Raw genomic sequence first — 71,813 nt, 5'->3', positions numbered from 1 at the left:
GACCGGATTCTTTGCAAGGGCTATGACTGACTTATTATCACAATTAATCACCGTCGCATGCTCCTGCTTATGACGTAGCTCAGCGAGCATCGAACGTAGCCAGACTGCTTGAGTTACATAATAACCCGCTGCTATGTATTCTGCTTCTGCCTTGGACAAAGCAACCACCTGTTGCTTCTTTGAGGACCAAGAAAAAATTCCATTTCCTAAAGAGAAAACATAACCGGAAGTACTTTTCCTTTCTCCAATATCGCCTCCCCAATCACCGTCTGTATATCCCACAAGCTGAAAATCATTAGAAGAATTGTAGAATATACCATCATCCATAGTACCTTTAATGTATCGAAGAATCCTTTTTGCCGCTTGCAAGTGTGATTGTCTAGGAGTCTCCATAAATCCGCTTACCATCCCAACACTATAAACAAGATCTGGCCGAGTAGAAGTCAAATATCGTAGACTCCCAACTAACCTCTTGAAATAAGTGGGATCAACTTCGGAACCACTTCCGTCTTTTGTCAACTTCAATCTTTCCTCCATTGGAGTGCTAATTGGTTTACAAGTAGCCATCTTGAAACGCTCAAGAATATCCTTGGCATACTTTTGTTAACAAACAAAGATACCATCCTCCGATTGTGTGACTTCAAGGCCAAGAAAATAATACATGAGACCCATGTCCGCCATCTCGAACTCACGAGTCATGGCCTTCCTGAAGTTACAAATCATCTCTTGACAATCTCCAGTAAATATGAGATCATCGACATATAAGCAAACAATGAGCAACTTACTAGTCAAGCCAACCTTGACATATAAGGTATGCTCATATGGACAGCGAATAAAGCCATGATGCATGAAATAAGAATCAATTCCGGTATACCAGGCTCGTGGTGCTTGTTTGAGGCCGTAAAGAGCTTTCTTCAATTTATAGACTAAGCCCTCTTGTCCTTTCTTGACATAGCCCTCTGGTTGATCCACATACACCTCTTCTTCAAGTACGCTATTGAGAAACGCGGACTTGACATCCATTTGGTGGATTTTCCAACGCCTTTGAGCAGCCAAGGCAAAAATCATGTTAATAGTATCCATTCTTGCAACCGGAGCAAATACCTCAAAATAGTCAATCCCGGGTTTCTATTTATAACCCTTGACAACAAGGCGAGCCTTCAACCGATCAACATCACCATTAGGCTTATACTTGGTCTTATAGACCCATTTCACGCCGATGGACTTCTTGCCTTTTGGAAGAGACGTGAGTTCCCACGTATCATTCTTCTCGATCGCATGTATCTCATCATCCATAGCAATAACCCAACCATCATCTTGGGAAGCCTCCTTAAAGTGTGTCGGATCACAATCTGCAAAGAGAGCAAAATTGATAATTTCTTCATCGGAGGGATCATCATCTTTCGACAAAGTGCAATCCCTCAAACGAGCAGGTAATACTCGTTCTCACCGTGGACGTGAGGATGTTTCGACAATATTTTCGACAAGATTGTCAACAGAATTTTCGACAGAATTCGATTGAGTCTCTGCTGTCGAATTAGGCTGCATCAAACCCATTGCTGGTTCAGATTGACTATCCGAATTGGGTTGAACCGACTCCTCCTCATCGACGACAAAGTGAAACTGCCTCTTTTCTTCCGTGTTCCACGTCCATTCAGCTTCCTCATCGAAAGTGACATCTCGATTGATAACCACATTCTTCGTTATAGGATTATACAACCGATAACCCTTTATCTCATTACCAGAACCGAGAAAGATGTACTTCTCACTCTTCTCATCAAGCTTCTTGCGAAGCTCATTTGGAACATGGGCATAAGCAATACACCCAAACACTTGAAGATGTTGAACTCAAGGGATTCGACCACTCCACACCTCCGCCGGAGTCTTGAACTCAAGACCTTTAGTAGGACATCGATTCAACAAATAAATACCACAGTCAACCGCCTCCACCCAAAAATGTTTAGGCAAATTTTTGGAATGGAGCATGGTACGTACCATATCGACAATAATGCGGTTTTTTCTTTCCGCTACTCCGTTCTGTTGAGGAGTATACCGTGCTGTTAATTGATGCTTAATGCCGCATTGCTTGAAGAAACCATCTCCAATCAAGTATTCTGTGCCACGATCGGTTCGAAGAATTTGAATTTTGTGCCCACTTTGTTTTTCTACATAGGTTTTGAACTCCTTAAAAGCATCGATGGTATCTGATTTTTGCTTCAAGAAATAAACCCATGTTTTTCGACTAAAGTCATCGATGAAGGTAACAAAATACCTGTACCCCTAATTCGACGACTCACCGAGCGGTCCACAGAGGTCGGAGTGCACTAGCTCCAACGGCCTTGAAGCTCTCCATGATTTTCCCGAAGGGAAGCTTTCTCTGCACTTCTTCCCAATAACACATGGTTCACATATCTTCTTCGGAGAAGAAATTTCGGGTAGTCCACGTACCATCTTCTTTTGAGACAACAGCTTCAAGCTGTCAAAATTCACATGTCCGAACCGCTTGTGCCAAAGCCATGTCGAATCTTGCACTGAGGCACTAAAGCATGACGTAGCATAATTAATATACAAAGTAAAAAGTCGATTTCGAGCCATTTTTACCTTTGCAATCAGCCCTCCTTTGCCATTATGAACCGTGCAAAGTTCATCATTAATGGTCATGTGATACCCTCGCTCGGACAACCGTCCCATGCTTAGGAGATTTTCTCGAAGACTGGGACCATAATGGACGTCGGAAATGCTTTGAACCGACTCATCTTTTGCCTTGATTTTAATTGTCCCCTTTCCCATGATAGGAACTCTGGTATTATTTCCGAACCTCACCTCCGAACGAAAGGTGTCATCGAATTTCGAGAACAATTCCTTCGCGCCACACATGTGATTGCTGCATCCGGTGTCTAAGTACCAAACATTCTTCTGGTTCTCCACCGTAGAATTACACGTGAATAAAAGAGCATTATCTTGCTCACCATCACCATCAACATCAACATGTCTATCGACAGATCTTGCTACATTTGCATGAAACTTTTGACCACCAATCTTCCTACTTCGACATTCAGATTTATAGTGCCCATATTTTTTACAATTAAAACACTGAATAAGGGACTTATCTTTTCGTTGTCCAGCATACTTCTCGTGCCGCTTTGAATCTCTCCTTTGATTAGAAAGATTCTTCTTTTCACCGGGCAACACCAACCGGCTTTGCAAAGCTTCCTCCACCGTCTTGGATTTCTCCTTGAGTTGCTGCTCGTGCATTTGTAGAGAGCCCACCAACTCATCGACGGACAAGATGGAGAGATCACGTGACTCTTCGATGGAAGTCACAATATATTCGAACTGCAAAGTTAGAGTTCGAAGTATCTTTTCAACAATCTGTTGATCAACAATAGTCTCACCATTGGCCTTCATTTGATTGACAAGAGCCAATGTCCGTGAGAAATAGTCAGAAATGGACTCCGACTTTTCCATCCGAAGGAGCTCGAATTGTCGACGAAGAGTTTGAAGTCGAACCTTCCGGACCTTCTCAACGCCTTTGTATATGTTGGTGAGAGTGTCCCAAGCTTCTTTTGCCATCTTCGAATTCTCCACTTTTTCAAAGATTGACGAATCTATTGCTTGAAAGATGTAAAAGAGAGCCTTACGATCTTTCTTACAATTTTCTTTTAGCGTCCTCTGCTCCTCCGCTCTCAAATCTGCTGGCGCTTCTGGCTCCACGAATCCTTCTTCTATAATCTCGGTCAGCTCCCGAAACCCGAATAGCACCTCCATCTGAATTTTCCAATGCTCAAAATTCTTCCCATCGAACCTTGGGATTTGAGGTTGGACCATCCCGGCACCACTCACAGAAGCCATCTCACTCGAGATAGATTTTACAAAACTTAGCCAAACTGGCTAAACCGGCCAAACTAGCTCTGATACCAAATGTTGGATCTCGGAGGCGCAACACTCTGATACCGAAAGGTTTAAAGAAGGAAATTTGGAAATAAAGTTTATTCACTCATACTCAAAATGATTACAATGCACATCTATTTATAAGCTTAAGATATGACTCTACGTCTACTCTAGACATACGAATAGACACGTCTAGATTCATAACATTCAAAGCTATCTTGAAAGACTAGCAACAATAAATAGACATAATTTCTTAGGTAACAACCCCCTAGATTTCAAGTATCAAGATGAACTTGGGTTACGAAGAGTCTCTTTGAGACCCGAAAAGTCTTTTGAGGTTTCCAACACCATTTAAAATCTACGTCCTAGATTTCAGTCTCAATCAATCCCTTTCTAAACCTCTTTTTTGACATGTAACTCGTGTTATTTAAGTCCGGGGTGGCAAACAGTCCCTAGAAAAGTTCCAGATGTCCTCAAAATGCATACAAAGAAATACACTCGGATTACCTAAGTTTTGCAATACAATGGTAGTCCACGATGACCGAAAAAAAAAAAAAAAACAAAGTTTAGACCAAAAAATTTAGGTCACCTAAACTCACTTTTCGTGTCATTCGACCGCTCTGTTAGTAAACTAGATGTTCGATGCTGTCGATGTTTGCGTTCCAAATTCAGAGAATAATGCCCGACTTGAATTGAGTTAATTAGAAATTTATGATTGACGGTGTTATGAATTTATTCCTTGCCTTGACATAGTCTACGCACGCGATTAATTTCGATTCAGTCACTTTGTTCTTCACGCAATTTTTCTCATGATTTTGTCCTTCGCATCCTTGGCTCTATGAAGGCCACTCGTGCTATGGAATTCGTCGGTTTCTTCATGCTCATGTCTGAACTTGCATGCTTTACTTGGACATTGGCGGGGCTAAGGATTCAACAATATATTAGGTGAAACGTTTATTTTACAAAAAAAATCTAAAGTATGAAATGTACAAATGAAAATTTCTAAAATAATAGTTTCGGGCTTTGGCGTCGAGCCATTCAATTTGCCGAGCCCAGATAAGCCGAGCTCGATCTTTTGACCCGTGCCAAAACTCAAAAGACCAATCGATAGATTACACATTCCTCACAGGATGAAAAGAATCGAGTTAGAACTAATTAGTGTTGCTAATGTTCTCCGCGCACAATTTTCCTCCAGAGCTTCTTGCTTTTCAATCCCAAGTAGCTGAAGATTGGTGTATCAGGGACCGGAATGCACTTGACCACCCAACCGATAGGCCAAGACATGGCCGCGATCCCGACGCACGCCCCCCATTGTCCCCAGCTCAGCCGCTCCGTGTTGGCGAACCGCTTCAGGAACTCGACCATCACCACCTGGAGGACCACCGTCGCGAAGATGATCCCGAGGAACAGCTTGTTCTTGTGTACGCCCTCAAACACGTTCTTCTTCTCCAGCTTCCTTGCGTTGAACTCGTTGAAGACCTGGCACAGGACGAACGCATTGAATATCAGCATCCTGTTCACCGCCTCGTCCACGCCGAAGATCGATTCGCCCTTGAACTGTAGAGTGAGGAGGACGGCCATTTGGTATGTTGCTTGGGCCACAAGGTTCCTCCACATGATGTTGGTAATGAGTGGTTCGGTCCAGCCCACGGGGGGCTTCTCCATGAGCTCCCTGGTGGGTCGCTCCGTGGCCAAGGCGAGGGCGCCGAGCGTGTCCATGATCAGGTTCACCCATAAGAGCTGGACTGCTGTCAGGGGGACATCGCCGGAGGAGACTGCCACCACGAAGTTGATGACAAGGGCCGCAACATTCACAGTGAGCTGGAATTGGATGAACTTCTGGATGTTATTGTAGATGCATCGACCCCACCGCAGCATCGTCACCACAGAGGCGAAGTTGTCGTCGAGGATGACAATGTCGGAGCTCTCCTTGGCAACCTCAGTGCCTTGGATGCCCATCGAGAGCCCAATGTCGGCTTCCTTGAGGACCGGTGCGTCGTTCGTGCCGTCCCCAGTGACGGCAACCATATGACCTTTCTGCTTCAGGCATTGAACCATGAGAAGCTTATCGAAAGGCGAGGATCTCGCCATGACCTGGATTTTCTCGACTCTTCGAAGCCTCTCCTCGGGCGTGTAATTGCGGAACTCAGCTCCTTCCACGACGGCTCTATTGAAGGCATCATCCCCGGGCCTGAGAAGCCCGCATTCTGCAGCAATGGCCTTAGCGGTGAAGATGTTGTCTCCCGTTATCATCTTGATGTTCACTCCCGCGTCCTGACAAGCTTGGACGGCACTCTTCACGCCGGGACGGCACGGGTCCTTAATGCCGACCAGTCCCAGTAATGTCAGGCTGTCGTCTTGGATCTTCTTCCCGTCTTTTCTTTCTTTGATTGCTTCCTCGGAGACTTGTTTATGAGCAAAAGCGATGCACCTGAGGCTGCTCGCCGCCATCCCCTGGATAATCTGCTCGAATCTCATCCTTTCATCTCCATCCAAATCTTTCTCTATCCCCGACCCGTCATAAAAGCTTGAACACATGGCCAAGACCATCTCTGCCGCTCCTTTCCAGTGCACATGGAATGTGTCGTCCACGCTCTTCTTTGTTAGGACACCGCTTCTCTTCTTCTGCGAGTTGAAGGCTTCGACTCGGATGACTTCACAGCCCTTCTTGGTCTCCTCCATGTCCACGGTCAGTTGTGAAACCGCCCAGGATAGAATTGCTTTCTCGGTCGGACTACCCGAGAACTCATACTCACATCCCCAAGACGGCCTATAGACGCTGCCCGTGGTGTTCAAAGCGACCCCATCCTGAATCAAATCCAGGACATACTTGGAGGCAGAGGAGTAGGCGTTTTCTGCCTGGGAGTCTTGGCCGACCCAGAACTTCGTCACCTTCATCTGGTTCATTGTGAGACTGCCAGTCTTGTCGGTGCAAATAGTGGTGGCCGACCCCATTGTCTCGCAGGCCGAAAGCTTCCTCACCATGGCCTGATCCGCTATCATCCTCTTCATCGAATATGCAAGAGTGAGGATTACCGCGAGCGGCAAGCCTAAAGGAATTTCGACCACCATGATGATGCCCACCACGGAATTCATGATATCACCACCCGTGGTTTGGCCTGCAACATATTCCCGGTTCCCGTTCTCGTCCTGTGTGTTTCCCGTGAATAGCGAATCAGCAGGACCACGAGAACAAGGAAAGCGACTGCCAAGCCGACTTTGCCAATGGACGAGGTGAGCTTGTTGAGCCGAGCCTGTAAAGGGGTCTGCTCGCTGTTGTCGCGGCTGATAGTGCTCATCATCTCGCCCCACGTCGTGTTCATGCCGACAGAGGTAACCAGCATCTGAGCATACCCATCAGCGACCTTTGTTCCAGAGAACAGGAATGGATTCTCATTGCGGTTCACTTCTACGTGATCACTCCCCCCCGGTCATGCTCGATTCATCAACCTAAATTGACAACACAAACGTCGCACATGGTTTAGGGACGCTAGGATTACACAATACGAAGCATTCTGGTCTTAACTTGAAGCAAAGAAAAACGAAACATGAACAATCACGAAACAAGAACAAATGGATTATGTTTTTACCTAACCTTTTCCAGTAGATTTTTTTTTTTTTTCGACAGAGTTTGTTCTACTATGACTAGAATATCAACACCATTACTTTTCCCCTTTTGTCATAGAATCAAGACTATCCAAATGAAAAATTGCCGGGCATCAGGCAGAATATGATGCTCTTCTACGAGTTTTTGGGCTAATTATTCAAACTTTGCTCATATTTATACACATATTTCTGGAGGGAACCAACGTGAGTTAATATGCATATCTAATCTAATGCGTTCTGATAAAAAAAAAAAAATCTAATGCGTCGAACCAGTACAAATTGTCATCCATACCTGCAAGGAATGCCCGTCCAGGAACAGTCCGTCTGCCGGAACTTGATCGCCGATCTTCAAACAAACGACATCTCCGACGACGATCTCGAACATGGAAACCCGCTGCCGACGACCCTTCCTTATCACATCGATGAGAATGTTAGCGCTCACCCTAGACAATTTTTCGAACTGCCGGTTCCGGCGGTAATTGTTCACGGCCGACACGGTGATCACGAGGAACACCGCGGCGAATATGCTCCCGCCATCATACTAGCCTTCCTTGACCCCATTCTCCTTGATCCCAAAACCGAGCGAAAGCCCGGCGCAAACAAGATGAATCATGATCATGAGGTCCTTGAAAGCCTCGAACACGAAGTGGAAGAAGCCCTTGGTGGGCAGCTTCTTGTATGAGTTGACGCCAAAAGCATCTTGCCTGCGAGAGACGTCGTCGGGGTCGCCCCTTATCCCGGCCGAGACATCAGTTTCGAGTGTGGAGGCGACTTTCCCGACCCCGTCGAATTCCCGGAGGTGGCCAAGGTCCTTGTCGTTGACTAGCTTGGTGAGCCGTGACTGATCAATGTGGAAGAGGGAGCCTGGATGATCAGAGCGAGCGCTCCGAGCCAGATCGGGGATCGAAATCGAAGTGTAGGAAGGGGATTTTCTAGGGAATTTCCTTGTTTTCTTTGCGGACGTAGTGATGGCTCGGTAGGAATAGATGGTGGCGAAGGCCAAGCGCCATTGCTTGGCGAACTTGCGCACAGCAGGCAAGTCGAGAGAGACCTCGTAGCGAACGAAGTCGCCACGGAGAATGCTCGTCATCGCTCGAAAGAGAGACGCAGGGGCTCGTGATCCTCGAACGAGGTAAGGGTGGCACAATGCAAATAGCAAAAGACAGGGAGAAAAGCTCTGATGCTTGGTTTTGCAATATATGTCGGGAGACAAACTGCATGCATTTTATAACGTGAGATCAACCGACTTTGCCTCCGTTTTGACTTAAATTTATTTTTAATACGAATTATATTTAAAAAAAATAAGATAAATTACGATAGATAAATCAATTAAAAAGAGAGAGCGATAGAGAAAGAGAGAAAAGCTCTCGTCGCCGCCGCCGCCCTCAACCATCATTGAGAAGGGCAGGCGAGGGTGGGGGATGGCCGGTGACTACGGCCCTCGCCCAGACTTGTCCAAGGGCCATCATTGATGGTGGTCGATCGCTAGTAGTGTTGACGACGACACAAATGGATTATATTAAAGAATATTTCACGCTCCATTGATCGCTAGAAGTGTCGTCAACAAATCGCTAGTAGTGTTGACGACTGACAATCCTTTTGTGTCGAGGTCAGGTAATCACGTTGGAGGGCTTCTAGTAGTTCCCCCGTGAATTTCCTCGAAGGTGTGTCTAGGTCAGGTAATCACGTACTGGCCCGTATTTAATGGTTTTCCCCCAGGGTCAACACCACACGTGGCGCTATATACCTGTCTCTATCTTATCTATTCTAAATTATTAATTTATTTAATGTGTTCCTGAATTTTAAAACGTATTTAATTTAATTTAATAATTATATAAAAATACTTAATATTGTCCTTAATCCAGAGAGCAAATCGAACACGTATCAAAAATTTAGAGATCGCATTGAATAAATTAAAAGTCAAGGATGACATTGCACATTGGGACACTTTGTATATTAAATTTTATTTTTATATATACATATTAAATTATTTATTTTTATGATTGCACAAATAAATAAATAATAATAATAAGTCCTAAAATGAATTTACATAATAATTCTGACACCCTCTTGTTTCGGCCACCAAAATGCAACACAAGAGAGAAAGAATAGAGTGGGATTCATCTCATCAGGTGTCCTTCTCCACGCTAAACCACGAACCCCGCACCCCTCGTCGATTGAGCGGCTCCCGGGCAGAAAAATGCTGCGGTCCATTGTCAGAGCCGCAACCACAATGTCAAAATGTGGCCGCCTGTTCGACCCCACCTCTTCTAAATATGCGGCGTGCATCAAGCGTACCTCAACTTGTCGAGGAAGAACGCCAAGTTGGCACCGATGGTAGTACCACATCGGTCAGCAAATAGAGAAAGAGAGGGGCACATCCTTATAAAATGGGGCCTCAAAGCATTGTAGCGTGCTAGGCGGGACGGGCCAACGGGCTAGATTTTGATTTTAAAGGACAAAATTTGCATTAATAATTTGTGGGATGCGAGTCTTACCGTGTCCAATCTATGACTTCTTACATGCTCTATATAAACGTGTCTCGGAAGCAAAAGCAAAAGGGCAAAAATCACCAGCTATTTTGTATATAAATAGGCATTACTAATTAATGCTCCGTTTATTAGAAAATACTTTCATAAACATGATTACTTTGGGGGTGTGGGCGTGGGCGTGGGCGTGTGGTTTCTTCTACACGGTTTGCGGCAATTACCCCGACAATCATCGAGGCATCCGAAGCCGGACATTGTCTTGTCACCAAAACAAATACTTTGTCTATGGAGTCTGATAATGAGTGTGTAATATGGAATTATTAGTCCAAGCTTCCATTTCTAGTGGTATCCATAACTGAGACTTTTATTTTTCGTTAATGTTTTATAATCTTTGTGTGCATAAATATGAGATATGATCAGTGAATTGTAGCAGTAAATGATGGTCATTAGAAGTGATAATTCATTGCATGGTTCAATTAAGAATACATGTATAACCTAGGTATGCATGGAAAGTTCTAAGTTCTAAAAAATGAGTAGCCGCTTTCAACGAATATGTTTTAGAAATTTGTATAGACCTTAGAATCGCTCACTCCTATGACGTATCTCTAAGTGAGCACGTCAATTCAAGTGCTGGACCGCTGGTTATAAAAGCAAGCATTTCATAATCTAATTAGGGAATAGGGGGGATTTACTTTCGCATCTTTAGTAATTACAAAACGAATTTCAACTGTTGGCATGAAGTGTTCATACTAGAAGCTATCAAAAAAGTATTGTCCCCTATTTTAAAGATTCCTTTTGGTACCACCATTTTGCATGGATAGGTTGAATCGACGTAAAGAGAGCGTGTGCGTTGGGAATGGAGAAAAGAATTCCAGGAGGGAATGTCCGAAGTTTTTTTTTTCCCCCGTAATGTCCAAAGTTGAATGGGAGTTAATTAGGTACAACCACAAACTTGAGATGTCGCGAATCATTTCGGCAAAGATGGGTCCCTCCAGCGTGCCGTTGGTTGAAAAAGTGGGAGTAGAATCTCTGAGCGCTTCCCATAAGAAACTATTCTTCGGACCTCAATCCCAGTCATTTTAAAGCTTGGTCTCGTATCGAATAAGTATATACTTGTGTATGTACGTCTCTGCTCTTCTCTATAATGGTTGTATAATCGTGCTCAGTTTGCATTGGAAGTAAGTTAATGGATGCACAAGGAAAAGGACCGACGGAAGAAAGTTATAAGACAAAACATCGTGTTGGAGACGTCTAATCTCGGGTAAACTTCTAGGAAATGTCGCGCCTGAGTCCACTCGGATAAGGGGTTCGGTTGATCTCACGTTATAAAATGCATGCAGTTTGACTCCCGACATATATTGCAAAACCAAGCATCAGAGCTTTTCTCCTCGTCTTTTGCTATTTGCATTGTGCCACCCTTACCTCGTTCGAGGATCACGAGCCCCTGCGTCTCTCTTTCGAGCGATGACGAGCATTCTCCGTGGCGGCTTCATTCGCCACGAGGTCGCCCTCGACTTGCCCGCTGAGCGCAAGTTCGCCAAGCAATGGCGCTTGGCTCGGAGCGCTCGCTCTGATCATCCAGGCTCCCTCTTCCACATTGATCAGTCACGGCTCACCAAGCTGGTCAACGACAAGGACCTCGGCCACCTCCGGGAATTCGGCGGGGTCGGGAAAGTCGCCTCCACACTCGAAACTGATGTCTCGGCCTGGATAAGGGGCGACCCCGACGACGTCTCTCGTAGGCAAGATGCTTTTGGCGTCAACTCATACAAGAAGCCGCCCGCCAAGGGCTTCTTCCACTTCGTGTTCGAGGCTTTCAAGGACCTCATGATCATGATTCATCTTGTTTGCGCTAGGCTTTCGCTCGGTTTCGGGATCAAGGAGAACGGGGTCAAGGAAGGCTGGTATGATGGCGGGAGCATATTCGCCGCGGTGTTCCTCGTGATCGCCGTGTCGGCCGTGAGCAATTACCGCCGGAACCGGCAGTTCGAAAAATTGTCTCAGGTGAGCGCTAACATTCTCATCGATGTGATAAGGAAGGGTCGTCGGCAGCGGGTTTCCATGTTCGAGATCGTCGTCGGAGATGTCGTTTGTTTAAAGATCGGCGATCAAGTTCCGGCAGACGGACTGTTCCTGGACGGGCATTCCTTGCAGGTATGGACGACAATTTGTACTGGTTCGACGCATTAGATTTTTTTTCTTTTATCAGAACGCATTAGATTAGATATGCATATTAACTCACGTTGGTTCCCTCCAGAAATATGTGTATAAATATGAGCAAAGTTTGAATAATTAGCCCAAAAACTCGTAGAAGAGCATCATATTCTGCTTGATGCCCGGCAATTTTTCATTTGGATAGTCTTGATTCTATGACAAAAGGGGAAAAGTAATGGTGTTGATATTCTAGTCATAGTAGAACAAACTCTGTCGAAAAAAAAATAAAATTCTACTGGAAAAGGTTAGGTTAAAACATAATCCATTTGTTCTTGTTTCGTGTTTGTTCATGTTTCGTTTTTCTTTGCTTCAAGTTAAGGCCAGAATGCTTCGTATTGTGTAATCCTAGCGTCCCTAAACCATGTGCGACGTTTGTGTTGTCAATTTAGGTAGATGAATCGAGCATGACCGGGGAGAGTGATCACGTAGAAGTGAACCGCAATGAGAATCCATTCCTGTTCTCTGGAACAAAGGTCGCTGATGGGTATGCTCAGATGCTGGTTACCTCTGTCGGCATGAACACGACGTGGGGCGAGATGATGAGCACTATCAGCCGCGACAACAGCGAGCAGACCCCTTTACAGGCTCGGCTCAACAAGCTCACCTCGTCCATTGGCAAAGTCGGCTTGGCGGTCGCTTTCCTTGTTCTCGTGGTCCTGCTGATTCGCTATTTCACGGGAAACACACAGGACGAGAACGGGAACCGGGAATATGTTGCAGGCCAAACCACGGGTGGTGATATCATGAATTCCGTGGTGGGCATCATCATGGTGGTCGAAATTCCTGTAGGCTTGCCGCTCGCGGTAATCCTCACTCTTGCATATTCGATGAAGAGGATGATGGCAGATCAGGCCATGGTGAGGAAGCTTTCGGCCTGCGAGACAATGGGGTCGGCCACCACTATTTGCACCGACAAGACTGGCAGTCTCACAATGAACCAGATGAAGGTGACGAAGTTCTGGGTCGGCCAAGACTCCCTGGCAGAAAACGCCTACTCCTCTGCCTCCAAGTATGTCCTGGATTTGATTCAGGATGGGGTCGCTTTGAACACCACGGGCAGCGTCTATAGGCCGTCTTGGGGATGTGAGTATGAGTTCTCGGGTAGTCCGACCGAGAAAGCAATTCTATCCTGGGCGGTTTCACAACTGACCGTGGACATGGAGGAGACCAAGAAGGGCTGTGAAGTCATCCGAGTCGAAGCCTTCAACTCGCAGAAGAAGAGAAGCGGTGTCCTAACAAAGAAGAGCGTGGACGACACATTCCATGTGCACTGGAAAGGAGCGGCAGAGATGGTCTTGGCCATGTGTTCAAGCTTTTATGACGGGTCGGGGATAGAGAAAGATTTGGATGGAGATGAACGGATGAGATTCGAGCAGATTATCCAGGGAATGGCGGCGAGCAGCCTCAGGTGCATCGCTTTTGCTCATAAACAAGTCTCCGAGGAAGCAATCAAAGAAAGAAAAGACGGGAAGAAGATCCAAGACGACAGCCTGACATTACTGGGACTTGTCGGCATTAAGGACCCATGCCGTCCCGGCGTGAAGAGTGCCGTCCAAGCTTGTCAGGACGCGGGAGTGAACATCAAGATGATAACGGGAGACAACATCTTCACCGCTAAGGCCATTGCTGCAGAATGCGGGCTTCTCAGGCCCGGGGATGATGCCTTCAATGGAGCCGTCGTGGAAGGAGCTGAGTTCCGCAATTACACGCCCGAGGAGAGGCTTCGAAGAGTCGAGAAAATCCAGGTCATGGCGAGATCCTTGCCTTTCGATAAGCTTCTCATGGTTCAATGCCTGAAGCAGAAAGGTCATGTGGTTGCCGTCACTGGGGATGGCACGAACGACGCACCGGCCCTCAAGGAAGCCGACATTGGGCTCTCGATGGGCATCCAAGGCACTGAGGTTGCCAAGGAGAGCTCCGACATTGTCATCCTCGACGAAACTTCGCCTCTGTGGTGACGATGCTGCGGTGGGGTCGATGCATCTACAATAACATCCAGAAGTTCATCCAATTCCAGCTCACTATGAATGTTGCGGCCCTTGTCATCAACTTCATGGCGGCGATCTCCTCCGGCGATGTCCCCCTGACAGCAGTCCAGCTCTTATGGGTGAACCTAATCATGGACACGCTCGGCGCCCTCGCCCTCGCCACAGAGCGACCCACCAGGGAGCTCATGGAGAAGCCCCCCGTGGGCCGGACCGAGCCGCTCATAACCAACATCATGTGGAGGAACCTTGTGGCCCAAGCAACATACCAAAATGTTAGAAAGAGTCAAAGTTGTTTTTTCATGTTTTTGATAAAATATCTAGTCATGTGTGTTGTCCTATTCAATAGGAAGTTTCTGTTACTAAAACTTAGTGGATCCTAGTTTTTAGGAATGGGTTGCAGCATGATGCTACACATGGGTCAAGTTAGTTGCTATTGTTTTGGCTATTGTTAGCCTTTTCGTTGTAGTACAGTCTTTTATGGAGACTAGTTGATCATTGAATAAAGTAGAGTGCAGAAGCATTCATTCCCATCGTGTTCTCATCTCTCTCTTTTAACAGTGGTATCAGAGCTAGGTTAGCAAAAGAAAGTGAGGGTTGAGAGTTGAGAGTAAAACATGTGAGGAAAGAGAGTCTTGCAGCAAGCTTTTTTGTGCAGCAAGAATCATGGCCACAAAATCCAATTTTGTCCAACCGGCAATCCCTCGCTTTGATGGTCATTATGACCATTGGAGCATGTTGATGGAAAATTTTCTAAGGTCCAAAGAATATTGGGAGGTTGTTTCTTCTAGAATTGCAGAACCGGAAGGAGCAACTTTGACTGCTGCACAACAAACAACTCATGAAGTGGCAAAGTTGAAGGACCTCAAAGCAAAGAACTATTTGTTTCAAGCAATAGACAGGTCCATCATGGAGACAATCCTTTGCAAGGATACTTCCAAGCAAATATGGGATTCCATGAAGAAGAAGTATCAAGGCTCTGCAAGAGCAAAGAGGCAACAACTACAAGCTCTTCGTACGGAGTTCAAAACACTATGGATGAAATCAGGGGAGTCGGTTACTGATTATTTTTCAAGAACAATGGCAATTGTCAATAAGATGCGCATCCACGGTGACAAGACAGAGGATGTCACCATTGTCGAAAAAATTCTTCGATCCTTGACATCAAAATTCAATTTTGTTGTCTGTGCCATAGAAGAAGCTAAAGATATTGAAGAACTTTCAATTGACGAACTGCAAGGTTCTTTATTGGTTCACGAATAGAAACTCCAACACCAAGATACGGAAGAACAAGCCTTGAAGACCTCTACTAATTTTCGTCATTCTTCAGCAATAAGAATGAATAATGATAGAGGGAGAGGAAGAGGATTCCACCAACGCAGCAGCACCATCAATCCAAGAATTGAAGGCTCTTCCTCCGATGATGCACGAAATAGAGGTCGAGGACGGTATCCAACTGGTTTCAAGCCAAAACCAACAGATAAATCTAAAATTGAATGCTTTAGATGCCACAAGTATAGACACTACAAGTCCGAATGTAGAACCAATCTCGGTCAACATGTGGGGGCAACGAATTTTGCTGCAGCAAATGAAGAAGAAGGAGAAACACTCCTAATGGCATGTCGGGAGAAAGAGATGTCTTCATCAAATTTATGATACCTTGACACTGGCCGTAGTAATCATATGTGTGGCAACAAGGATGCATTTTCTTCAATCGATGATACCCACCGCACCAAAGTGAAGCTTGGAGATGATTCTACCATTTCAGTCATGGGAAAAGGTATTGTTCAAATCTCTTCAAAGAGGAAAACGCAGACCATTAATGATGTTTTCTATGTTCCTGAATTGAAGACAAACCTCATGAGTGCCGGCCAATTACTTGAGAAGGGGTATGAAATTGTATTTAAAGGTGGAGTTTGCCGGATTTATGATCGCAGACAAAACTTGCTTGTTCAAGTTGATATGACACCAAACAGAATGTTTCGTCTTCATCTTCATGATTCTGCTCATGCTTGCTACACGGCAAAATTAAAGGAGGAAGCATGGATTTGGCATTTTAGATATGGGCATCTTAATTTTGGTGGCTTGCGGACACTTCATCAAAAGCAGATAGTGGAAGGACTTCCTCCAATTACAATCCCATCGGGAGTTTGCGAAGACTGTGTTGTCGGCAAACAACATCGAGCTCGGTTTCCACATGGCAAGGCGTGGAGGGCTAAGAAGCAGCTTGAGCTAGTCCATTTAGATCTTTGTGGTCCAATCACACCAATTTCTAATGGAGGTAAACGATATCCGATCACATTCATTGATGATTTCAGTCGAAAAGTGTGGGTGTATTTCTTGCAAGAAAAATCTGAAGCCTTTGAAGCATTCAAGAATTTCAAAAGTTTTGTTGAAAAGGAAAGTGGCAATCAAATCAAAGTTCTTCGCACTGATCGTGGAGGGGAGTACAAGTCTCTTGAGTTTGATGTTTTTTGTACGAAGCATGGAATTCGTAGGCAACTTACTGCAGCCTATACACCACAACAAAATGGTGTATGTGAGAGGAAGAATTGAACCATCCTCAACATGGTTCGAAGTCTACTGCGAAGAAGTGGAATTCCAAAGAAGTTCTGGCCAAAGGCAGTAAATTGGAGTGTCCATCTCTTGAATAGAAGCCCCACACTTGCTGTTCTAAATATGACTCCTGAAGAAGCTTGGAATGGACGAAGGCCAACAGTTGATTACTTCAAAATTTTTGGGTGTATTGCATATGCCCACGTTCCAGATCAAAAAAGGAAAAAAGCTTGATGATAAGGGAGTAAAATGCATCTTTCTTGGTGTAAGTGATCAAACAAAAGCTTACAATCTCTATGATCCTGTGACCAAGAAGATAATAATCAGCCGTGATGTGGTGTTTGATGAAGAAAGATTCTGGCCTTGGAATGATCAATCTAAAGGTGTTGCACCGGTTGCGGTTGATTTTGAAGAAATTGGTGAAGAAGACCAACACAATTTGGCCTCAGCTAGTAACAATTCTGACCCTATTGAAGAGGAGGAGCAGCAGCCCAATTCCGAAGCTGCTGCAACACATGGTGAATGCCCCCAACGTCACCAACAAAGGCCAGCATGGATGAGAGATTATGAGGTCTCCGGAGTCGAACAAAGTGAAGACCCATTAACTCATTTTGCTTTGTTTGCAGATAGTGATCCAACTATTTTTGATGAAGCAGTAAAACATCAAAAGTGGAGAGATGCAATGGATGCTGAAATTGAAGCAATTGAGAAAAACAACACTTGGGAATTAACAAATCTTCCCAAAGGCCACAACACTATTGGGGTCAAGTGGGTCTACAAGACAAAGCTGAACAAGGATGGTGGCATTGACAAATACAAGGCGCGTCTGGAGGCAAAAGGCTACAAGCAAGAATTCGACATGGACTATAAAGAGGTGTTCGCGCCTGTTGCGAGACTTGACACAATTTGGTTGGTGATTGCATTAGCAGCACAAAAATCGTGGTCCATCCATCAGTTAGATGTGAAGTCTACCTTTTTACATGGCGATCTCCAAGAACAGGTATTTATTGACCAACCTCCTGGATATGTGAAGCCTTATTGTGAGCATAAAGTATACAAATTAAAGAAGGCTTTATATGGATTAAAGCAAGCTCCTCGAGCTTGGTACAGTAGGATTGAAGCTTATTTTTTGAAGGAAGGGTTTGCCAAGTGTCCCTATGAACATACTTTGTTTATTGAGGTTGGCCATGGTAGAAAACTACTTCTGGTATGCTTGTATGTAGATGATCTCATTTACACAGGGAATGATGGTGCCATGATGGAGACATTTAAGCAATCCATGATGCATGAATTTGAGATGACAGATCTCGGGTTAATGCACTATTTCTTAGGCATTGAAGTTAATCGATCTATTTCTTGGTACATTTGTCTGCCAAAAGAAATATGTGTAGGAGGTTTTGGAGAAGTTTCGGTTGAAGGATTGCAATTCGGTTGCCACACCAACAAAGGTTGGATTAAAGCTCACCAAAGATCCTAGTGGAAGGATAGTGAACAACACCATGTACAAGCAAATTGTAGGAAGTCTGATATACTTAACAGCAATAAGGCCGGACATCATGTATGGTGTTAGTCTCATTAGTAGATACATGGAGAGTCCCACCGAAAAACACCTTCAGGCTGCTAAGCGTATTTTACACTATTTGAAAGGGACTGCATCTCTTGGGTTGTTTTACAAGAAAGGAGAAAGTTCAAATTTATTTGGTTTTACTGACGGTGATTATGCGGGTGATATTGATAATAGAAAAAGCACCTCGGGCTATGTATTTATGCTTGGTTCAGCGGTTGTCTCGTGGTCTTCAAAGAAACAACCCTTAGTCACTCTTTCAACAATAGAAGCCGAATTTGTGGCTGACACATCAAGTCTTGTCGCGACCTTCAAAAAATAACGAGTTAATTTTCGGGCTAATGGATTATCGGGTTAATTAATTAACTAACCTAACTCGGACTCTCCCAAGTCCATACCAAATCGCAACTTAAGGTTCAAATAATTTAACGTGCAACGTGTTTTGAATTTGGAGTCGCCACTAATCATTTTCGGTAGGTTGATTAGAAACCTAAATAAAATAGCGGGAGAAAACTATATTATTTCCGCGAACCAGAGATTTTGAATTCGGGGATTTGGTTACGTCAGATTTCTCTAACGCCCTTTCGGTACCATTTTCATGAAAAATATTTGATTTGGCAATTTTGATGGATTTTACTTGAAATTCAAAGATGCAATTTTTTTGGTTTTTTATCTTCTTTTTTATGAGAATGTAAAACATTGAACTTTGTGCGATATATACCATGGATGATTTAGAAAGAAAGAAAACGCAGCCAAGCACGAGTATTTACAGAAATAAATTAACATGTAATAATGCTAAAATTTGGAACACGTGTCATGTCTAAAATAAACAAACAAATGTTCAAACCAAACGATTACATTTTTGTAGATCGAGATGGAAAGGATTACCTTCTATTACACAAAATCTTACTCACATACACGTTATAGTTCCCTTCAAGATCTCGGACCTGGAAGAACGCGGCTGTCGTCGAAAATGGCAAGCAATGGCGTTGTTGGGTTGCGAAGGGGAGTAATATGTGTCGGGACTCGTCGAAGATGATGCTTGACTAAAACTCTTTTCTTCACTCTCGAATTTTCTCTTCTGATTTTTCTCAAGAACTCTCTTTTTCCTCTCTAAAAATTCCTCTCAAAAACTCTCTCAAAACTCTCTCAATTCTCTTCCACTCCCCCTCCAAGAGCTCTCTACATTCTCTATCACCAAAATTCTCTTTTTCAATTCTCAAGAACTCTCCCTCTTTTATAGCCAAATTTCTCCACCCTTCATTCTTCATCTTCATTTCTTCACCTTCCATTTTCATCTTCCCTTCTTCATCTTCATTTCTTCACCTTCCATTTTCATCTTCCCTTCTTCATCTTCATTTCTTCACCTTCCATTTTCATCTTCCCTTCATCACCTTCCCTTCATCATCTTCCCTTCTTCATCTTCTTTTGGTATTTGCAATACAATCCCTGAAGTTCCAAGTATTTGCAATGCGGTCCCTGAAATTTTAAGTATTTGCAATACAGTCCCCGAAGTTTCAAATCTTCTCGGTGTATTTTTCCATCCCGTGCCTGGTCTAGACGCATGCTAAATTAAGTGTTCTGCTTGCCCAATTATATGCCAATGCAATGTACGCTAAAAATAAATATGTGAGATGATTTTTATTTAGAACTAAAATTAGCTCTAATTTTTATGCAAAAAAAAGATTAGTCAAAGTTTAGGCGTCAACAGCTGCCCCTCTTTGAGTGGAGGCTCGTAGAGGTTCCGCTCAAAGACAAAATTGAACCCTAAATTTTGACGGTGCAAATGATGAATGAACTTTTTGGCGGGAGTTTTAATCCCATTTTTTATGTAATGAAGTGATGCATGATATGCAAGACTGTAAATAACATGTGCCAAAATTTCCCTTTTTCATGTTAGAGAAACCTGCACATGGATCGCATACAAGAATACATGTTTTACCAAATTTCTCGTAAGCTAATGGTTCTCTTAATTTCCAAGCTTCTTTTGCGAGATGCAAGGATTTTAAGGTATTTGGCCTATCCGTTATCGGAGACTTCTCCCTAATGCAAGACAACGCAAGATATGTGTGTCGTTTGAGATCACAAGAGCTACGTCGTTGTGAGTCGAAAGAAGTGAAATCAAGTTCACAAGAGCTACGTCGTTGTGAGTTGATTAAATGTCGAAATCGCCGGTGCATATGTCTTCACGATTCGATAAAGGGGAACCAAAATCATAATAGCTACGTCGTTATGATTTGGTTTGGATCAAAACCATGGGTGCTTATGTCTTCATGATTTGATAAAGGAGCCGAAAATCATAAGAGCTATGTCATTATGAGCCGACTAAAGGTCAAGATCACCGGTGCATACGTCTTCGTGATCCGAGACCGAAATCATAAGAGCTACGTCGTTATGATTTGATAAGATGTCAAGATCGCCAGTGCATATGTCTTCACGACCTGACAGAAGAGGCATATTGCCTGAATTGAACAATATTTGATAGGAGCACCATCGAATGGAATCGATAAGTACAAAAGGGGCATATTGCACGAATTGAATCATAACAACTATCATCGAAGAGTTGTTAATTTGAAAAGGGGTTCGAGAAAACTTACCTGGGTTTTACGAGACCGAAATCATAAGAGCTACGTCGTTATGATTTGATAAGATGTCAAGATCGCCAGTGCATATGTCTTCACGACCTGGGTTTACGAGACCGAAATCATAAGAGCTACGTCATTATGATTTGATAAGATGTCAAGATCGCCGGTGCATATGTCTTCACGACCTGATAGAAGAGGCATATTGCTTGGGTTCTCCAAACGAATAACCAAGGAACGAGGTAGATTGCTTGTATCGTACCTGTTTAATCAGTTGAGATGAACATGATCAATTGTTAACGCAACATGATACGTCCATAAATTCTTGAATTTTTTGTTTACATTGCAAAGCTCCACTGGGAATTTGTCAATAAGGAAAGCGATCTAATCCTTTTGACGAGTTTGATCAAATCAAATGAGGAACCTTTAATCAGAAAGGACTTCCACTCAATCTCATGGAAAGGTTCAGGTTGAAGATATACTTACCCGAGGATTTGAAAGATTACCTGGCGGACATTTGCCAGCAAAACTTGCTCATTCAATAATCCTTGGATGAATTTCGAGACCTTGGGAGGGAACTCGAACATCGGGAATGTATTACCTATCATAGAATGTCGGAGGTAACATACACAAACATATTCAACAATGAGTATAATGCAATCACTCATACTATGGTTCATGCATAACCATTCATCAAGTTTGCATTACCAATTTTGTCCAGGGGAGGTTCTCACATTACGAATACCTCGAATGTGAGCTGAATGGGGGACTTCGGTCCGAAAGGGCTTTCTCTCACTCTCGAGAAAAGCTATTTATCCCGTCTGCGGGATTCAAGAGAAATCACTCAATCTTTCCATCATCGCATTCGATAAGGATCCAAGTAATCTCGCAATTGATACGACCGAGCCGATCCGGAGGTCTTAATTAGGACCGTAATGAGAGCTAGGTCAAAGGTTTACAAAGGGGACTCTAGTTGAGTCGAGGGCTCTTGAAATGAATTTCTTCATCACCTGCTCCAGTTACAAGTCAAGAGCCCCGCAAAAATGAGAGAGAAATAATCTTGCTCGAACTTCTTCGAGTGATGCTTAAAATCATTTAACTCTACGTTAACTCAAGTGCCCTAATCGAAGAGACTTTGGAGGGTTATAACGTAGGCTAGGATTGGGGACCGAGGAACGAAAATGCTCGTTTTGGCTCGAAAATTAAATGAGAAGGGGCTTGACGTTGGTGATCATCGCCGACTAGTCATCGATCTTGGTCTTACGGAAATGTCTTCCGAAAAGAATACCATCATTGAATGAGGGATGGTAGTTTTCTACTGAAAATTGCACTTTGCAAACCGACTTCTTGGGGAGTCTTCTTCACAACAAGTGTCTGTCGAGGATTTGCAAGAGACACAATGCAAATATGTACATGGAATTTACAACTTAACATGCAAAAATGTACATTCAAAATTTAGAAGTACTTTACAAATGAATGTGCATTGGCCTTACTTTTGGTAGGCACTTTGCTTTTCCTATGCTTGAAATTTTTATATGAGATCAGCCTTTGCTTTTCTTACTCCCGACTCTCATTTTTCTTTTTTTCTTCTTTTTTTTTTAGAAGAGATTTCTTTTCCTTTTTTCTTTGAGAGCTCTTCGACATCTCTTTATTTTTCTTTTTTTCTTTTTTTTTTTTCGAGAGCAGGCCCTTCTCCGTTAAGCTGAGTTTGCCTCTCCTTTTTTTTACAATCCCATGATTTTGAACCGGGAATTACAACAAACATAAACATTTACGAGATAAAAAAAATCTAGTATACAAGAAATGAGTCTATTCGGGAATTCTCTCGTTGACCCGACCATCTCCAATTCTAATCCTTGGGAAAATGCTATCTTCGTCTTTGGAATGAGCAAATGATCACCAACGGGGTTTAAGAAATGAATTTGCGGGCTCAAGTGGGTTATGCAAAGAATGAAGTGTATAGGATAGAGAAATGAATGCTCTTCATCATCCTAAGGCATTTGAATTAAAATTCGAGTATAAATGCAAAGAAATACCCGAAGATTAATGTTAGTCCGAGCAAGAAAATTTCTAACCATTTACCTCGTGTTGCTGCTGGAATTAACTCGTCCGGACCCCGATGTGGGGTGGTTCTTGACAGGGGTAAAGAAATGAAATCACCGCTCAAAAGGGGTAATCAATGGATCACCCGTAGTGTTTGGGATAAAGAACTGAATGCCTCTGTCATTTCGGCTATCGTACCTTTTGCGAGAAAACCTTTTACCTTGTGAAATGCGGAACTTAGCCACCGTTCAACTCTCCTGAAAAAATGGGACGTGTTTGGGAAAGGATTGCCTTTCATCATCCTGCCCTGCCCCACTCCATACATTCGATGTATCTTATGTAGTTCATGTTCCTTATTCAAAGTTGGTAAATTAAACATGAGGAACAGTCATGCACAAACTATGCAATGTATGAGTGTTTTTGAGCATATAAAATGCAGCAACTTTTTATCTTGGTGGACAGAATTCGCAAGCACATAAGAAACTTCTTAGGGGCGTGGATTGGGAGTTGCCCCTGCTCATGCAAATGAGTTGCAAAACTTCATTATCCGGTTCGAGACATGAGATTGTCAAAGGCTCTAGAATTTCTTATTTCATTAATTTTTCGGGGAGAATGGATACTTCCCTATCTGGAAAGGCAAAGACCCTGTAAAAATCAAAAGGGAAAGCATCAATGTACGTTCTCATGTTCTAAACGAGTTGAAACGATACCGCTTTACCCTTGTACAAATTTCTTGTGAACTTTGAATTGAAAGGATCAACTCATCTTGATCGGATTGTATGTCCGGGATGTTATTTCTTCGGTTTTGTAACCATCTGGGCTGAGCTTCAATTGGCATTGAACTGCGAAGCAAAAAAAATTTGGAGTCGACGTAAACCTCAATCCGAGACCGAACGGCATCATCCGGGAATTCTCCATGCCTTGTTTTTGCTATCATGTCATCAACGTAAACCTCAATCTCATTATGCATCATGTCGTGGAAAAGGGCAACCATGGCTCGTTGGTAAGTAGCTCCAGCATTTACGAGACCGAAGGCATCACCCGGTAATGAAACATTCCCCATGGTGTGGTGAAAGTGGTTTTCAACTTGTCATTGACATTCATCGGGATCCGATTGTACCCGGAGAAACCATCCATGAATGAAAACAATTCAAACCTGCAAGATCAGTCAACGAGCATGTCAATATGTGGGAGGGGAAAATCATCTTTAGGACTGGCCTTATTCAAATCTTGGTAATCGACACGGACTCGAATACGTCCATCCTTCTTCATGATTGGGACTATATTGGCAACCCAATCAGAATATTCCGTAGTCTCAAGGAATTTGACGTCAAGCGGTTTCATGACTTCCTCTTTGATCTTCCGGACCAATTCTGGTCCGGCCCTCCTTGACTTTTGCACTACTAGCTTAGCCGAAGGATCGATCGGCAAACAATATTCGACAATAGAACGGTCAAGACCGGGCATATCTGCATAGGACCAGGCGAAAATGTCCTGGTAATCCTTCGGAGCTTAATCAAGCGCTTAGTCATCTCTTTGGACAGGTTTGCCCCGATCTTAACTTCTTTAGGGTTTTCCGCATCGCCTAGGTTGACCGAGATAGTTTGTTCACCTGTCAAGGGCTTGATCTTCTCATGTCGTTCGAAATCCCGACGAATTTCCTCATAATCTGGATTGGACTCATCTAGGTCGTATACTTCTAAATCCACTAGGTTTCCCTCCTCATGTTTCCCCCTAAAACATAAAATAACAAAATCAGAAAAACAAACAAGGTTTAATTGCGGTGTGATTTTTTTTTTTTGAACTTTATTTATTTATTTATTTATTTTTTTCAAAACCGTGGGACATGAATTCTTAAAGAAGCCAAACCCTCGGTTCTTACCATGATGACAAACTTGTTGGTCGTTGGTTATCGTCATCGGGTTGGTTTGGGATACTTCAACAAGATTCGAAAAATGGTGCAATTTTATTGATATGAAATTACATCTTCTAGGAAAGAAAATCCAAGAGTGCAAGACATAATAGAAATCCAAATGCAATCCAAAATCTAAAGGAAACAGAAAATGTCCCACGTAGGGGATTGCATAAACATAATGATGTTACTCTGAATCTAAACCCTCCAGTGGATTATCACATATGGCATTAATGAATGATTTGGAAGGTTTAGGCACCAGGTAAGGTTCCTCCTTATGCGCTCCGTCTTCAGATATAGCAGCAATGGTTACATTATCAAAACAACCGGCGATATTGAAGACTCCTTCATCCTTACTAGCACCAACCTGTCTGATTCCCAGCCCGAATACAGCATTAATTTTACCAGAATGATCCGGCAAAGGATTATTCTGGACATTTGGCTGTTTGTTGTCTTGGAACGAGAATGCCTTAGAATCGAGAAGATCTTGAATCCGATGCTTCGATGCGAAACTGACCATCGGTGTCATGTCCGGAGCTCCCCGCAATGGTAATCACATTTCTTTGGTGGATCATATCTCGGCGAGCTCGTGTCACCTTGGGTCGTAGAGGCTCGGAAGTCGAGTAAACCTCTCTTACGCAGAACCGCAAGTACTGCGACGAGGTTCCCGGTAGAGGGGTAAAGCTGCCGAGGAGACCGTTGATTCCCTCTTTGTCGTTGCATGCCGAAATTAGCATGCTGCGATTAGGAATCTGTACGGCCGGCGTCTGGGTCGTGGGTTTTTGGCTGTAGGTCATGTTGACCTGTGGGGCCGGCTCATTGTTTTTCCTTACCACAAACCTCTTAGTTGTCATGGCGACATCACCGTACCATCCTTTCTTCATGCCGTTCTCGATTTCTTCAGCCATTGCGATGAGATGGGTGAATGACGTGGCAGACGGATCCCAAAATTCGAGTTCTCATAACCCGCGGCGGGGTGGAAACAAACAATTTCATGAGTTCCCTTTCGGGAGGGACTGGTTTCAATTGAGATGCCACGTTCCTCCACCTGGTGGCATATTGCTTGATTGTTTCTTCCTTTTTCATCTCAAGCTGCTCAAGGTCCTCTCTCGGTGGTGAGCACGTCCAAGTTAAAGCTGAAATGTTTGATGAAAGCATTAGCTGCCTTCTCCCAATCATCCATCCAGGTAGATCTCGTAGTCCGTATACCATCTCATGGCAGCTTCTTTTAAACTAGCCTGGGAAGGTCTGAACCATTAAGGGGCCGTTGGTCGCATGCTTATTCATTCTTGCCTGGTACATCCGGACGTCTTGAACCGGGTTGGAAGTTCCATCATACTTCTCAAAGTCGGGCATCTTGAACTTCTCCGGCACCGTGACCTTTGAAAAGACAGACAAGTCAATCTGGGTATGTTGTGAGTCCCCTCAACCTCTCGGATCCTCTGTTCCATTTGGACCAACAGTTTGGCCGTATCACCATTCAACCCGGGGGCCACGGGGCTGGCTTGGGGGATTGGGACTACGGGCGGCGTGCCCGAGCTCACACCTGTGAAGATCACATCTTCTAGCGGCATTGTCCGATAGGGAGCAGTTTCCGGGGCTTTACCGGAGTTGTCAATAGGAGGAATTAGAGCAGGGAATGGTTAGCGGCGGGCTGGCGGTGGATGATTGAAGTTTGGCGGCGAAGGCGGCCATCATTTCTTCCATCTTTCGGGACATCATCCCTTCGAAGCGCTCGGTCAAGGAATTAAGTTTCTCGTCCGGGGCAGCACTGATAGTGGCGTTAATGTCGGCCATCCTCTTTGCGGCCGATCGAGTAATATGTGGAGGATCCGTGATAAATTACCTGTACACAGTAACAAACCCAAAATTAGTACAGGGAGCAAGAACAGCGAGCCGGCCCATGGCATCCCTCTAGACTCAAACGAACAAAGTGATTATAACCAAAGGATTGAAACATGTAATTTTCAGTTTATCCGCTTTTACGAAAAATTCGTATTAATTTGCACGTTGATCAAAACATGTCCAAATTTTACGAGCTTGTAGTTGAGAAGGTGATAAACAACTTTTATGTTGGGCAATCAGACTAGAAATGCACGGATCAAAGCAGTTTAATTTGTTTTTCCAAAAAATCGCATTCAGAAAACTGTTATAACCGCAGGTAGTTGAAAAAACGAAAGGCCATCTTAAATTATGAATTTAATTCTGAAATTTTGTAGGATATTAGTTGAAACATAGGTCTACAACTTTTGTGTTTGGCACTTACTCAAAGCTCGATCGTAGAATTTAGTAAAAATCGCACAACAAGAACAAGCCAAATCAGAATTGAGGACAACCGATGAAATTGTAAAAGCTACGGAAGCAAAGTGCGAAATTGGAAATAAGACAACGATACTCCTAAATCATGGACCAGCTCAAAATAAAAATGAGATAATAGGGTAAAAGAGACAAGAAATTACCGTTCATAGGAAGAAAATGTCAATCACAAAGACATGCGCATGAATTGTGAGTTTAAATCTTATTCTATCTATCCAAAAGGCTTTTGCAAAGTGAAATGATGAACAAAACGACATGTCGCAGCCTCGCGCGCAATCATCATGACTAGTCGCAGCCTCGCGTACAATAGTCATGACTAGTCGGGTTCAATCACTTCGGCTTGGTTCGGTCGACAAGGGCAATTCTCATGCATCGTAGCCTCACGTGCACAAGAACGACCCTTGAGCCATTTTTTTGAAAAAATTTTCGGGATCCGGATAGGATAACCTTTAGCGAAGCCTTACCGCCAAGGTTAAAGGACCATCTAAATACCATCTTAAAACTATCAGTGTGACCCAGGTCCGGTCACGGGTTGTGTGCGGTGTAGTGCAAAGACGATAAATCATGCACAACAATTAAAAGCAAACACCGCTTCAATGATTCAAAAGTTAAATCACAATTTCAATTCACCAAGCCTGCAAAACAAAGGGTTAGCCAATCACTCCTCCCCTTATAACTCCCAATCTGCAAAAACATTTAACACCTAAGAATGAGAATTCAACCAAAGTTTGCCAAATCAAGTGATTCCTTTTTCATGAAATTATCTGGCCTAAGTCCTCTTTGGGTCCCCAGTGGAGTCGCCAAGCTGTCGCGACCTTCAAAAAATAACGAGTTAATTTTCGGGCTAATGGATTATCAGGTTAATTAATTAACTAACCTAACTCGGACTCTCCCAAGTCCATACCAAATCGCAACTTAAGGTTCAAATAATTTAACGTGCAACGTGTTTTGAATTTGGAGTCGCCACTAATCATTTTCGGTAGGTTGATTAGAAACCTAAATAAAATAGCGGGAGAAAACTATATTATTTCCGCGAACCGGAGATTTTGAATTCGGGGATTTGGTTACGTCAGATTTCTCTAACGCCCTTTCGGTACCATTTTCATGAAAAATATTTGATTTGGCAATTTTGATGGATTTTACTTGAAATTCAAAGATGCAATTTTTTTGGTTTTTTATCTTCTTTTTTATGAGAATGTAAAACATTGAACTTTGTGCGATATATACCATGGATGATTTAGAAAGAAAGAAAACGCAGCCAAGCACGAGTATTTACAGAAATAAATTAACATGTAATAATGCTAAAATTTGGAACACGTGTCATGTCTAAAATAAACAAACAAATGTTCAAACCAAACGATTACATTTTTGTAGATCGAGATGGAAAGGATTACCTTCTATTACACAAAATCTTACTCACATACACGTTATAGTTCCCTTCAAGATCTCGGACCTGGAAGAACGCGGCTGTCGTCGAAAATGGCAAGCAATGGCGTTGTTGGGTTGCGAGGGGGAGTAATATGTGTCGGGACTCGTCGAAGATGATGCTTGACTAAAACTCTTTTCTTCACTCTCGAATTTTCTCTTCTGATTTTTCTCAAGAACTCTCTTTTTCCTCTCTAAAAATTCCTCTCAAAAACTCTCTCAAAACTCTCTCAATTCTCTTCCACTCCCCCTCCAAGAGCTCTCTACATTCTCTATCACCAAAATTCTCTTTTTCAATTCTCAAGAACTCTCCCTCTTTTATAGCCAAATTTCTCCACCCTTCATTCTTCATCTTCATTTCTTCACCTTCCATTTTCATCTTCCCTTCTTCATCTTCATTTCTTCACCTTCCATTTTCATCTTCCCTTCATCACCTTCCCTTCATCATCTTCCCTTCTTCATCTTCTTTTGGTATTTGCAATACGAGTCCCGGAAGTTCCAAGTATTTGCAATGCGGTCCCCGAAATTTTAAGTATTTGCAATACAGTCCCTGAAGTTTCAAATCTTCTCGGTGTATTTTTCCATCCCGTGCCTGGTCTAGACGCATGCTAAATTAAGTATTCTGCTTGCCCAATTATATGCCAATGCAATGTACGCTAAAAATAAATATGTGAGATGATTTTTATTTAGAACTAAAATTAGCTCTAATTTTTATGCAAAAAAAAGATTAGTCAAAATTTAGGCGTCAACAAGTGCTTGTCAAGCTATTTGGTTGAAGAAGATACTTGGACAACTTCAATTCGAACGACATGAACCAACAATGATTTTTTGTGACAACAATTTAGCCATTAAATTGTCAAAGAATCCAGTTCTACATGGGAGAAGCAAGCATATAGATGTGAAGTATCATTTCTTGAGGGATCTTACAAAAGATGGTGTGATTGATCTTGTTTTCTGTAGAAGTGAAGATCAAGTTGCTGATGTGTTCACAAAACCCCTCAAAATTTCCACATTTCAGAAGTTAAGGAAGCTCCTTGGAGTTCGTTCGATGGATGCCTCGGATTAAAGGAGAGCTTGTTCCTACGCCTTTAAACCGATCACTTGCAGTATCAGTTTAAGGGAGGGCATGTTAGAAAGAGTCAAAGTTGTTTTTTCATGTTTTCGATAAAATATCTAGTCATGTGTGTTGTCCTATTCAATAGGAAGTTTCTGTTACTAAAACTTAGTAGATCCTAGCTTTTAGGAATGGGTTGCAGCATGATGCTGCACATGGGTCAAGTTAGTTGCTATTGTTTTGGCTATTGTTAGCCTTTTCGTTGTAGTACAGTCTTTTATGGAGACTAGTTGATCATTGAATAAAGTAGAGTGCAGAAGCATTCATTCCCATCGTGTTCTCATCTCTCTCTTTTAACACAAATGGCCGTCCTCCTCACTCTACAGTTCAAGGGCGAATCGATCTTCGGCGTGGACGAGGCAGTGAACAGGACGCTGATATTCAATGCGTTCGTCCTGTGCCAGGTCTTCAACGAGTTCAACGCAAGGAAGCTGGAGAAGAAGAACGTGTTTGAGGGCGTACACAAGAACAAGCTGTTCCTCGGGATCATCTTCGCGACGGTGGTCCTCCAGGTGGTGATGGTCAAGTTCCTGAAGCGGTTCGCCAACACAGAGCGGCTGAGCTGGGGACAATGGGGGCGTGCGTCGGGATCGCGGCCATGTCTTGGCCAATCGGTTGGGTGGTCAAGTGCATTCCGGTCCCTGATACACCAATCTTCAGCTACTTGGGATTGAAAAGCAAGAAGCTCTGGAGGAAAATTGTGCGCGGAGAACAGTAGCAACACTAATTAGTTCTAACTCGATTCTTTTCATCCTGTGAGGATTGTGTAATCTATCGATTGGTCTTTTGAGTTTTGGCACGGGTCAAAAGATCGAGCTCGGCTTATCTGGGCTCGGCAAATTGAATGGCTCGACGCCAAAGCCCGAAACTATTATTTTAGAAATTTTCATTTGTACATTTCATACTTCAGATTTTTTTGGTAAAATAAACGTTTCACCTAATATATTGTTGAATCCTTAGCCCCGCCAATGTCCAAGTAAAGCATGCAAGTTCAGACATGAGCATGAAGAAACCGACGAATTCCATAGCACGAGTGGCCTTCATAGAGCCAAGGATGCGAAGGACAAAATCATGAGAAAAATTGCGTGAAGAACAAAGTGACTGAATCGAAATTAATCGCGTGCGTAGACTATGTCAAGGAAAGGAATAAATTCATAACACCGTCAATCATATATTTCTAATTAACTCAATTCAAGTCGGGCATTATTCTCTGAATTTGGAACGCAGACATCGACAACATCGAACATCTAGTTTACTAACAGAGCGGTCGAATGACACGAAAAGTGAGTTTAGGTGACCTAAATTTTTTGGTCTAAACTTTGTTTTTTTTTTTTTCGGTCATCGTGGACTACCATTGTATTGCAAAACTTAGGTAATCCGAGTGTATTTCTTTGTATGCATTTTGAGGACATCCGGAACTTTGCTGGGGACTGTTTGCCACCCCGAACTTAAATAACACGAGTTGCATGTCAAAAAAGAGGTTTAGAAAGGGATTGACCGAGACTGAAATCTAGGACGTAGATTTTAAATGGGATGAAGTTTCAACAAGGAAAGAATCGTATCCTACAATTCCAAAGCAAAGAGTTGCGATTTTCGATCTATCGTCAACTCTGTTGAGGAGAAAGATTTACGGGGATATACACTCGGCTCTCTAAAAATTCTACTTCGAAATAGGAAACCTCCAAACGAGAAGCACAATTGAAACTCTCCGAGATAACCTTCCTCCGTAGGATGACGGAGTGACTGCCCTTTGTCGGCTACACATTTTCATTGGAAGAGAGATGGACTTGTGTTTTGCTCTGCGTAGGTCCCGGCAACACTCTTAGACTTATATTAAAGAGAGAGCAAATTTGTGGCTGGCCTCCGGCTAGCGACACCCTTCTTATAAGGTTCGCTTAATGAAGCCACAAATAGGCTACATGAATGAATTTGATTTAATTCCTTAAACACACAAAAAAAAATGACATATATTACAAAGTGTTCTATTCTGACACTTTATGTTATATATATATTTATTAGGAATCCTTAAATTTGTTCGTTTTGTTGTGTCGATCAAGCATTTATCGTAAAACAATAGCGAATTTTTGTTATTGCAAACTTTTTTAGTAGTTATTATAATGGTTATACATAAGTTACTTTATTGAATTTGTGAGTTTCCGTTAGTCAATTAATATATTATGATTTAACTTTTTGGATATTTTTATTTCAATGATGTCCGGGGTTATTTTCGCATTTTAACCATTTACTACGGTCTTTTACTCTGATTCAGTTCTTTTGATTGCCTTTTACTGCATCTCGCATCACTCGCTCACTCCTCTCTTTTATGATTCCATCTCTTTAGGAGCAAAAAATAAGTTCCCCTATCCTAGGGCATTCATTTCTCCGCGTTCTTTCCATTGCATTTTCTAGTAAGTCCCTGGAATTTCCGGAACACTTTCTCGATGACAAAACCCAAACGAACAACGCTACCCTTGTCTGTTCCATCGTAGCCGTAATAGCTCCTACACGGCTATTTTAATACGGCCGTGCTTACCTCCTCCGCTATCTCCGTCAAATTCTTTAATTGGCACATTATGAATATGAATGTCACTAACAAATAAACTCAACAAGAGATATATGCGAATTTGCTATGTATAATCTACCAATCAAATACTTGAAAATAAGAATCGAGGTAAATACGACACTAACGCCAATCGGGACCGAAGCACAAATACAGGATTCCTTTTTGTTAAAAAGAATGACGATGACAAGACAATGTCCGGCTTCGGATGCCTCGATGATTGTCGGGGTAATTGCCGCAAACCGTGTAGAAGAAACCCCACGCCGATGGAGAATATTATCTTTTGACTTCTCGTTGACTCCACGTCATAAGTCCCCCGTGTGATCTCGAATCCGGGTTTCCCACTTTCGGGTCTTCGTTTCGGGCAAACCCGTTAGCAGCTGCCGCCCCACCTGCCCTCGTCCATCCATGTCGCGGTAACCGTCGCAGCAACTCACGACATAGGAAACCTCCAAACTTTCCCATGACGTTCCCTTAATGAAGCCACAAAAATAGGCAAATCAGATATAAATTTGATTTGATTCTTAGAGGGAAAGAGCCTCCCGTCCCCGAGTAGTACCGATACGACATGATATGCCGGCACGTCATTTCTCAAAAAATAGAAAATTTCGACATGTTGTATATTATATGTATATTTTTAGATGTACATGATAAATCATCATGTATATATAAAAATATCAACGGTGAGTTTTTTTTTCTTGTTAGAATTCACGATTAGGTTTTTGTTGGATTGATTGGGTATATTAATTTTGGGGTGGTTAGGTATATGACTTAAGTATATAAATTTTTCATAAGTTTACATTTTGATATCTAAATTATTGAAAATGCTTTAAGTTGACCATGTGAGTGTCAAAATGGCGTGTCGAGATGCTGGACTCATGTGTCGCTGGAATGTCCGAAACACCGATCACGTGTCCATCGCATGTGCGAGAGTATCGGACACGACGCGCTGGCCTCCCGGAGAGTGTCAGTGCTTCCTAGCTCCTATCTATCGGAGCTTCAGCTTTAGAGAATTTAGATGACAGGTCCATGAAGATGTACAAACAGTGGGTCCTTAATTTCTCTTTAGTTTCCGTGAGAATCAAACTCATTTTGACACCTCCTGATCGATATAAATATGAACTTCGGTAGCAGATAAACTTAGCAAGAAATAGAGGATGGGAGTTGTATGATCGAACAATCAAGGAAGGATCGAGGAAAAGTGTCCGTACCGTCTGTCCAGACCAAAGTATAAACATAGGATTCCTTCAATCAAAAGAACGATTAATGACGGCGTCCGGTTTAGAAGATGTCGGAGCAACAAGTGCAAACCGTCTGTGAAACAACACACGACCACCGCTTTTGACTTTCTCTTCGCTCCATATGAACTAAGAGCGCGGCTTTTCCACTTGCGGGGCAACCCCGTTCGTTTCTTAATGCCTTAAACAAATGGAGATTAGTATCACCCTCTAGTTATTATTTAAGTACATGCAAATCCGCTCCACGATCACCATTCCACAAATTCGAACGTTTGCAACTTTCGCGGCTAATGTCATTCGCATTGTGCTGCCCGGTCTCGTAACAGGATCACGACCCTGCGTGTCTCTTCCGAGCGATGACGAGCATTCTCAGCTGCCGCTACGTCTGCCATGAGGTCTCTCTCGGCTTGCTCACTGTGCGCAAGTTCGCCAAGCAATGGTATTTGGCCTTCGCCGCCATCTATTGCTCCCGAGCCATCAGTACCTCCGCAAAGAAAACCAAGAAACTCCCTAGGAGATCTCCTTCCTACGCTTTGATTTCGAATCTAGGGTTGAGTCTTGGGGCAAGTTCAATCCGGAAAACAATTACATCCAGCTTGGTTGGTTCAGTTCCGGAGTAAATCGGTCCGACGCTCATTTTTTTAAACTTGATAACTACTCTGGTCATGGTAAGGGAATCGTTTCTAAGCTTTGAACCGGCGGGTTCTACCTATCTAGTAGCCTAGAGGTATTCATCAAGATTCGAACCTCTTACCATGAAGATGGAAATACATTCAAATTAATCTAGATGTGCCCTTTCAAGATTTAGAAGCCTGCTGACACACAGTTACGTCACTCTTTAAGTCTCCTTCGTTAATTTTGCGGACAGACGAACCCGTCAACTTTCTCCATGTGGAAGGCTTTCTTCGGTAAACTCAGAAGTTTGAAGCGCGAGACCCTAAAAAAACTGATACTCTGGTTCTACTCGCTCGCTCTAGCTTCAGTGCTGGCTCCATATAGTCATGTGTGGCTCCTTTATTGCTTCGGGCAATCGGCTTATCTGAATGTAATTTTGTGATCCATTAGTATCTTTTTTGCCGGCCGGTCTTCTCTCTCTATCTAGAGTTAGTTTTAGATTTAGATGCTCTTCTACTCCGATGTAGAAATAGATTTGGGATTTACAAGGCCTTTTCTGTAATTTTTTAACCAATTGATGTTGTTATTATCTCTATACGTTGATGGTGGTAGGGAACTCAAATCTAGGCATGCACTACCCTTTGGCAAAGTCGTAGTTACTAGAGAAAGAAATTTTGGCATGAGCTTGAAGCAAGATTCGGTGATCGATTGCCGCATGTGTTTTTATGTTATGACAGATCCGTTTTTGTGAATTGAGAAGATTGAGTGAGTCTCTATAGAGTCTACCAAGTTGAATTATCTTTCAGATTTATTTGCTTTGTTTGATTTTCATCTTTATCTTGTAACCAAGTTGAATTATCTTTCAGATTTACTTGCTTTGCTTGATTTTCATCTTTATCTTGAAAGTTATGTATTTTCTTTCAAGTGGAATGAAAATTTTTCTTCCGACCAAAAAAAATATGAAAATGATACCATTCCCTAAATTTGTACTAGCATGAATTGCGAAATACTTTGCCCAAAATCAGCATGTAACACTCATCGGAAGTGTACGTCACACAACAAATGGAGCGTACCTTTTGTTTCACAAGTTAAGAGTCGCCGATGCAGCGAGAGAGTACGTCTAACTATTCATCGTTCGGGAGGAAGGCAGAACTTCGCATCGTTGTCTTTTTTCTTTGTGGTTTATTGTTCTCAAGTTTTCTGTAGAATGAATGAACGACAAAACCAACAATAGACAAAAAGAAGTAATCCTTTTCACGTTCGAAAATAAGGCAGTTATCAATTTGGATAAGGGGTTAGGATAGCCTACATGGACGGTTCACGATCCTCCCATGTATCCCAACAGTGTGAATGACACCATATGCACCATAAAGGAGAAGGGAGAAACAAAATTAGAAAAATTTGTCATTCAAAGTGTTGCTGTTTCAATGAACGTTTCCTTTTCGTTAACTTGTTCTTCAAGTTCAAAAAATTGACAGCATCAAACACCAATTCAAAAAGAAATGAATTGAGTGAAAACCCCATTAGCATTCCTGCTGTCCTCTATATCCATGACCTGCAAACCTCCTTCTCTTGGGACCCCAACTGGTCACATAATAGTAGGAGTGATCGGTTTCCGGTTAGGTCCGATCCCACCCAAGAACCGAGAACTAGATCAAAAGAATCGGTTCACGACCCGTTTAATGAAATTGACGAATTATTAGTAAGGGTAAGTAACGCGAACTTTAATTTTAATATATTAATTAAAATTAGGTGAGCATTTAAGAAATAAAAATAATAATCGATTCGGTCCAAGCAGTCCGATTTCCCGTGAAACCAAGATCTCGACTGAAATCACTTATTTCAATTTTATGGAACCGGGAACCGGACTAGTCGGCAAATTCGATCTGATCCGATCGGTCCGTCTTGGTCACTCCAACATGGTAGGATACTATGTCAACTGAACTAGGACAAGCTTGGATCATTGGTATCAAAATCAGATAGGAGTAACGGACAAGGCTTGCCCAGTGAAACTAGCACGTTGGGCCTCATTTTGTAAGACTTATGAGCTCATTCAAGGAACTATTTTGGACTGTTTATGAAATTCGAAGAGGCCCATCAAGCCTCGTCTATGCACTGCATCTGGTGTATAGGGCGTTAGGTACAAAGAATCGTATTAGGAATACCAAGATTTTTTAACTGCTGTCTAGAGTGTTAAACGATGTGATTGTGATGCCTCACGTTACTTAATATGTCATTTTTTTAGATCAGCCTCGATCAAAAAAATTTTTATGGAATGGAACGAATTTGAAACCTGAAAAAGAATACATGTTACTACAAGTTCTCCACTATTTTAATCGAGCGTTTTCTATCTGCGTAGTTTGATTATGTCAACGAGGTCAAAATAGCATCACAGAAAGCATCCGTAAGCGTCGATAAGGTGTCTCAACATGCAGGATTAGAAACCTATATTAAAATGAACGAGATAAGGAAAAAAAAAAAAAAGGCAACGTATCTTGTAATTGTAATAGCATCGGAGATGTGAGTTTATGAAATTTCCACACGAAATTTCACGAATAGCGGCATGTTCTACATACGAAAAATCGCACAAAACGCAAAGCAGGGACATGATACTAGTCTCAAGGCGCACTAATTATCCCGAGTCACAAAGTATCCAATCTCCTAGGGACAAGAAGATCTAAGAACACGAACTTGGGTCCAATTTTGGGGGCAAGGAAAAGTCAACAATTCAATGGCCTAAGGAAAAAGAGAGAAGAAAAAGGAAGAAGCTGCAAATCCAAATGATGAATTAGCTAAATCAAAGTACAAGAAACGGTAAGGACAAGTTCTTTTTTCTTGGAGGCATTGCGATAGGACAAAGGAATAATCAAACGAATGAATATGAATGAGATCTGAGCTTTTCCCCATCTTCTCTCGTTCAACCACGTTGACCAGAAGAAGCAGCTTTTCCTGTTCATCCAATGGTCATCATCATCTTGACAAATTCATCGTAGTTGACTTGACCATCACCGTCCAAGTCGGCCTCTCTTATCATCTGCTGCACCTCTTCCTCCGTCAGCTTCTCCCCAAGATTTATCATTACATGCCGAAGCTGCACAACAAAACCCAAGCTCATAATTTAACAATTCCAATGTCAACTAAAGTCAGAGCACTACTTTATTTGGTATAATTTTTTTCCGTACGATGTTTGTTCATTGCACTGGGACAAAGGGGAAAGGAAATTGATGTGGGGTTTGTGCATGGAGCTCTCCCTAAAGTTAACAAAAAGGAGAAATGGGAGCTGCCCGCAATTAACATGCCCACATACAAGGTTCCCAAACTTTTTGATCGATTTTACTACCTTTTTCTTCCATTTTTTTCGGTCTTTCGGTTTTGGAGATAATTCCCGAACCCGTTTTCGGTTTTGCTTCCCATACCCTCCTCTTGTCTCGAAACGTACATTTCGCATCTCCTGAACTTGAAAACATTTATTTGCTCTCATGCACCACCCCAAATTGACCCCGAAAAAATGAAATCCAATGTCGAAGATGAGGTAATTTGTGAATAAAATGACAACTTGGGAATTGGAAGGTTTTGAAGCACGAGGAGAGAATTTGATATTGGGAAAAAAGTTGAGGATTATTTTTGTAATATTCCCCTTTTTTAGTTAGGTTCCCCACGTTCAATTGTCAATCGATTAGTATATAGTGCAACACATCGCCAATGCGTTAGAAAATGACTAACTCGCAACTAATCAATCAACTTGAAGCATAGATAAACTCGCATTCTACGCGCATTTTTATGACTTGATTTTCGCTTGCTATTTCAGAGTAGGCGAATGGCCCGAAAATCGGAAACTCATGGGGTGATGTTGATAATTCATTCGATTTTTCGTACGAGTCGAATACGAGGAGGACGATGAGATGAGGTCGATTTAGTGTCTACCTCGTTCGCCGATATATATCCATTCTGGTCCTTGTCGAACACCTTGAAAGCCTCTTTCAGTTCCTCCTCTGCATCTGTTTCCTGGACACGTACCATGCAATGTCATCAAAACGTCAGTACCCATTATTCACGTTAAGACGGAGCCAAAAAAGCAGAGCGACCCAGAAGAGAAGAAGAGGCTGCAAATTTGGTTACCTTCATTTTGTTGGCCATCAAGTTCAAGAACTCGGCGAATTCGATGGTTCCATTGCCGTCGGCATCGACTTCGTTGATCATGTCCTGAAGCTCTTTCTCTGTCGGGTTCTGATCCAGCGACCGTATGACCGTCGCTAGTTCTTCGAGAGTAATGCAACCTGCGAAGCGCAAGCCATGAAAAAGGGCGTCATGAAACTGAATCGTAGCTTTTCTTGGAGAACAAGTGACTTACTTCATGAAAGAATGGACAAGAAAGGCAAGAAAGAGAGACTCACCATCGCCATCTTTGTCAAATAGAGTGAAAGCTTCTTTGAACTCGACTATCTGTTCTTCAGTGAGCATATCTGCCATGCCCTCTTCTTGGTTTTGCACGGAGAGAGAGAGAGAGAGAGAGAGAGAGAGAGGGGGAGGCGTTGTTTGAGTATGTATAATGTGTAGCTCAATCTTAGCTGGGCTTATGTAGACTTCCAAGATTGTGAAGTTGGGGGTTGGGGGGCATTAAGTTTCTGCATAAAATAACCTAATGACAGTCAAATTAAAATTATGACTAAACTTTTGGGTTCTTATGGTCATGGCCTTTGCAGAGAAGAATCAAATCAAATGCTGTCTCTGTCTCTCTCTCTCTGTAACCGTCTCAGACCATGACCATTCATGCTTCTCTAGATAGACATGGACTTTTGTGGAAGATGCAGAAACATAAAACAAGTCTCCCCTTTTCCTGTTGTTTCGCTTTACTGTCTTCTGGCTTGCTGGTGTGAAAAGAAAGCACGATTAGACTAAGCAAAATGACAGCTGTTAGGGTCAGATGTTCAGGGGACCAAACAGGAAGTTGAGACTTGAGAGCATTCAAAACGAGAGAGAGAGAGAGGGTTTTGGGAGTCGTGTACTTTGTTTCCACGGTATGACTTTTCTGCTCTCAACTTCGACCCGACCGACCCCCATTGAGCACGCTGCGTTGCTTGCACGAGGGTTTCTTTTCTTTAAGCAAAACTTTTGCAAGATCCGTCGCATTCACTATGGATCCAAGTTGGACAATGTCCTTAAAGCTCTGAGGATGAAGACGAAGTCCATGCGTATTAGTCCTTGGACATGAAGGTGTGTCTACATGTTCCGTAGCCAAAAGGGTTTTTGGGATTTGCCGTTGAATGACTCTGACCAATGTTCACCTTCTCAAGACATTGCCTCGAAGTTCATCTCACGGAATTTAGGACTGTCCAAAAATCAGAAGCTCATGTGTAATGGTGTAGATTCATATAAAAACTGGCATAATCATGCTTACTCAAAAGTATTCGAGACTTATCAAATGTGACTTTTCTACTAATATCACGCCAATCTAATATCATGTACGACAATCGATAGTCATGCTCACCTTGTGCATAGTGCATAATTTAGGAATATGCACTTTTTGTCCTCCCATCGAGCTTACCCTCACTCACTCAAACATAACATAAACAACAAAATATTTTAAGAACTGAACAAACGACAACTTACTTGACCACACTTCTTCGGGAGTTTAACATCCCATCGCAATCGATGGAGATCTATACCGGTACTAAAGAGCATTTTATGGGTAATCTTTGATAGTGTCCTCTTCACAACTCCACAATATATTGTAATCCATTGACACTAGTACGACTTGACACTAGTACGACTTCTCCCTATGCCTTCCTTCATGCATAAACCATCTATTAGCTCCGAGAAGAATTCCATGATACCGTAAGTCCGTATATACTTAATCGTTTTGCTAGTTTCCGTTTTGATCAAAGCTTTCAACTGCATGATCCCGACAACAGCATCAAATTTGTGCCTTGACAAAAACACCCAAGTCTTCCTCGAATAATCGTCCAGAACTATTAGCATAAATTCAACATTCTTCTTACAAGAATATCACAACAGCATGCGCATTCGAGTGAATCAACGTTGCAATCTTTGTAGTTTCTTTGATAGTTGTACCAAACTGTAATTTCTATCGTTGTTCTAAGTCACAACACATGCATACATTCAATTTCTCAGCCACATAAGCACATGATAGCTTCTTTTCACTTAGAATCTTCAAGATTCCCTCACCAATGTACCCCCAAATGCATATGCCACAATTCAGACTATCAAACATATGCATTTGATGTCTCCATAGTGAAATCAGTCATTGTCTCTCTTGGAAGCTCATACAGGCCATTATGCTTGATTCCTTTCATTATCACTAGGGCACCTCAATTGACCTTCAAAACTCCACCTTCTAAAATATATTGACACCTAGTTGAATATAAGGCATTCAAGGAATTCAAGTTCGTCTTCAACTATGGAACGTGCCTCACTCTAGTCAATGTCCTCATAATACCATCATGTATTTTCATTCTAATATTGCAAACACCCACAACATCAGAATCATTGTTGTTCCCAACTATACTTTACCACTATCCATGCATAGATAATTAGTAAATCGGTTTCTATTTGGTATAGCGTGCAATGAACAACAAAAATCCATAAGACATCCATCGAACGATGAATCCTTAGTGACAGACACGATATAATCACTATCATTCGAGACAAGAACAACAATTGCAACAATATCACTAGTAGTCTTGCTAGTGATTCCCTTATCATTCTCGTTCTTCAACTTAGGGAAATCATTGCCCTCTTGCTCAAACAGACCACACCATCAGTCCTACATTGACTTATTCAGGTGGGCACTATTCTTGCTAACATGAGTGCTATTCTCTACCTTCACCTATTAAATCAGCAGAGTACAGGTTCACCGGATTCTTTCCAATTAATGTATTTACTTAAAATCAAATCACTAATCTCATCAAATGTCAAGCTTCTTGACCAAGAAGAATTACTCATAGCAGTAACACTATTACTCTAACTATTAGGTAATGGGGATAACAAAATCAAAACACAGACCTCATCATCAAAGTTAATCCCAACAGAACTCAATTGACCAATTGTCACATTAAATTCATTGATATGCTTAGACAACGCACCTTCATTTATCTTTAAGTGAAATAGACATTGCGTCAAATAGACTTTGTTGATCGTAGAGGGCTTCTCGTTCAACGAGGCATACATTAGTCCTATAGTGGTCTTCTTTTTCAAGAAGTTAAACGCGACGTTAGGAGAGAACGTATTTACCTATAGTGGTCATCATTACCGATTTGCTTCAATTCAAGCAAGCCTAGCTCTGATACTAATTGTTGAGGAAAATTAGAGATCGAATAATAAAACAAATAGAACAAAGAGATAAATCGAGCACCCGATTTGTATATTTCGACCGGTGTAACATGCGTCCACAGGGAGAGCAGATATAATTTCGTTATAAATTAAGCAATACAACCGAGATTAGCACCACACTCAAGTCACTTAAAAACTCTTAGTATTTTTAAATCCTCAATTATGCCTAATAACAAACACAATGTTTTTAGCTTTTACAATTCCTCATGAAATACTCTCCTAATCTCACAAAGGAATTCACAAATACTACCACAAAGATTTATTGACTTCAATAATCTCTGATTACTTTAGGTTGTCAACGAGCTCTATGATGGTGCACGCATCTATGAATGCTCAAGATATCATCCCTCTAAAATATTCTGCGTCTTCCTTTGATTGACAAAATCATATTTGTGGGGTACTTTGCTGAATTTGAGAATTTTTCAATCTAGGTGGGCTGAGTCGAAAAGGGAAAGAGAAAATCTATGAGAAATATTTCTCTTCTTGGAAAGATATCAGCAAGATCTGGTGGGCATAATTATGAACACATAGAGTTAAAAAGCGGAACCTCGACAATGCATGTAAAAGAGGTTTGGGCCTTTCGCACGTAGTGGAGTAACAATCTTCAAAAGCTATGACTTGTGTCTGACTTGAATGTGGTGATGGGATTCGTCGTGCTGGGAAAACCTAACAGCGTTCACATCCCCACCAAAGAGCGTGGGCAACCAGTCGAAAACAAAAGGCACTTTTTTTCTCTCTTCTACTTTGTCATTTTTCCCTTTTCGCATTGTCATGGGGATCATCTCTTTATCATGAGAAAACATGGAACAGGGTTTCAGATTTGATTTCGTACCAAGTAATGTCGAAATCGCCTCTGACTATGATATGAGGTTGAACCAGTTTGAGTCGGTTCCCTGATGGAACCGGCGGTTGTAGACATGGAATTAGGAATCGAAGCGTTCCTAGGTTGGTTCCATGTTTGCATAACGGTTCTCCTTAGAATCGAACGATTGGTCCAGGCCAATTCCATCCGATTCGTAGGTTGAATCGGCCCCACTGCATGCACCCTTAATATGTAGATTAAAAAATTTGCCTTGCCCATGGAATTGACCAAAATCACATTAATATTTGAGCAAAAAACACAAGTGGGGGCCTAAAAAAAAAAAAGATGAACCAAAAATGACTAAAACATAAATAAATAAAAAAAAGAAAAAGGAAAGGGACCCCAATGGCATTTACCCATCGGCAACTTGGCAAGGACATTGGTTTGGTGGCAAGTGGCCCTTGACAAGGAGAGACCCCGAAAAAATAATTAAAAAAAAAAAAGAAAATATGCCCCTTTAAATTTCCCAACAAAAAAAAAATCATTCTAGCTTTCAAAATTAAATGAATTTGTAATTCATTATGAATCTAAATGAGATTTTTTTTTTATAAGCTTCCAAATATTTGAACTTCTAATTTTCTAACATTAGAAAAGAATCGATTAACCAAAATAAGAAAACGAAAGTGAAAAGCGAATTCATCCTCGCAAGGTATTTAGGCTCCGTTTGTTTCGCCAAAAATAAATGATTCGAAAAATATTTTCCTAAAAACGATCGCTTGCGTCACTTACGAAAATTAATTAACGGAAATTATTTCATCACTCCACGAAGATGCTTAGACATGAATTGTTGTCGATAATAAAAAAATATTTTCAATTGACTAATTATTCCAAACAATACAAACAAGCATTTTCCTAATAGTATTTTTCGAACAATTTATTTTCGAGACGAAATTCCCATTTATTTTTGGCATCCCTCGCAGGCTTTTACTGTTCATGTAAGTAGGAGGAAGGAACCAACATTTTGTGGGAGGCCATACGCGCAAAGGAAATAAACGAGGCAAAGGTCGGTGGGTCATGCGTGAGCGTGACTCGCATTGGCTGTCGGACGCGTTTTCTTAAATTCCACAGCATGGACACCGACACGACGCCCCCCTGCCTTTCCTTTGTTCCTTTGGATCGTACCCAATGAAGAATGTTTGGGAAAGGGTTTTGACCAATCCCAGTGTGCCACCAATGATACATTGCATTTGGCTCATAACTCGTCGGCTTAAACTTTCGGACAAAAGTGCATCCGATTTGATATGTTTTGACAGCCTCGAGCTCCCTTTTGGTGATCTTTAAATACCAACATTCTGCCATCATCCTAACACTTAGGGATTTTTCGGGCTCCATTTGTTTCGCGAAAAATTGATATTTTCATTAAATCATCAGTTTGCAATTGCTCATAAAAGGAATGGCCGAGAAATATTTTTATCGTTCGTGACAATTGTTGGACACAAATTGTTGTTGATAATTAGAACATTCTTAATTTACTAATTATTTGAGACGATACAAACAATCGTGTTTACAAAAGTATTTTCTAAATAATTCTTTTTTAGCGAAACAAATGGAGCATTAATTAGTAATAGCTATTTATATACAAAATAGCTGGTGATTTTTTTCCTTTTCCTTTTGCTTCCGAGACACGTTTATATAGAGCATGTAAGAAGTTATAGGCATGTCTAAAGTTACATCGAAAACGACAATTTGAAAGAAGTTACATGCCTTGAGGCACCTTTTGTCAATCCAGCATAAACAGGATTTAACTATCATCTTAATTCGTTGTTTTATGCGAAAACTTGCTTTAATTGTTTTTATCTTTCGAATTCTATCGCTGTGATTTTGTTCTGGCAAATCTTTTTTTTTTTTTCGTTCCAAAGAAAATTCCTTCATTTTTTTGTTATCTTTTTCGTTTTTTTGTCAAATGCTATATTTTTCTTTTTTTGTGTGCACTTTTTTTCCTATCTCTAACTCTGCTATGCCTCTTTGCAGAGTGCGGAAATCGAATACTGCGCATACTTGTGTCCACACCCCCAATCTATTCATCAGCAGGATCACATATCTATTGACATCTTTTTATTTCATAATCTCAAATCTCAACACTATACCAATAGGCTTAGAGGCAACCAATTTCCCAACAAAATCGAGCTCACCATGTCAAGTGCACCTCGACTATTACATGTTCGTCGATCTCCTTGGAAGTTGATCAGAAGCACAAACGGAGCCGGCGTACTGCATGCTATCTAGTCTGAGTTGAGCTCACTTGCATTGGGAGTCAGGGTCAAAGAGCATTTCGTACAAAAATGCTCCATATATCTGTACTTTTTCTGTCAAATTTTGGAGAAGTTAATTATCAAAAAAATCCTAGACCTAGCGTACGTCGGTCAATTCAACCATAAATTCTCAATTTGATTAATTTAGTCATAAACCGTTTGATGGTATACCAATGTAGTCCTTCCGATCCATTGCGGTCGGAAATTACTGATTTGGATGTTGTCGTCCTACGTGGCACGACTTAAGCCGACAAAGGCGAATTTTGCAATTTTTGTAAATTTTGAGATTCTTTTTCTTTTTTTCTTTGTTTCCATTTATTTTCTTTCTCTCTTTTATTTTTTTGTTTTATTTTCTATTTTACTCTGTTGGTCATCTACGTGGTACGATCAAAGTTGACATAGGCAATTTTTGTAATTCTTTCAAATTTTTTTATTTATTTAGTTTTTTCTAGTTATTTTCTATCCTTTTTTTCTCCTTTTTTTCTATTTCCCTCGGTCATTGTACATTGCACGACCTAGATTTTTGCAATTCTTTCAAATTTTCTGGTTTTTTCCTTTTTTTAGTTTTTTCATTTATTTTCTTTCTTTTTTTCTATTTTTTATTTCATTTATTGTCTGTCATTTCTTTTTTATTTTATTTATTTTTTCTATTCTCCTCTACTACTTGTCGTACATGGCACGACCTAAGTTGATTGTGGACGATTTTTGCATTTCGTTCAAATTTGCTGATTTTTTTTTCTTTTTCAATTTCTTCCATTTATTTTCTTTCCTTCCTTTTTTCTTTCTATTTTTATATTTCCCTAGCCGATCACTGGGACCTCAGCCTTGGCTGCTGGAGGTCATTAGCCATGGGCGAGGGTCAGGAGACGACCTCTGTCAGCCATCACCTAGTCTTGGCAAGCCGTGGAGGGGAATAGGAAAAAAAAGAAAAAAAAGACAAGAAAAGGAAAACAATATAAATTTCAGAAAATTTGAAAAAAATTTTGTAAAAATTATCAACATTTGTCAAAATTGGTTTAAAGAACTTTATTGATAAATTGTCAAAAATTTTGGACTAAATCAACCAAATTAAAAAGTTTAGAACTAAATTGGCTGCAATACAATAGATTTAACACTTTTCAATCAATTTTCCCCGATTTTGGTGCACAAGAAATGTTTGGTGAGATGTTCAGTTTGAATAGAGTGATTTGTGTATTACTCAGATTCAAATTTTTTTATGTTGCTAAGCATATAACGTATTCTTTCCACTAGAAATGCAAGCTGTTCAAAATTCTACGTTAGCTTGGGTTAAAGAGATGAATGACTCGTACTCGATCGTATTTTCATTTAGACATGAGTCGATGGCAAATCGACCTACTGTACTAACTAATTCCCATCTAAATATCTCATCACAGTAACCGAATTTGTACGTAAGAGCAACATAAGCCCAATATCCTCTTTACACTAATGAACATAGATGTTCTGAAATCCAATGTGTTGAAATACAGAACCAAAAAAAAAAAGGCACATTGGCGGGTTGGTGTTTAGAGATTTGATGGCTTCGATAAAGTCATACTGGGAAAGCAAGCTTGGCAGATAATCCTCGTTACGACTTCTGGCATGCAGGAAACGGCACTTGCCAAGCAACACAACCCTCGATTATTTGGGTCGTGGATAATGGGGAGAGCATCAAGATAATCGAGAACACATGGCTTAAAAGAAGATTGATTGGGGGACCTGCTAGTCGAAGGGATTTCTAGTATGGTTGTTGATCCGATAGATAAGGAGGCATCCAATGCTTCATTTGTTTCGCGAAAAATGAGTGATTTGAATGATACTTTTTAAAAAACGATCGCTTATATCATTTGAAAAATTAACTAAGCGAATAATATTTTCATCGTTTACATAAATGTTTAGATACAAATTATTGTCGGTAACGAAAATAATTTTTATTAAATAATTATTTCAAATGATATATGCGGCTATTTTTAAAAAAATATTTTTCAAATCATTCATCTTTCGTAAAATAAAATAGAGCTTAAATGAAAAGAACATGCCCTTTGAGCATTTTTATTTTATTTTATTTTAATGAAGAGACTTCTTAGGAAATTCTTGTTGTTTCTCTAGATTCTCAGGTTACAGAGGATAAATTGATGGAGTCAAACTCTAAATCTGAGAATTTCACCGCGGAAAGCGTGTACGACAAGAACAGACGGGGAACAAGCAAACTCGGATGTTAACATGGCTTCCTCCTCCTTGCAAGCGCCACGTGCTCTTTGGACCAGAGTTTGGCAAAACCCCGACGCTACCCAAAATCAGGTTTTCCCCTTTGGAGCATACATGTCAAAATGCTCTTTTTACCAAGGATAATTTATTCTAATGGAGACCCGTACCTGATCCTAATATGTGATTCGTGTCGCCAGCAGAGATGAGAGAATTGAACGTGTCTTCTCCATGCTATGTCCCTGGACGAAAATAGTTTGGTCTGACCCATCCCTGAAAAAACCAAAAAAAAAAAAAATCAACATCTCAAACACTAGGCTTTCAAGAGTAGACGAATGGTTGGCTAAATTCAACAGTGACTGCGCTTCTAGAAAATCATAATTCATTTTCAACCTCGATCCGATAAATCTTTGGAGTTAAAAAGCGAATCACTCTGATTTGATAAAGGAGGTGTTGAGTGCAAATCATTCAAGATGAAACTTAGGTGTGCTCATCAATCACACCCGGATCATCAGAGATGGGACGCAAGCGTGATTATCAATGAAATCCAAGCTCGAATATGGCTTTTCTCTGATATGGTCCACTGCAACCGTCAAGTGAATTCGGATAGCAAAATGAATCGCCAAAGCCTAAAGATAGAAATGTGATTCCTTCAAATTGGGCCACCCAAACCCCTCAAGCCCTTTGAGGGCTTATTTATTCTGAAACTTCTTTAATATGTTTTCAAACTCGAGGTTTATGAATGGAAATCATCTTCATCACAAAAAAGAAAGAATCCCTTTTGTCCAATACGTCTTATTTAGTACTCACATCATCTCATGCGAGAACAAACCCAATCCATTTACCCTTGATCGTGTGGGTTTCACCCATGGTGACCTTGCTCGTGCAGAGCGGGTCCGAGGGTTGAACGAGTCAACGGTCTTCGTTCGTGGCTCTGGTCGTATTCAACGATCAACACCAGAGCTTCCGAGACGGTGTAATCATAGACGGTCTGCGATGAAGTGAGGACTGGGAACGACACAGAGAGAGAAAGATGGACTTTGTGCTCTTCTAGAAACGACCAAGGGGGTCTTTAAAGACCAGACACGAGAGAATTCATGGACCTGATAGATCGTTCTGGGATCGTCCTCGGCACAAACCTTGTTTATCTAAGGTGTCTTAATACATTATCAATGCATGATTATCAGCAAATCCATCGATTCTAGTATAAGACTCAAAAAAGTAAAAGCGCGGAAAGTTAACACCTCCGACAAAAAGCAAGGCTGGACAAGAAACCTACTATCATTATTAACAACACCGCCGACGGTTCGTTGCCTTTTGCTATTCTACTCTAAAGGCGGATCTAAGGGCGGACCTCTCCAGGTTGGAAGATCCGGTGGTATCTCCGGTGGAGGCACTATCGGCAGCTTCTTCGGCCGTCGATGGATTCCCGCTTCCTCCTTCAGGCGAGGCGGCGGCACTTCGGGCTCCGGCAGAGGCGCATGGGGAGTCGGCAGCAACGGCGCCGGAGGGAGTTGAACATCCGGCACCAAAGTGAGCTGCGACGGAGCTATGCCAGGTTTCCTCGATGCAATATTATTTTTCTGAGTGAATTGGATGATATTGGTGCTGAGGGAGGAGGAGGCATCTTCTTCATGGCGCGGCCGGCCAGCAGTTCTGTGGGTGGTGGAACGGAGGTGATTTTGGGGAGGACCAAAAGTAGGAAATCAAGCAGGCGGTGGCGAGACACTTGTTCATTTGGAACGCACGCCGCCACGTCATACAATGTCCCGTGACACATCACACGCTAGGCCACGTCACCTGTGACGTGTCACCGCAAATGGAGAATTGCCATTGTCCCCCAAAATGATGGTGTGGCTTGTATTCGTTTTAGGAAGGAGCTCCTAAATTTCTCAGGTTTCCACAAGAAGAGTAATCTCATTTGCACGCATGCACTTTAGGCCCCTAAGTACTATTTCTAAGGTTTTGGATATCCAATCAATCTAGATGATGCTACTTTGATTTTAAACTCGACTATTTTAGTACATTGACTGAAGTTACAAATTAAGGACAATGTAGGAATGGGAAATTTACCAAAAAATTCTAAATTTATTGCAATTGTGTCAATTCGATCATAAACTTTTTTTATTTTGTCAATTGAGTCACAATTTTTTTGCATTATGCCAATTCAGTCCATTTGACCGGCCGACGTTGACGTGGTGTCGTCGGGGCCGACGGGGATAATATTTATTAATATTTTAGTTTTTTAATTATTATTTCAATTTTTCTTTGTCTTTTTCTTTCCCCCGTGGCTGGTGTCAGGACCGGGCCTCGCCATTTGCTTGACCCAACCTACTTACGCGTTTTACTTTAATTTGTTATTAATTATCTATAACGGAGGGCGCATACGGCGGACGCTATAGGCGGCGAGGGTCGCGAAGCCCTCATCGGTAGCCGGCCTTGCCTAGGTTGGGTGAGATCGTCACGGCCGGGGTGAAGGCGGCCCTCACCTTGTGGCCGGCAATGGTCATCGGGGAAAAAAAGACAGAGAAGGAAAAAAAAAGGAAAAAAAAAAGAAGTAAATAAAAAAAATACTAAAATGGTATTAAAAATTATCCACGTTAACTTCGTCTGGCCAAATGGGTTGAATTGGCACGAATGCAAAAATGTTATTGGTAAAAAAAAGTTTAGAACTGAATTGGCACAATTACAATAAGTTTAGATTTTTTTTTTGTAATTTTCCTTTTAGGAATCGATGAATTGATGGCTTAAGGTCTACAATATTCCACGTGATACGAGTTAAATCAAACTCAAACAACTGAATCGCCTTCCTTCAAAGGAACATCGGAATGCTTTGCTTTTTTGGAGGGATGCTTCGCCAGTGAGGGTATGAGGATTATCCAGCGCTCGCGCACCCCATCCCCGATTACGCGCACCATTGACATCCCAACCTGTGAAGAGGTTCGATGCATTTGGAATGGAACTCAGTTCGGATGTTCAGGCTTTTTAACCTTTCTTGTTCTTGATTTGAACATGAAAAACTAGCTATTAGCACCTCCTTTTCTTGCCAAACTGCACCATGCGATCAAAATTGGTTGGAAGTTTCTCCGTCACAAGCCAAAGCAAGGCACCATTACCTCATTCCGATGTGTCCTCACAACATAACGTCATCATCAGCAGCATCAGCTTCATCTTCATTTTCCAGGGCAAGAAAAGAGAATACCTACAGCCGAGACAACCATGTTTTCTAATCCTCATTGATCAAGGGTTCGACAGAGAAGTTTGATTCCTGCACCGGGAGCTGGTTTCTGCAATTGGAGGACTACATGGAAAGCTTCTTTCATACTACAATCATCTTCTTCTTTTCTTGCATTGAGGGTGCTTGGCATCTTCGGGGACCATGTTCGACAAGCTCAACAAAGGCTGGCGATTGGCTATTGAGACCATCCTTATCGTCAGGACCGAGCTCGATATCACAGAAACTGTTGACTACGAAAAGGGCAGCGGAGTTTTGGCCGTTCCCTTTCTACGCTGTCATCATCTCACTATAATGTCAGTGAATGGATGATCTGCCCGGAAGCCGTTGAAGAGAGCACTTGCAGAGTGCTCGGAGTACAGATGAAGGGCCCTTGCTTTGAAAAGTGATTCGGCCTCGGAGTACTCTCAGACTCCCCAGCGGCCACCCTTACCAAAGCCAAACAGTGGCGTAGACCTTTCTTCTGCAGCTTCCCTGAAGGTACTTCTTCACATGAACATCCTAGCACCAGCGTTGGATATACACTTTCGAGAGAGAGAGAGAGAGAGCGAATTCAAGATTGATCAAACTACCCTCAGTGAGCTGTATTCAAATAGAGATATCGACCGGCTTTGCATAATTGGTGGTGCCCCTTTTGTCAACTATGCTCTCGGAACAATTCTGGAGAGAGGAATCAGCGGCAATGCAGAAGACATGGACCATCAGGTGAAGTCATTTGGATCAAACTGCTAAAGGCTTGCCAGAAGCTCTCTTGTTCAGTCTCGCCCATCAACTGAAGAGAACGAGCATAAGGGAGGACCATGAGCTCGGTCACCACCGTTTGCGGGGATGAAGCGGGCATCCTGATGCTGGACATTATGAAGATAATGTAGTTTCGGCTTGGCCAATTCTACTCTGCAGACACCTATTGCTCTGTCCATCCACATATACTTGGATCTGCTTCAGGGAGGAGTTGCTTTGGACAAAAACCGGAAGCGTTTGCATGTCGTCTTTGAAATCTTAGCTCGAGCTTTCAGGTAGTTCAACGACAGAGAGCAGTTCTTTCTATGGCTGCCGGAAATCCTGAGCATAGACATCGCAGCAATAAAGACTAGTTACGCCCTCCTCCCAGGTAAAAGCCTTCACTTCGAACTGGTAACTCCGCAAGCGTAACAGGTAAAACGATGTACACGGCACTGTCCACGTACATTTGAAAGGTGATGCTGAGCTTACACTGTCAATGTGCAGCGAGTATTATGGTATTTCTGGCGCTTAGGTGAGTCTGGATCATCAATAAAGAATGATCTTCGAGCAGATTATTCGTGTGGGTACATAGATACTTGTTTTGAGAAATTGGCAGCCGTGTGTGTCCAGCAGATAACACAAGTCGCTCGTCCGCTTAGAAATGAGAAAAATAAGCTGATTTCACACTAACTAAACTCGTTATTTTGTGAAAACAGGACTGCCAGTAATGTCGAGATCAGAAAGGCGAACCATATGACATACACTATTACAGCTATGGATAGCTAATGGCAAATGAATCCGCATACTGGAACGCGAGTTTCATTCAGCAAATTTTCTCCATGACAAATATTTGATGAAACAAATATGTCATTTCAAGGTACAGAAGGCAAATCAAAGAGGATCAATCTACAAATTTGTTTGGTTACAGAGGAGAGTTCACTCATCCAACTCCAGCAAATACATGAGAAAACCCGAGATTCCTCTGCCTTTTTCAACTAGGCGCCTTACCAGTGACCCTCTGAGCAATCCATCCAAGACCATCGAAAAGCCCATCGCCTGTGAGGGCAGAACAAGCTTGAATGTGCCAATCATGGTTCTTGATGCTGTGAAGAGAGAGTGCATCGGTTATTTCTGCCGGGGTCATGGCATCTTTCAGGTCTTGTTTGTTCGCGAACACCAACACCACGGTCTGCTGCAGCTCCTCACTTGCAAGCAACCTGAATAGCTCGTCTTTCATGATGGAAATCCGTGCTCTGTCAGTGCTGTCTATCACTACAATGACAGCATGAGTTCCACGATAGTATGTGGCCCACGATGTCCTTAATCTTTCTTGCCCGCCAAGATCCCAGACCTGATAACAAGCATCATCACAAGAATAGCAACGTCAGTCCATTTACAGACAAGTTCATTGATCCAGCGCTTTTCTACTACTTAGTGAACATTGGCCATCATAAGCGCAGTCGATCTTCTTAGTACATGAGCTGTATAAAAACTAAAATGTCCAGCTAAATCTGATGGATGCGTCATGAGACCATAATCACTTGCAAATGTATTCACAGTTGTCTTGTTTTGTACTCATGACTCATCTACCGTCCAACATATTTCTCCACTAACAAACTGATACACTTCCAGAGCTGTTTTGTTTGAACAATCTTAAAGACTAATTTATGAATCATTTCCTCATAAAAAGACTAGTTTTGAACAGCAACGTCGGAAGATGACAGTGAAACAAATATATAACAGAATGGCGTAACCAACTCACATGTGAAATTGTTGGCTTGAACTGGCTCTACCAAAGATGCTAAAGTAATATAACCAAAACATACACTATCTGAAATTGCTGCGACAATGTATTGAAGGACGAAAGAAGACTATCACGATCCAAAGTATCCAAGTTCTACTATCATCCAAACACTTTCAAATGACGCATCAAAACAGAATATGCAGCATGCAACGCCATGAAGGCAGCGTGCGTTGCAAGTATCTAAGCTGAACAACCATCAGGTGTTTGACAATTTACCAACACAGAAAATTCAAAGCCATCTTATTTAATAGAACATCAACTTATAAATGAAATCGCATTCCAGAAACGAAACCCTACGGCCAAAGCTTGCATTCTTTCGACAATATGGTAGAAAGAACTCTTTTAATCAAGAACCTTCGGCAAAACAGTTGTCCTGGAAGCAAGACAAGCTATGATAGCCTACAATTACTAACACGACATCCAAATCTCTAACAAACAAAAGCAAGAGAAGTACTTGTGAGCTTCAAATCTTTAAATTAAGTAATTCAAGCTATGACTCCACGGCCCATCGGTTACCACAGATAACACATACATCAATATTCAGAGGGTCAAGGTCAGAATTGAAATCACAAAGTTCAACCAGCCAATTAGCTAACTAGGTTTCGACCAAAAAAAAAAAAGAAGCTAATTAGGTAAAGATGCTCTTTTGTACAGGCAATCCACCATGAATTTCAAGGGTAATCACAACTCCCAGAAAAACTCCCTAAAGTAGACTCCACATATTACAGCAACCAATTGGCAGCCCATATGCGTAAACCATCTACAGGACCGCCATCATACAAAAACTCCATGTCCCAAACCCTAAGCACTGATGGCACCGTCAAAGATCACATTGCCCACCACTAATTATGAGAACTAGTACAGAACAAATGCACAAAATGGGCCAGTTAGTACCGCACCTCGAATCGGATATTCTTGTAAACAACCTCCTCGACGTTGCTCCCGACAGTCGGGTGTGTCGTGACTACTTCTCCTAGATGCAATTTGTAAAGGGTGGTCGTCTTCCCGGCGTTGTCCAACCCCACAACCACGATCTTGTACTCTTTCGCCGGGAACAACATGAACCAAAACCTCGATACAAACGCTCCCATCCCTCGATGCAACACCTACATCGTCCAACCCAATAATCAAATTCACTCAGATCAAACAAGCTAACGCCAAAATCAGAGCAAAATTGTTGAAACCTAAACGCGCAAAATTCAAGAGCGTATTCCAAAGAATCAAACGTCCGGAAAACGAATCGATCAGCTGATGCTAACAAGAAGGTAAGCAAAAGATTAACAAGACGAGTAAGCATAAATTCATCAAACCGAACCTGAAATGGGAAAATTAGGTTGGGATGATGATCTTTCTTCGGGGTTTCCGGGCTTGAGAGATGCGTAGCAGAGGAAAAATCAATTCTTTAGGAGCTAATTAACAATCAATCCGTGGAATTTAGCTCGATAGTTTCAGATCGCGATCGATTTGCCTTTGTTCTGGCAGAAGGGCAAAAGGAGAGCGAGAGCGAAAGAGAGAGAGAGGGTTCGAGACCATCGTCAGTTTTGAGGGAGCGAAGGCGGTGACGACTCTGAGACGGTGGAGGCATGACGGGAGTTGACCGACCCAGTGCCACTCCCCGCGCGTGAGATGACGTGGCACGCCACGTTGGCTCGGGCAGCATTTTGTGAAATTCCACGTGGGACTCACTAAAAAAACCACACACTTGTACACACGATAAACCTAAGAAATCCTATCTTAGGAAAAGGATGACCGTCGGATCGGGTCGCAGAATAGAATCATCTCGGTCCATGAAAATTTAGATGTTTTACTTTTATGGCATGGTTCCTCTCACTTTAATATAAATAAAAAGCAAACTTAAAATAAAATTACGACGACATTGGATCTTATCACTTAACGTGTCGATCTTTATAGTTATATTGCAAAGTTTCTTGAGTGTAGAATTAAAAGAGTCAAAATACGTAGGACAATATTCGAAGAAGTAGAAATATAAAAAGCACGTCAGAAACAAGAGTTTGTGCTATTGAGTATATAAGAGTAAAATATTCTATAGTAATGGCGATCGGGTTCGAGTTTTAGGATACCTGCAAAATCAATCTAGAATTGATCTCTTACAATATGAATTGCTACCTATATAAATGGCAAAATGATACTTTTAATGTCAAAAGTTGTGTATGGAGATTGCTTTGGTGTCATAAGTTCCAATCGAATCACTTGAGTATCAAATTTTTTGAGAAATAATCATTTAAGTGCTAACTCGGATATTCTTCGTCGAAAATCCGACGTAGCACTTTTTTATTAATATATGATGCTGAGGTGACTAGTTTGGAAGTCCATCGTGGCATTTTCCTTTTTAATTTAAATTTTTATTTAAAATAATTTGAAAAATAAGCTAAACAATTGAAAAAAAAGAGCTAAAAATAAAATTAAAAAAGAAGGGAGCTGTTGACCGTGTCGCGACGGCCGTAGCCTCGCCATCGTCGCTCCACCATTATCAGCAATGATCGGCGACAGTGGATCATGACTAGCGAGGGTCGTTGAGCCTTGACCGGGGGCCGGGGACCCCCGCCATCCGGCAGTGAGGGTCGTCAACCTTCGTCCAAATCTTGGTGAGGGTGGCCCTTCTCACCCGGATCTTGGCGAGGGCCTGTAGGCCTTCCCCTGCACCCGACGGGGGTTGCTGGCCCATGGCCGGTGCTTGGAAATCCCCATCTGGCCATGCCCCACCGTCGTCGGCCATTGTCGGCAATGGTGGGGCGGTGATTGCGAGGGTTACAACAACTTTCGTCGTCTAATCTTATTTTTTTATTGGTTAATTTTTTTAGCTTATTATTTTAAATAAAGTTTTTTATTTTAATTTTTTTGTTAATTTTTCTTTTTTAAAAATCTAATTTTATTTTTAAATTTTTTTTCTGAATTTTGAAGTCTACTTGGCCTTCATTTTTTTTTAAATACCAATTAAAATTCAAAAATTAATTAAAAATGCCAAGTATTTTTTTCATCGGAAATTCTCACCGGAGGCACCAAAGTGATTATTTTGTCTCCGACTTGACATTAAAGTGATCCGATTGAAATTTTTGACACTAAAGTGATTTCCATACATAACTTTTGATATTACAAGTGTAATTTTGCCCCCGTATAAATTGGGGGTTGAGTACATTGTAGAAACAAAACCCGACCCACCCGTTGAGGGATGCAAGAGAACTCCGGATCCACTTCTGGGGAGGAATTCCGGATCTTAGGAGGCATATCCTCGTCAATCGTTTTACATATAAGGTTTCCTAAAACAAACATGAAAAGGAAACCTAGAAAACTACCAAACGGAAAAATGGAAAAAGCATACGCAAGTCCCAATCTCTCGAAAAGAAAAGGAGGGGGGGGGCGGGGATGATCCTACCGTCCCCCTTGTTCCGGGCCCCACACTAGGCAAGGTTGATGATCCTCCAGATCAGTCCACTATCCATGGGCCGCGTGGCTTAAGACTCTGCATCCTGCCGCACGTTCGTGTTGCCCTTTCCGCTTCCCTCGTCGGGGTCGTTTTGGAGCGAAACGGCGAGCCCTAGTCCCTCCGAGCTCTAACGAACACTTCCAGAACGACACTAACAAAGCTCGAAACGGCCAAAAACGCTTCTCTGTTCTCCCTCTTTGGAAACTCCGCCGCCCTCCAAAACCCCTTGGAAACTCCGTCTTCCTCTCCTCCTACTCCTCCTTCACAATCACCACCACTTCGACCCATAACAGCCCTCGCTCGCGCTCGCTCCCCAGCCCCTGAGTCTCGCCGGAGATCAACCCTCGTCGTTCCGTGCCACCATGTCGGCGCGGTCCCTCCAATTCTTCACCGGCTCGCCGAGGGTGGCTTTCTTGAGCAAATCCAACCCCAAGCCTTCCTTTCCCACCACCCTTCGCGCCTCGCCCATCACCTTCTCCAATCTCTCCATCAAAGCCTCTGCCTCCGACCCCAACCCGCAATCCCCGTCCGCTCCGCACGTCCTGGTGTCCTACAATGGGGCCGGAGCTGCGATCTCGCCCTCCACTGGGAACGTGGCGTCGCCGCCCACCGGCGACGTGGCGGCCATCGAGGTTGATGCGGTGACGGAGGTCGAGCTGAAGGAGAACGGGTTCCGGAGCACGCGGCGCACGAAGCTCGTGTGCACCATCGGCCCGGCGACGTGCGCGTCGGAGCAGCTGGAGGCTCTGGCCGTCGGGGGGATGAACGTGGCGCGGATCAACATGTGCCATGGTACGCGCGAGTGGCACCGCCGCGTCATCGAGCGTGTCCGGCGGCTCAACGAGGAGAAGGGGTACGCGGTCGCCATAATGATGGACACGGAAGGAAGTGAGATTCACATGGGCGATCTTGGTGGGGCTGCTTCTGCGAAAGCCGAGGTTGGTTTGTCGGTTCTTTTGTTTTTACTGATCGAATTTGCATTTATGATTTAAATGGCGTGACTTGTTAAGTTAATTGAAGCTTGATTGACCTGGAGTTTTTGGGACTTTGTGATGCGGTTGCGAGGGAGGGCAAGTGAGTGATTGTGGAAGGAATCGTGGAAGATCAGAGTATGTAGGGATGGGTCGAAGGTTGGATGTTAAAATGCAAGATAGAATGCTATCTTTTCAAGGCGTAAAGGACCGATCGACTAGGCCCGATGCTCCCGTATCACTTTGGACTTGATTGAGTTAGCTGTAGTTGCTTGGTGGGCAAATGGGTGTTCATTCTCTGATCATTTGCGTAAGATTGTGATACCCCAGGTTCCCAAATCAAAAAAGGAATGGACTTGATTAACTACGTTTTTATTGGTTAAGTTTTATTGTTCTCCATAAAGTACAACCCACATAAACAAAATTTGTGAGGAATAGTAAATTGCGTGATGCAAAGACCTTTACCATTCTGACAGCTCTTGCTGAGATGTCTACATATATATGTGAACTGGAACTGGTTATTATAGCTTATGCTTGATTTATCACTCAATCATGGAACTCTACCAATTAATGCGTGCACTTGATAGTTCTCTGAAGATAGATAACTTTTCTGTAATCAAATGCTGAGTCAAGGGGAAGACGGGAACTACACTGTCCTCTATTGTAATTTACACCCAATATGGGCACATCATACTTGAAATTGCATTGAACTGATTCAATGCAAGTGCTTTTTTGTCAGACTTAGTACAGACTGACTAGGAAACTGAGCTTTGCTTGTGTTCTTTTGTGTTAGTGTTGGGTGCAAGTGCATGCTTCATAGGAACAACGTGAACGTCTTTACTTCCTTATGTTAGGTTCTGTTGTTCTTTCGGTGGTAACTGCTTTTACTTGTGGAATGAAATTTTATGGTGAACGATGGTCTCTTTGCTGTTTGATGGTTCTTATATCTTTCACCTTGGGCAAGCTGCTTATCCTGTGTACCGGGCTTTTTGGGGGGGAATGAAAAGCACTTTATTGAAATAGAACCAAGTTAAATGCTCAAACAAAAAGTATACATTACGAAGTATTAGAGGAAGGACAACAGAGATAAACATCAAAAGGAAAAATCCAAACTAAAAAGCAGTCTAACCAATAAGATGGCTAAGAGCAGTTATTTTCTGATATATCAATCAAGCCTTCAAAAACCGTCATAGTAAGAGGGCTTTCCAACTTTTCTCTGCGAGTTTGAATCCTTTATGCCACTCTGAGCAAGCTGTCCTCTGGGTTTTCAATGCCCCGTGTTCTTCCTTTTGTAGTTGGCTTCTTCCAGGACCAAAAAGCCTGTAATGATTCAAAAATTTGGCCTGCTTGCTGTAGTATTACCTTTCTTGTCAAATATTCTATATTTTTACACTTTGCAACCAACCAGGATGGCACTGCAAGAAGTTTGTCATTTTGTTAGTCTGGCCACTTTGGAGATAATATTCTTCTTTAGTTTACATTCGACATTTTTCTGCATATATTTGCTGAATTTTTAGCTGAACTCTGCTAATGTTCAGTTGATATTTCTCTCTCTCTCTCTCTCTCTCGCTGAAAAATGGCACTATTGTGTTTTTCGTGCCCTTTGAGCTTGTCAAACTTGCATCTTTCATTTAGTGGTGCACAATTAGACCTTTTACAGTGGCCTAATGCTAAAGATTCGGCCTGGATGTAAGTGATTGCTCATATACCTAGAGGAAAGAGTAAAATTTGAAATGGTTTCCTTGTAGTAACAGTTGGATTGAAATAGTTCCGCAGAGAACTGTTGTCACCTTTTACTGTTGATCAGTTTGCAGTTTTTGTGGCAGATGGCATTGCTTGTAAAGAGAACTTTTCTTTAACTGACTGTGCTTTTGTCAGGACGGTGAAATATGGACTTTTAGTGTGAGGGCTTTTGATTCCACTCTTCCTGAACGAACCATCAATGTGAATTATGATGGTTTTGCCGAAGGTAAGAAAATAAGGAAAATCTCGTTAATTAAAGAACAGCTGTTATTTCTATGATATCGTGCACTGCTTACTGTGCTTTTGTTTTGTTAATCTGCTGAAATTCACAGATGTGAAGATTGGGGATGAGCTTCTTGTGGATGGTGGAATGGTGAGGTTTGAAGTGATCGAGAAAATTGGTCCAGATGTTAAATGTCTATGTACTGATCCAGGACTTTTGCTTCCACGAGCTAATTTGACTTTCTGGAGAAATGGTAGTCTAGTTCGGGAACGTAATGCAATGCTCCCAACAATTTCTTCAAAGGTTCACCTCTGTCTTTATAAATTTGTTTTGTGCTGACAAATGATGTTGAAAACTGAAGAAGATACATTACCATCCAAATATTGATGCTAAAGAAAACGTTGATCCTTTGTTGGATGAAACTATGCTGAATGTCTCATGTTTAGGACTGGCTGGACATTGATTTTGGGATTGCCGAGGGTGTTGATTTTATCGCGATATCATTTGTCAAGTCTGCTGATGTTATAACTCATCTTAAGAGTTACATTGCTGCCCGCGCTCGTGATGCGTAAGAACATATCCCTTGCGACTCATGTATCGTGAATTAGTTGTATGTAATTTGTTTTGTGAAGGGCCAATTGCATGTCATGTTCACTCCTATGCAGGGACATTTCTGTCATTGCAAAAATAGAGAGTATCGACTCATTGATGAACTTAGAAGAGATCATTCTAGCATCAGATGGAGCTATGGTTGCCAGAGGCGATTTGGGTGCTCAGATACCACTTGAGAAGGTCCCGTCAGCTCAACAAAGAATTGTTCAGGTCTGCAGGCAGCTTAATAGACCAGTTATTGTTGCTTCTCAATTGCTCGAATCTATGATTGAGTACCCTACACCAACTAGAGCCGAAGTTGCTGATGTTTCGGAAGCAGTTAGACAGAGAGCAGATGCTCTGATGCTCTCTGGTGAGTCAGCCATGGGTCAGTACCCAGAGAAGGCATTGATGGTCTTGAGGAGCGTCAGTCTGAGAATAGAGAAGTGGTGGAGGGAAGAGAAACGCCATGAAGCTATGGAACTTCCACCTATAGGATCTTCGTTTGCAGACAACATTTCGGAGGAGATATGCATTTCCGCTGCCAAGATGGGTGAGTAATTCTGGCTTAGCTCCTCACAATTAATTTCAACGCTTGGCAAATGAGGGCATACATTCTTGAAAAAAGTAGAGGTTGTAGACTTCAAAAATACATCCATGACAACAAGCTTTTGACAAACGTCATGTGTACAGCATATACTTATTCGTTGTCTCATCGATTTATATCACTTGTTCTTGCTGTTCTCATTGAAAGATAGGACATTTATCTCTGCTTTGCTTCTGATTGCGGAAATTTCATGAAGCTCAAGTACTCTGCTCAAGTATAACTTGGAGGGGATAATTGTTCCATGTGATCAGACGTTGGTCTAAGTTGTTACATTATTCTTTTGGCATTCTTTTAGTGATTCTTCATGTCGTCACATACTGTGCGCCATTATCCATTTTGTTCTGGAACATAGTTAACAATTGTAGTGTTGATCCTTGAAACTGTACCATTGTCTTCTCCATAGTTGCAAAGAGGATGCTTAAGATCTTATATTTTTTATGTTGCAGCAAACAATTTGGGGGTGGATGCACTTTTTGTCTACACGAAATCCGGTCACATGGCGTCTCTCCTCTCACGATGCCGGCCTGACTGCCCAATTTTTGCTTTCACAACTGCAACATCATTGAGGAGGCGTCTGAACCTTCAGTGGGGTCTGATACCGTTCAGATTAAGCTTCTCTGATGACATGGAAAGCAACCTAAATAAAACATTCTCTCTTCTCAAGGCCAGGGGGATGATCAAATCGGGTGATCTTGTCATTGCTGTTTCCGACTTGTTGCAGTCTATTCAAGTCATGAACGTACCCTGAAGAGAACTTGTTTTCCGTTCAAGTGAATTGTGTTAAGTGGTAATTCTTGAATTACGATTATTATCAGAGTTTCAATGATTGGTTCACAGTCAAGAAGTTCCTTTTCCAGATTTTCCATCATTCTGCTTTGGATTTGTATCCATTTGAGCCTGCGATGGGTTCTGGAATCTCCTGCTTGGCTTTGAGCTGCGGACAATGCTCAGCAGACATGGAACGTGTCCTGGTTGCAAAGTTTGCGCAGGTAGTTGGAGCTAGTGTTTCCATTTTTTCCCCTGGTTTGATAATACCGGACGATGTAAGACTCCCTTCTTCACTTAAGTATTGACTACTGTACCAAGGGATCCTAAACTTAGCATTACTATTTGTGATAAATGAACCTATTTTGGAGATACGTTTGTAGGCTTGTAGATTCAACATGAGGTTTCGAAAGCACGGAAGAGGAGAATGTCGTGTCAGTGGCGGGTTTGAACCTTTTCAGTGAACCATAGCTGAGAGGAGAACTCAAGGAAGATCCAAACATTGTGTCTGAAAAATTCCAAAAAAAGGTTTGAAGTATTCTCATTTTCAAATAAGGGCCTGAAATAACATAACAGGTTTTAAATAAAGGTTTGAAGTGACCAGAAAGTCCCAAAAAAAGCTTGGCCTAAGGGGTATTTCATCATTTCTCTATTTTAATTTTTTATTTTAATTTTTTTCTGTCTTTTTTTTTTTAAAAAGCCTATAGAATAATTTATGGTTGGACCAATAAAATGAAGTATTCATACTGCTTTTAGAAAAAATCCAAATTGATAATATGTTTATGATTACTACTAATTATATTATAGATTAGAAAATCCTTTTTTGTATACGATAAGAGAGTAATTTTAAACTTTTAATCAAGCGAGTAATATGATAAAGTAGATGGTGATTAATAAAGTAATCATTGATTATAATTTCTAGTATGAGTATTGCATCCAGCATGAAACACCGATATTCTTCTTGAGACCTAATTCTATCTTCATAGATTTCTCTAACTATTTTCTTACGCAGTTTTGTTATAGTATCTGAATCTGTCTATGATTTAGGTTGACAAACTGACAAATAAACATCTACAGGAATTAGCTTATCGACTCCCCGAATAGTACTATAAGAATCGGTATTGAACATCTCTCGCGTAATTGTACATGCTCCCATAGCAATAACATATTTGGGTTCGGGCATTTGTTCGTATAATCTTACTAAAGAGTGAGCCATTTTCATTGTTACTATGACCTCAATTAGTTATAAAGAAAGAAAAAGCAACGAGCTTTTGTTCATAATTTCTTAATTTGGTTGATTGCCCGATCCAATTACAAGTTAAAAAAAATATTTGTTATAGCATCTATAACTACCTATGATTTAGGCGGACAGCCTGGCAAATAAACATCTACATGAATTAGCTTATCGACTCCTCGAACAGTATTATAAGAATCAAGATCGAACATTCCTCATGTAATTGTACATGCTCCCATAGCAATAACATATTTCGCTTCAGGCATTTGTTCATATAATCTCACTAAAGAATGAGCCATTTTCATTGTTATTATGACCTCAATTAATTATAAAGAAAGAAAAAGCAACAAGCTTCTATTCGTAATTTCTTAATTTGGCTGATTGCCCGATCTAATTACATGTTAAAAAGATATTAGTACCTGATACGGGAAGGGCTTTTCCATGAGTGGATGATTCTTCATTTTTATATGATAAGAATGACCTCAACGAACATGCCTCCCCCCTCCCTTTTTTTTTGGAGGGGGGTGGCAGCCTCTGGCGGAGAGGGCTGCCCCTTCCACTTGTGCGTGTTTTTTCTTTTTAATTTTTAAGAAAATAGAAAAAGGAAAAGGCAAATAAAAAAAATCAAATAAAGGGAAAAAACAAAAATGCCTTTAAAATCATGCCTTTTTTAGATTCTATGGCCACTTCAAGTTCTTATTTAAAACAAGATTTAACTCATGTCCTTATTTGAAAAAAAGTTTATTTGGAACCCTTATTTAAGAAAATAAGAGCACTTTAGGTTCTTATTTAAAATTTTCCCTTCATACCGATTGTACTCATTTTTAAACTTGAGTACAATCATCTGGTTTTTCTCCTCGTGTTTGCATTCCACTGTGATTTACAAAGGGTTATCAAGCAAACTGCTGTTAGCATATCTAAATCACCAGATTAGGATATGTTAGGATGGTTAGCCTCTTCAGCTGATGCATATGGCCTGTAGGCAAAGCCATCGGTGGTTACTTGTACACTTGAACTTTGAACTTCACCTTAAGCACACGAACTCACAAAATCTGCTACCCAAGACAAAGTACAACCATATGGGAATACACGTTCATCAACAGCAAGTTGTGCTTGCTTCTAACTCCGACAGGACAACCAGGGGAAAAAAAACACGAAACGCGCACCACCAAGAAAAACGAAAATTTGATATCTGCGTTGTCCAGGATAGGCAAGCGATATCATGGCCTTAGACGATGGGTTTCTCGCTTAAGCTACAGCAACCGCCTTTTAATGATTTTAATTGGAGCTAATACTATGGAAAGTTCTAAAATGGTATACCAATGATAAATTTATCCAACATTAATTTTTGGGTCACTAAAACCTCCAAATTAGTACAAGTGTGAATCATTTATCCTTCGTAAATTTCGTCAATTTTACCATGAAATTTCTAAGCTAGAGGACACATGGCAATAACTGAGTTGACTTGGCAAGCTCACGTGGAAATTCGAGAGATGAACAAATAGATTTCTAGGCATATTTGAGCAGACCTTTTATTAGTGGTGGAGTTTGGTTCATAGAACCTAATGATCGGAAGACTGTTGCCCTTCCTTCATCAAAAGCACATATTAATAGATAGATTTAATCTTATGCTTGCCAAGTCAATTGAGTTAATGTCATATGTCATTCAGCTTAATAATTTCACAGTAAAATTTAACGAAATTTAACAGAGAGTAAATATGTTACGCGAGTACCAATTTAGGGATTTTGGTGACGCAAAAATTAATTTGGGATAAATTGGTCACAAGTGTATCACTTTGTGATTAAATAACTCAGTTGAATTGGCATACATGCATCTCACGCATTTTTATAATTAAATAAAAAAATTCGAAGTAGAAATTTTTAAGGTCGTACTAAATGCATTTATGTTCTTTTTTTATTCCAAGAATATAAATTTTGTGCAGTTACCAAACAAATTCTTCTGTTCAGAAATTGTTCTCGAAAACATAATATAAAAAAATCATTTATGCTTAGACATTGTTTCCAAAAACAGATACGTTACCATGTGGACCCTAAACAGCTAGCTGCATGAGTCTTGTTTGTTTTGCGTTCTCGGTGACTCCTAAAGTTACTCTGCAGGGACTATTGTTAGGAGTCACCTGAGTTATCCCCACTAGGTTCATGAAAACCTTATATTTGACCGAGTAATTGACTGTTTAGTGGGAATACGACAAACCCTAATTCAAATAGCTGGTGTCTCCCGCACATATTAACCTTGTGGACCATGTCTATTATTCTGCATGTGAAGCCTTACTCGATACATATGAACGGGGTGGTTTGCTTATATTTATAGGATAGATGTGTTAGAAGTTCTAAAACTTGTCACGAAAGTGCGTTTGAGTCATAAAAGTTTCAAAAAATGAAATTAAGTCCTAAAACCTGCCAGAAAGTGCAATCGAATCCTAAAACTTTCAAAAAATGCAATCGAGTCCTAAAACTTTCAAAAAATGCAATCAAGATTGGTGAAATCGACTCCTTCAGTTAATTATACATTTTGAAAGTTTTAGGCCTCGACTGCATTTTTGTGACAAATTGTAGGATTTGATCGTACCTTTTAAATTTTTTAGGATTCGAATGCGCTTTCGTGACAAATTTTAGGACTTAATTGTACTTTTTAAAAGTTTTAGGACTCAATTACACTTTCGTAACAGGTTTTAAAATTTCAAATGCACTTATCTCTATATTTATAGAAATTAATCTACTCGTGAGGTAAGGATAGCCCCTATGGTAAAAAATTCGCATATTTGATACTTCGCTAATACTCTGAGGCCAAATGAATAACTTCTATGTTATCAATAAAATGAACTTTGCGTTTTAATTTGAACATTCGAGCTAATGGTTTGCTACATCAAGTGCACATCACACATGATGTGATATTGACATGCAAGTTTTTGTTAATCAACTATAAAATTTAGCGTTGTATTTTGTTCAATCAAAGGAATTATTCAATACCTACACTTACTTAGGGTACAATTCTGGGCATTGTCTGGTGGAGACAAAACACTAAAGCATTTGAAGACCTGAGTAAGGCACTCAAAACCTTATAAAATTCCCCAGGATCATTTTCTCACTCTATCTACTTTTTTTTTTTTTTCCTATAAAGGGCGAAGTGCTTAAGAATTCTAAATGAACCATGTCCTCGCTTATCAGCCAGCAAGAAACCTCCAAAATGCCCAGCTCTTAGTCCGCCGACGACAAAATTATCAAAAAAAAAAAAAAAATCTAAATATATTGCAATTACGTTAATTCAGTTTTAAATTTTTTTTTTGTCAATTGAGTCATGTATCTTTTGCATTTTTCTGTTGTATTTCATTTGCCCGGTTGGCAATGATGTGGCGTCATGACGCTAATATGAATAATTTTAAATAATTTTTTCTTTTTTTTTCTTCCCACTTTGGCTGGCGAATTGTGGCTGATGAGGGTCCTCGGAGCTCCCCGGTCACTCGATGAGGACATCATGGTCACCGGCTAGGGCAGCCTCACCTGTGGCTAGCAAGGCCGTGGCCACCTTTGCCCAGATCTAGGCGACGCCAGCCTCACCTAACTCGGGTGAAGGCGGCCATGGCCTCGCCAACCGCGGACAAGGCCGCTTTCGCCGCGACCGGCAAGGCATGGGCGAGGCCACCCTTGCCCGTGATCGTAATGGCCTTGTCTAGAGATCGGTGAGCTCCGGCAACCCTTGCCGGCCACAATGTGAAGAAAAAAAGAACGAAAGAGAAAGAAAAGAAAAAAAGATATTAATATAATATTAAACATCATACACGTCAATGTCGGCTGGCCAAATAGATTATGGAACTCAATTGATAAAAAGCAAATAGGATTAAATGTGCCTATGGCCAGCGAGGCCATGACAAGGCTCGGTGAGGGTTTCGTGGCCCTCGGCCAATGGCCGGCAAGCTCCAAGGACCCTTGCCGGCCACAATGGGCAGAAATAAAAAGAAAGAGTAAAAAAGAAGGAAAAAAACTAAACAGCGTCGGCCAGCTAAATGGAATGAATTGGCATAAATGTAAAATTTTTATGGTTCAATCAACAACAAAAAAAGTTTAAAACTGAATTAGTACAATCGCAATAGACTTATGATTTTTTTGATAATTTTTCCGTCGGTTCACCCTTCGTTATATAAAGAAGAAACTCGTTGACGCAACAACTGCCTTTTCTTTTCAATTCCTTTTCCAATTCATGGATTGGTTTAGGAATCATACAAGCAATTTTCATCACCGAGAGAGACAGAAAGGTAGCGTTACTTGCTTACCAAAACCTGATTTAGCAGTTCTAAAAGTGTTTACTAATCTTTTGGAGTTAGTGTATTTGGTTCTGTACATGAAAAGAGAACCTCACTATCAGTATCAGCATCTTTTGACTATTTAGGCTTAGTTTGGATATTATACTTTGTGTTTCGTCATTCAGTCATGTCCTTTTAAGTCTCACTTGAAGATCCAAAAATGACACTCCACGGTACCGACTGTTCTCGTGATATACGCATTCAATATTTTTTAAATTAAGTTATTTCCTAAGCATGCTTAACAATTGTAACAGTGCACCTGTTTAATAAATTGATATTATAATCTAGTCATTTATTATCTTCAATCTATTAATAATTGCTTATACTGTTAATATAGGTCAACAATTGTAATGTATGGAACTATCAACTGTTGTTTCTACTTTTAGTACTTACTATATATTACCTATTATTAATGAGGTTTTTTTACCGATAGGAGTCTCGAAAAAACCAAACCGTAATTACTTAAAAAGGGATCGGGACCCGTATTAAATAGCCAATTGGGAAGTTATGCAGCTTTTCAATGCACTAACCACTCTTACGTTGTATGTAATCTATATTTTGAAAGTTAAGCTACTCTAATCTAAGTATGCTTGACAAGTGCATGCCGGGATGACCCTAAGTAACATGATACTTTCAAAGTTAAATTATTCAATTCCCAGCGAGAATTGGCTCAAAAGGGCCACATTAAAATTTTTGCATAAAGATTGAAGACTAAATTGGCAAAGTTAGAAAGTTTGGGACTGAATTAGCAGACATATCCTTCAGAATCAACCACGCCTATATTGGCAAAATCCCGACCGATGAGCTTAGTTCTCGGTAGATCCGATAGACACCACTTTCAGAATATGGACCGGGAACTTGTGGATATCGTCCATCCATGGGTTCTTCTCCTTCGTCGGGTCGACGGTCCTTAGTGCCCACCAAACTGCACTGTTGCACTTGAATCCGAACCCAAAAGCGATCTGCCATGTCCTATTGCCTTTTCTAATCCTTCCTTGGGCCTCCGGATAGGCCAATTCATACCATAGTGAGCTACTCAACGTGTTCCTGAATCGGTATAGAGTCATTTGTGAGGGCTCCATGTGCCAATCAGTGAGCTCCAGGTTCTTCTCTATCTCGTCGAGAACTGCTCGGCCTCCGGCATGGATGCAAAAGTGCGGGAAGGCCAGCTTGAAGTCGGGAATGTATGGCCTAATCTTCATCTTGAACACCTTCCTCGCGACCAAGGTAGTGAAGAACAAGAGCTGCTCCGACAATGGGAGCACTGACGGGCTGAGGGTCGTGATGTTGGTCTTCAGGGCTTCCCCGGCAACCTCCATCAAGTCCTTGGAGAGCAACACGCCGACTATCTTCTTCTTGTCCTCTCACTGGAACACGCAGCCATAGCTCTTGTCATCCGAGCCTTTGTGGGTGCGCACAGTGTGGATGAGCTGGTACTAGGAGCGCCGGCGGTCATAGGACCGGTTAGAGAGGAAGATCGCAGCGCCGCCCATCCTGAAGAGGCAGTTCGTGACAAGCACCGACCGGTCATTGCCGAAGTACCAGTTGAGGGTGATGCTCTTGATGCTCACCACTAGGGCATAAGAGTTAGGCTGTACCTAGTGATTGATTCATAGAGAAGTAATAAGATCAGGCAGAAGTTTCATTTTCATGAGACCAAAATTAAATTTCCCTATCATTGCTGAGGGCAAGCAAGAACATGAGAACTCTCTTTCCTATCTTCTGTGGCACAATGAATCTTGAATTGACTCATCAGTGGATCACTTTGTTGGACGTCATCTAGGTTTCGAGGGTTCCGAGTTCAAACCACTCACCATCTCCCACTTCCCAACCCCCACTTCCCAACCAACCAAAGCGTAAACAAGGGCAAGATACTACGTAGAAGGTTTTCCTTTTGTCATGGTTCTAATTTTGATGATATATTTTTAAATTACGTGTGCGTTTGGTTGGGGGAAAACCCATGGAAAAGGAAAGTGATTTCTCGGAAATCATTTTCTAGGAAAACGGTTTTGTTTTTCTTCGATTGCTTATAGGTTACCAAAAATGTTTTATAGTGTTTGTTCTCATTTGTGAAATGAGTTCAATCTCATGATTTTATTTGAGGTATAAAATAATCAAAATTTTGGATATTTTTATTTTTATATTTTTTATATTTTTGTCTTTTTCTTCTTCCTCTACCAGTTGCCGAGCCTTGGCAATGGCCAACGAGATCAAACTTGCTATGCGGTCGGTGAGGTCAAGCCTTGTCAAGATCTGGCGAGCTTAAGCTCGCTAGATATGGTGAGGCTCGACCTCATGTGGCCATATCACTGGCCGTTGAGGCTCGGCAACCAACAACCGAAGAAGAAAAAAATATATAATAAAGATATTAAAAATTTGAGAGGATTAATTTCAAAAACTGTTTTCACCTCTTTAAATTAGGGAATTCGCTTTTTTAATTTTATGCATGAATTTTCGTTGACCGAAAAGTATTTTTCGTTGTCTAAGTCATTTTCGAAAAACCAAAGTACCAAACGGGTGAAAATCCGAAAAATCAATTTCGGCAAAACATTTTCACTCAAACAAACACACCCTGCATGCCACACTACCAACATAAAATGGCCTGCTATTCAATAGTGAACCTAATAAAATTCCCGTCACCCAACTTATATATAGCATTTCGTCCGTCGATGGAAGTTTTCATTCCTTGTTTGCTTGGATAACAATTAGGGCGTTGTTCAATAAAAGTTTCCGATTATATATTATACTTTGAAGAACAGAAAAACAGAGAGAAAAATAAATCAAAACTGTAATAACTGCTTAGCAAGGTCGATAGAAATCAATCCAGCGCTGTAGCCCATCCCACCAAGCTTATAGCTCAACACATTCCCTCTGAACTTGTAGTGGTTCACAACCATCACCGACAGCGACAGCATCGGGTTGAACAAGCTGCAGTTCACGACCAGGATCCCTATGTCCTTGGCCTTGACCCCAGTCTTGGCCAGCAGCTGGCCAACCGCCCCGAACATGACGATCTCAGCCTCCGCCCGCGCTTCTTCCATGCACTGGTTTGGTGGGACCCGGAGCACGGCCTCAGGCACGGACATGACCTCTCGAGGATCCGCCGCTGGAAAGCAAGGTTCTCCTCGGTGAAGGTAGTTGTGAGCTCCGTCCGCTCCATGAACGTCTCGCGGGTGCATATCTGGGCCGGGCCATGCTTGTAGCAGGCGAAGTCGACGAGGTAGACTTTCCTGGCTTGGGTCATGGAGTAGAGAGTGACTAGAAACATCATGAGGGTCAAGCACAGGACAACGGCGACGAGGTTGAACCTGAGGTGGTCCCCACAGCTGGGCCAGGTCTCCGGCCGTGAGGGTCGAGAGGTGGGGGGAAGAGATGCCGAGGAGTGGCACAAGGAGTGAGTACATGGCGTTGGAGATGAGGTAGCGGTAGCGGAGCTTCACGTGCTTGAGTTTCACAGAAGAGAGGAAGTTTGGGAGGTTGTGGTTCGATGGTCTGTTCGAGTCTTGGCTTCGAGGTTCGACTGAGATGGGGACTGTCTGATCTGGGTTTTGTCGACTCATCCGTTCTTGTTGTTCGGCCATTTCCGTAGACAAAATTTTTGCAGCTTCGGGGGTTTCTTGTGTGACTATTTCAGAGGGGTTTCCTGAAGAATAACAAAGGACGAGAACTTAGTGTTTCAAAACCAAACGGAGGGAATGGTAGAGAGAGAGAGAGAGAGAGAGAGATATATATATATATATATATATATATATATATATATATATATATATGCTTCTCTCACAGTACTATAAAAAATTGTATAATATCAACTGCAAATCTACATGCCACCATCGTATGTTTTGTACAGAACACTTATTGATGGGGAGAATAAATGATAATACTTCAAAATGTTAAACTAGCAGCTTGCTTACAAGAATAATAGCTTGTGAAAGAATATGGACTTGAATTTGATCACACTATTGTTGGTGTGGCAATTTGTATTATATTTATATCATGTACATGAACGGGAAAATCACAATTGAAAAGATTTTACGAAAGGTAAGAATCCACAATATTTTCACAGATCATGGAAGATTTACTCTATCAATGAAATTGGCACAAATCATGGAAGATTGGCTCTATCAATGAAATCAGCACAAATCATGGAAGATTTGCTTTAACACACCCCCTCAAGAGAAACGGTGGCGGTGTCATTGTGAGCTTGTTGCACATAACAAGAAATTAGAATATGGATAGAGGCTTTGTCATTACATCAGCCGTTTGCACCTATGTAGGAATGAAGTGAACTTCCAATTGCTTCTTACTGATTAAACCACGACCAAAATGACAGTTAATTTCCAGTGCTTGGTTGGTGCATGGAAGATGGGGTTTGCAACCATATATGATGCCCCATTATCACAAAGAACAAGTGGTGATTTGAGGAAGATTATATTAAAGATCTCGAAGGAGTTGTAATAGCCATACTAATTTAGAGGCTGCATTAGCCACCACTTTGTATTCCGATTCAAGATTGGATCGAGCAACCGTTGGTTGCTCTTTAGAAATCCAAGAATCCGAGTTGGGACCAAAATAAATACAATAGCCATTAGTAGACTTTAAGTCATTAGGGCAGCCGACCCAATCAGCATCTGTATAGGCGGTAAGGGACAATTGGTGCATAGAATGCAAGGTAATCCCATGATGAATAGTGACTTTGAGATAGCGCAAAATTCGTTTGACGACTGACCAATGATCCATAGTTGCATAATGCATGAATTGGCACACTTTATTGACAGCAAATGATATATTTGACCTGGTAAGAGTGAGGTATTGTAGTGCCCCAACCGTACTTCGATATGTGGAGGCATTAGTCGGTGGTTCAACACTTTTCTTTGACAACTTAAAAGCCGAGGGAGTCATAGGCGATGAGTAAGGTTTTGCATCGACCATACTTGTGTGAGTGAGAAGAGCAGTAGCATAATTGGATTGAGTGAGGGACAACCCAATAGAGGATCTATGGGCTTTGATGCTAAGAAAATAAGATAGATTTTCCAAATCAATGATTACAAACTCAGTGCCAAGTTGAGTGATTAGTTCGGTGATGGAGGAGGTAGAGCTCCCAGTAATGATGACATCGTTAACATAGATGAGAAGAATTAGAATATGGTCATATTATGTTGAATGAATAATGAATAGTCGGCAATGAAGGCCACGAATTAGATAGATAATAAGTATGAACTTAACCGAGAAAACCAGGCTCTTAGAGCTTTTTAGCCCATATAGAGCTTTCCCAAGATGACATTGATGGCCAGGATAACGCAAATCAACAAATCCTTAGGGTTGCTTCATGTTGACTTTCTCTTTAATGGTATCATGGAGAAATGAATTCTTGATG

At 41.6% G+C, this 71,813-nt stretch overlaps 4 protein-coding genes, 1 long non-coding RNA gene and 3 pseudogenes across 5 annotated transcripts in view; 2 read left to right on the top strand and 6 right to left on the bottom strand.

Moving 5' to 3' along the window:
* The window catches only part of LOC125316367 (putative calcium-transporting ATPase 13, plasma membrane-type), a 17,311-nt gene extending 8,843 nt beyond the window's left edge, over positions 1 to 8,468 (bottom strand). Inside the window, exon 1 of the mRNA XM_048284553.1 lies at positions 8,349 to 8,468. The gene's annotated coding sequence lies outside the window, so the exon portion shown is untranslated. The remainder of the gene's footprint in view (positions 1 to 8,348) is intronic.
* On the bottom strand, positions 4,831 to 8,666 carry LOC125316365 (annotated as a pseudogene).
* Positions 8,667 to 11,450: 2,784 nt separating this feature from the next.
* On the top strand, positions 11,451 to 30,275 carry LOC125313627 (annotated as a pseudogene).
* On the bottom strand, positions 30,276 to 44,370 carry LOC125316373. Its single transcript, XR_007199605.1, has 3 exons — positions 44,360 to 44,370; positions 41,210 to 41,213; positions 30,276 to 30,450 (listed from the first exon to the last, which is right to left on the bottom strand). It is a non-coding gene; the product is annotated as an uncharacterized LOC125316373 (long non-coding RNA).
* Positions 36,866 to 38,863, bottom strand: LOC115732665 (calmodulin-like protein 11). Its single transcript, XM_030663349.2, has 4 exons — positions 38,505 to 38,863; positions 38,230 to 38,387; positions 38,035 to 38,115; positions 36,866 to 37,201 (listed from the first exon to the last, which is right to left on the bottom strand). Exons 1-4 carry the CDS (start codon positions 38,578 to 38,580, stop codon positions 37,064 to 37,066), a joined length of 453 nt encoding a protein of 150 aa, XP_030519209.1. The 5' UTR covers positions 38,581 to 38,863; the 3' UTR covers positions 36,866 to 37,063.
* Positions 44,371 to 51,541: 7,171 nt separating the features above from the next.
* LOC115748784 (ADP-ribosylation factor-like protein 5) lies at positions 51,542 to 54,111 on the bottom strand. Its single transcript, XM_030685402.2, has 3 exons — positions 53,854 to 54,111; positions 53,438 to 53,644; positions 51,542 to 52,085 (listed from the first exon to the last, which is right to left on the bottom strand). The coding sequence occupies exons 2-3, from the start codon at positions 53,627 to 53,629 to the stop codon at positions 51,726 to 51,728; spliced, it is 552 nt and encodes a 183-aa protein (XP_030541262.1). The 5' UTR covers positions 53,630 to 53,644; positions 53,854 to 54,111; the 3' UTR covers positions 51,542 to 51,725.
* A 2,021-nt stretch (positions 54,112 to 56,132) lies between these two features.
* LOC115748779 (pyruvate kinase isozyme A, chloroplastic) lies at positions 56,133 to 61,253 on the top strand. The gene is made up of 6 exons (XM_030685397.2): positions 56,133 to 56,921; positions 58,833 to 58,923; positions 59,030 to 59,223; positions 59,367 to 59,488; positions 59,586 to 60,064; positions 60,565 to 61,253. Exons 1-6 carry the CDS (start codon positions 56,346 to 56,348, stop codon positions 60,864 to 60,866), a joined length of 1,764 nt encoding a protein of 587 aa, XP_030541257.1. The 5' UTR covers positions 56,133 to 56,345; the 3' UTR covers positions 60,867 to 61,253.
* A 5,821-nt stretch (positions 61,254 to 67,074) lies between these two features.
* On the bottom strand, positions 67,075 to 70,020 carry LOC115748782 (annotated as a pseudogene).
* Between the last annotated feature and the right edge of the window lie 1,793 nt (positions 70,021 to 71,813).

Source organism: Rhodamnia argentea, chromosome 1 (assembly GCF_020921035.1).
Source record: "Rhodamnia argentea isolate NSW1041297 chromosome 1, ASM2092103v1, whole genome shotgun sequence".
Lineage (NCBI taxonomy): Eukaryota > Viridiplantae > Streptophyta > Magnoliopsida > Myrtales > Myrtaceae > Rhodamnia > Rhodamnia argentea.
This window is presented reverse-complemented; position numbering and strand designations above follow the sequence as displayed.

Bases quoted from the DNA above. Each gene is read 5' to 3' on its own strand.
- LOC115732665 (XM_030663349.2), bottom strand. From the start codon at position 38,580: ATGGCAGATATGCTCACTGAAGAACAGATAGTCGAGTTCAAAGAAGCT. The intron at 38,388-38,504 runs GTGAGTCTCTCT...TGCGCTTCGCAG, and splicing joins ATTTGACAAAGATGGCGATG to GTTGCATTACTCTCGAAGAA. The intron at 38,116-38,229 runs GTAACCAAATTT...GTACGTGTCCAG, and splicing joins TGATGGCCAACAAAATGAAG to GAAACAGATGCAGAGGAGGA.
- LOC115748784 (XM_030685402.2), bottom strand. From the start codon at position 53,629: ATGGGAGCGTTTGTATCGAGGTTTTGGTTCATGTTGTTCCCGGCGAAA. The intron at 52,086-53,437 runs GTGCGGTACTAA...GCTTGTTATCAG, and splicing joins ACAAGAATATCCGATTCGAG to GTCTGGGATCTTGGCGGGCA.
- LOC115748779 (XM_030685397.2), top strand. From the start codon at position 56,346: ATGTCGGCGCGGTCCCTCCAATTCTTCACCGGCTCGCCGAGGGTGGCT. The intron at 56,922-58,832 runs GTTGGTTTGTCG...TGCTTTTGTCAG, and splicing joins CTGCTTCTGCGAAAGCCGAG to GACGGTGAAATATGGACTTT. The intron at 58,924-59,029 runs GTAAGAAAATAA...TGAAATTCACAG, and splicing joins TTATGATGGTTTTGCCGAAG to ATGTGAAGATTGGGGATGAG.